We start from the raw sequence: 71929 nt of genomic DNA on the forward strand, positions 1-71929 counted from the left end.
CGTGTATCCACGGCTACCTCTAGCCAGCCCCCCAATTTTTTTTTTCTTTAATTACACAAGCACCATGAGGCCTGGCTATCGTGTGTCCACGGCTGCCTCTAGCCAGCCCCCCAATTTTTTTTTTCTTTAATAACACAAACACCATGAGGGCTGACTATCATGTGTCCACGGCTGCCTCTAGCCAGCCCCCCAATTTTTTTTTTCTTTAATAACACAAACACCATGAGGGCTGGCTATCGTGTGTTCACGGCTGCCTCTAGCCAGCCCCCCAATTTTTTTTTTCTTTAATAACACAAACACCATGAGGGCTGGCTATCGTGTGTCCACGGCTGCCTCTAGCCAGCCCCCCAATTTTTGTTTTTTTTTAATAACACAAACACCATGAGGGCTGGCTATCGTGTGTTCACGGCTGCCTCTAGCCAGCCCCCCAATTTTTTTTTTTTCTTTAATAACACAAACACCATGAGGGCTGGCTATCGTGTATCCACGGCTACCTCTAGCCAGCCCCCCAATTTTTTTTTTCTTTAATAACACAAGCACCAAGAGGGCTGGCTATCGTGTGTCCACGGCTGCCTCTAGCCAGCCCCCCAATTTTTTTTTTCTTTAATAACACAAATGTGACACCCCAGGGGTCTGGTTGTCACAGTGATAGAGATATTACGTCTGAGAGCAGGTGGGAGGTCCTTTGGTCAGGGATCCTGTGCATGCCACACCTCCTGCCCAGCCTTGGGAGGGGAAGAACTTCCCCTGTATAAACCCGGGGCTGAGGCAGGGTTAGTGAGTCCAGGAAGAGTAGAGACAAGAGCAGCATAGGAAGCAGCAGAGTCACAAGGAGTCAGGGGCTGGCAGCTAAAGAGCTCGCCCTGACTAAGAAGATTCTTTACCGGACCCGGAGTCCGAGGCTGTGGGGACTAACTTCTACCCAGCAGCAGAATCCGTCAGGCAGGGGATTTCAGGTCCCCTGGCCCAGAAGCCCGAGTCACCGGCCATACGGGTGAGCACCACACGGTACACTCAGGGACGTGGGCTACTTACATCAGCTTCTAGCAAGGTAGCCAGAAGAGTACAGTCAGCTTGGGAGGCCTACAACTACGCCTGGCCAGGGGAGATCCCATCTGCTCAAGGACTGACCAGGCCCCGTTCGCTAGCAAGTACTCCGGGAGGGTCTATCGTTGTTACCAGTAAAGACCCTGAACGCTACCATACCGTCTCTGAGTGGTTCCTGCTACCCCCATCATCCACGTCGGCTGCCCTGAGGCCATACCCCTCCCGTTGGGGGTTATACTATCACGCTGCACCATCCTTCCACCGGCCTCAGCGGTCTGCCCTGCAGCAGCAGCCCCCTGGCTGCATTCAACGGGTGGCGTAGTCATCAACCATTTTCTACCGCTAACAGACTGCCGTCCAGTTTGACTCCCTGGGCACGGACCGGGTCATCGCCACGAGACTACAACCCTAAACAGATCCGGCTCCGGGTAAGCTCCCGCGTGCGCAACGCAGCGCGACACAGGCCCAGGGGCGCGTCAACTTTGGCGTAGTCGGCAGGATCACGTGCCCGCAACCACCGGGTACTGCGTGCCTGAAAAGCAAAGACTGTTCAAACTTACCAGTGGTGAAGATTCCCGCCATCGGTGAAGATTCCCGCCATCCGGCGCCATCTTCAGCCTTCTTCCCGCCATCGGTGAAGTTTCCCGCCATCCGGCGCCATCTTCAGCCTTCTTCCCGCCATCCGTGGAGTTTTCCCGCCATTGGACGCCATCTTGAGGACGCCGCGCGGGAAGAAGAGGGGCGTGGACTCCGAAAGCGCGCGAGAACTGAAGCCCCGCCTCACGTCCGGACGTTGCGTAAGGTCCTGGAAGGAGCCCAGCAGACGCCGACGTCACAGGAGCGCGACGGAAGGTCCTCAACCCTGACGATCCACTGCGGAGCCGCGGCCTACGGAACAGGATCATCGCAAGGTAGGCCACGGTCCACTAGGGGGGAGGAAGATGTCGGATACGGAGGAGAGCTCCACTGCCTCAACCCCCGCCAGCGCTACCGCTGTTGCAGTTATGCCCTTCACCATGCCCTATATCCCGGGAGCAGCTTGGCTACCCCAGTACTCAGGGGAGTCACATACCCTGCATGACTTTAGAGAAAAGCTGGATAGCCTCTTCCAGGTGTACCCCCTCACAGAAGAGCAAAAAGTGGGCATCCTGGTGGCCCAACTAACTGGGGCAGCCAAAAGGGAAGTAAAATCCTGGCCACCTGGGAGGAAGACTGTCGCAGGGATACTAACCCGGCTGAAGGACACCTTTGATACCCGCACCTCAGCCGAGATTAAACTTAGATTCTACGGGTGCAAGCAGCGAGCGCATGAGAGTATAAGGGACTATGCACTCAACCTACAAGAGGCCCTGAGGGCCATTAAGCAGACCGACCCTAATGGAGTGGGAAACGAGGACAGGCTGTTGACCGAACAATTTATAGAGGGTTTATATTGCAATGCCCACCGCACCCAGTTGCGGGCAATGGCCTTACAGGACCCTCATCTAGAATTTGCACAGTTCAAGGACAGAGCCATCCGGGTGCTCCGAGAACCGGCACCAGGTGGCGTTGTGACCCACAGACGCCCCACTACCACTTACTACCAGGAGGCGGCGCCCTTGTCAGCAGGGCCTGTGGGAGCTGATGCGCAGGCTTTGGACAATGACCCGGCTCCAGACCTACACCATCAGGTCCAAGAGCTAGCTAAAAGCGTTGCTGCGCTAACCCGAACTGTGCAGTCTTTACAGGTTTCCACTCCAGGGAAGATCCAGCTGGCATCCGGACCGGAGGACATCCCGTGGCGTCGACCAAGGAGGACCCCACCGGCCAGAGGAAGACCCAGTGACCGATACAGCGAGGACGGACGACCCATCTGCCGCCGCTGCAATCAACCCGGACATATGGAAAGGTACTGTTCTTTAAACGGGCACAACCTGGGGTAGAGGGCCAACCCCCAGGAAAAAGATCACCAGGCCCATCGAACTGGCGCGACAGATATGTGGGAGGACGTCCAGTCTTGCCTGTGGTACTGGATGGCATTCCCATGAGTGCCCTACTGGACACCGGGTCACAGGTCACCACCATCCCGTACGTGCTCTTCAAGCAGTACTGGAATGACTCGGATATTACCCGCTACCCTGACGACGACTTGAGTATCATCGCCAGCAATGGTCAGCCCGTGCCACAGATCGGATTTAAAGAGGTGACCATCAAAATTGGTAGAGTCGAACTGGCCGCACAGGGACTGATCATTGTAGATATTGACAAACATGAGAGTCACCCAAAAATAACTCTAGGAACTAATGTAATTGAAAATTGTCTTGCAGAGGTGATTTTCATTTTACAGCAGGTTGCCAAGAATGCCAGCTCCGGCGAGCAGCGGGTGCTCCAGAAAGAGATCCGGGCACTGATGCAACGGCAACAAGTGGAACTCTCCGGCGGTGAGATTGGTAGCGTAAGAATGTGTGACCCTTTTCCTATTGCCATGCCCCCAAAAAGTGAAATGATGATTTGGTGCCGGGCAGCTATTGGTCTGAGAGGTAGAGATTACCAGGCAATGGTAGAACCAGTTTACTCAGACAGTAGGCCCACCATTTTGACAGCACGGGGGGTGGTCAATGTACGCCATGGGAGGGTGCCCGTTCGCATAATAAATATCGGGGAGAGGGAAGTGTACCTGCCCCGGTATGCCACGCTAGCCAAATTATATACCACTAATCAAAATTCTATACAATCTGTGGAACCCTTGCCTCCATCTCACCCGGAGGAAGGTAACGGCTCTAAGAAAGACATGGAGGACTGGTGTCAGCAACTACATCTGGGTACTGACTCCACTCCCTCACACCAGAAACAAGGAGTCTATCGGGTGGTTCAAGAGTATGAGAGAGTGTTTAGTAAACACCCGTTAGACTTCGGGCGAGTCAAGGGGGTAGAACACCGCATCCCCACGGGAGATCATCCTCCCATAAAAGAGAGGTATCGACCCGTACCCCCTGCACATTACCAACACGCCAAGGGGATGCTTAGAGACATGAAGGAGGCTGGGGTAATCCGGGATAGCTGTAGCCCCTGGGCAGCCCCACTAGTTTTAGTCAAAAAGAAAGACAACACCATGAGGATGTGTGTAGATTACCGGAAAATCAACCGTATCACACACAAGGATGCGTACCCCTTACCAAGGATAGAGGAGTCATTGGCTGCTTTAAGATCTGCTAACTTCTTCTCTACCTTGGATCTCACTAGCGGGTACTGGCAGGTTCCTGTAGCAGAGGCGGACCGGGAGAAGACCGCATTCACCACCCCGATGGGACTTAGCGAGTTCACCTGCATGCCGTTCGGACTCTGCAACGCCCCAGGAACCTTCCAACGATTAATGGAGTGCTGTCTGGGCCACAGAAACTTCGAGACGGTCCTGTTGTACCTGGACGATGTCATCGTATACTCCAAAACTTATGAGGACCACCTGAAACACCTGGCGGAGGTGTTCGAAGCTCTGGCGAGTTACGGCCTAAAGGTGAAACCCTCCAAGTGTCACCTCCTGAAACCAAAGGTGCAATACCTGGGACACGTGGTGAGCGCTGACGGAGTGGCTCCCGACCCCGATAAGATCACCGCAATTAAGGGATGGCCAAGCCCCTCCAGCGTAAAAGAAGTGCGGCAGTTCCTAGGGTTGGTAGGCTACTACCGAAGGTTTATTCCCGGTTTCACCAAAAAGGCAGCACCTATGCAGGACCTCCTGATAGGCCAGTCCCGGAAGGCCAAGAACCAGAAGCCGCCCTTCAAATGGGAAAAGCTAGAAGAAGAGTCCTTCCGCCAGCTGAAGATGGCCCTCACGGGGGATGAAATCTTGGCGTACCCGGACTATAGCCAGCCCTTCATCCTCTACACCGACGCCAGTAACATCGGGCTAGGAGCCGTACTGTCCCAGATTCAGCAGGGGAGAGAACGAGTAATCTCCTATGCCAGCCGAAAACTGCGACCCACCGAAAGGAACCCCGAAAATTACAGCTCATTTAAGCTAGAGTTCCTGGCCGTGGTATGGGCAGTCACCGAGCGCTTTAGGCATTACCTCGCTTCTTCCCGGTTCACCGTATACACGGATAACAACCCGCTGACACACCTGGACACGGCAAGACTCGGTGCCCTGGAGCAGAGGTGGATGGCCCGTCTGTCCAACTACGAGTTCACAATTAAATACCGGGCAGGGCGCTCCAATACCAACGCGGACGCCCTGTCCAGGATGCCCAACCTGCCGGACGGAGGAGAAGATCCGGAGGGACTGGAAGAAGTTGAACTCCCTGCGTTCCACCGTCATGGGACTATCCAGTATTCCCACCGGGTAAGGAGTAAGCAGGCTGCTACGTTGAACCCCTTACCTCACTACAACTGGGCGGAAACGCAAGACAGCGACCCTGCCGTCCGACTGGTGAAGGAGATGCTGACTCGCCCGGAGGCTAGCCTGGAATCAGACGCTCCAGAGGAAGCCAAACAACTATGGGCAGAGAAGAGTCGACTGTTCCTTTACAAGGGGAAGTTGTGCCGCAGAATGGTTAACTCCAGGACGCATGAACTACTCTGGCAAGTAGTGGTGCCACGAAGAGACGCAGCCATGGTGATGGAGGCATACCACGACGGAGCTGGACACTTCGGGTGGAAAAAGCTGGAGTTCCTGCTGCGCGAGCGGTTCCACTGGGTAGGCATGAGGGGAACCATCGAGAAGTGGTGCAGAGACTGTGGCCCGTGCAATCTGAGAAGGAAGGACCGGGCCAGCCAGAAGACTCCCCTGCAGTCCATCGTCACCCGGCAACCGTTGGAACTGGTAGCCTTGGATCATGTAAAACTGACCCCCAGCAGAAGTGGCTACGTCTACGCGTTAACCATCGTGGATCATTACTCCCGGTTTCTGGTTGTCGTCCCCGTCAAGGACTTAACGGCTCGAACAGCAGCTAGAGCCTTCCAGCAGCACTTTTGCCGTCCACACGGGTACCCGGACCAAGTGCTGACGGACCAGGGACCTGCCTTTGAAGCGGAGGTCTTCCAGGAATTCTGCAATCTGTATGGCTGCCGGAAGATAAGGACGACACCCTACCATCCGCAAACTAATGGACTTTGTGAGAAAATGAACCAGGTGGTAATGGATCTTCTAAAAACGTTGCCCCTGGAAGAACGCAGTCTGTGGCCTGAGAAGTTGCCCGATCTGGTGGACCTATACAACCACATCCCGGTAGGTTCCACCAACTGTACCCCGGCTTACCTAATGAGGGCAAGACCTGGTAAGTTACCTGTTGACCTGGAAATGGGAGTCCTGACGCCCGAGGACACTTCACCAGAAACGGACTGGGACACAGAGAGGCAGCAGCAGTACCGGAAAGTACAGGAGAGCGTGGAGCGAAGTCTCTGTCAGGCTAGGGAAAGACAAGAGAAGACTTACAACCAGTATGCTCCCGCTGTTCCCCTGGTACCCGGAGAGCAGGTCTTGAAGAGGAAGAGACGGCTCCACAAGTTGGACGACCAGTGGGAGAAGGACCCGTACACCGTACTGCCCTCAAGCCACGAGAACCCGAAGGTCTGTACCATCAGTAAAGACGGAGGGGAAACCACAGCCATTGTATCCCGGGACCACCTGAAGAAGTGCCCGGAACAACTGAGGAACCCTGAGGAGGAACAGGAAGACCATCGACCCGTGGAAGAAAGGGAAGATATGGTTAGTACCGTGCTCGGGGACTTCCCTCGGTCTTGGACTCAAGTCAATGGTGCAGTTGTGGTACCCGTACTCACCTTCCTCCAACCATCATCCCAAGAACCTACGGAGCAACGGGTAGAGCTGGAAGAGCAGCCGGTCCAGGAGGCAGAAGACTCCACCCAAGCGGAACAGGAGAATCCACCCTCTGCTTATAGTGAGCCTGCCGTACCCCTAGTGAGACAAAGAGCCGGTAGACAGCTGCCCAGTTTACCCTTGACAGCTCCTACACCCTGTAGTTCAGGGCCAGACAGTCAGCTCCGTAGGTCCACTAGGGCCACTAGAGGCCAGTTACCCGCACGTTGGAGGATCTAAATGTTTAAGTTGTTTTACAATGTTTACCTGTTTATTGTTGCTTGTGTGTAATTTTGTGTTTCTAGTTGTTTTTAGGAGTCTTCGGTGGATTTACCGGGAATCCTTTGTATATAGTTGGAGCGTAACCCAGGATGGACTAGAGACTGTTAAGGACTCGGGGTAGGACAGACCCCTACCTGGTTACGTCTCCCTGTGTTGGTGAAATGGACACCTTTGCTTTTCTTCAAAGACTGCACCCGGTTGCGGACATCCGTGACCATCTTATTGTGTTTCCTTATTGTATTTTATTGTTCTTTGATATACCTTGTTATATTTTTCTAAAAAGTGTTTAGTCCCGGAGTACTAAATTTCACTAGGGGGGAGTGTGACACCCCAGGGGTCTGGTTGTCACAGTGATAGAGATATTACGTCTGAGAGCAGGTGGGAGGTCCTTTGGTCAGGGATCCTGTGCATGCCACACCTCCTGCCCAGCCTTGGGAGGGGAAGAACTTCCCCTGTATAAACCCGGGGCTGAGGCAGGGTTAGTGAGTCCAGGAAGAGTAGAGACAAGAGCAGCATAGGAAGCAGCAGAGTCACAAGGAGTCAGGGGCTGGCAGCTAAAGAGCTCGCCCTGACTAAGAAGATTCTTTACCGGACCCGGAGTCCGAGGCTGTGGGGACTAACTTCTACCCAGCAGCAGAATCCGTCAGGCAGGGGATTTCAGGTCCCCTGGCCCAGAAGCCCGAGTCACCGGCCATACGGGTGAGCACCACACGGTACACTCAGGGACGTGGGCTACTTACATCAGCTTCTAGCAAGGTAGCCAGAAGAGTACAGTCAGCTTGGGAGGCCTACAACTACGCCTGGCCAGGGGAGATCCCATCTGCTCAAGGACTGACCAGGCCCCGTTCGCTAGCAAGTACTCCGGGAGGGTCTATCGTTGTTACCAGTAAAGACCCTGAACGCTACCATACCGTCTCTGAGTGGTTCCTGCTACCCCCATCATCCACGTCGGCTGCCCTGAGGCCATACCCCTCCCGTTGGGGGTTATACTATCACGCTGCACCATCCTTCCACCGGCCTCAGCGGTCTGCCCTGCAGCAGCAGCCCCCTGGCTGCATTCAACGGGTGGCGTAGTCATCAACCATTTTCTACCGCTAACAGACTGCCGTCCAGTTTGACTCCCTGGGCACGGACCGGGTCATCGCCATGAGACTACAACCCTAAACAGATCCGGCTCCGGGTAAGCTCCCGCGTGCGCAACGCAGCGCGACACAGGCCCAGGGGCGCGTCACAAACACCATAAGGGCTGGCTATCATGTGTCCACGGCTGCCTCTAGCCAGCCCCCCAATTTTTTTTTTCTTTAATAACACAAACACCATGAGGGCTGGCTATCGTGTGTTCACGGCTACCTCTAGTCAGCCCCCCAATTTTTGTTTTTCTTTAATAACACAAACACCATGAGGGCTGGCTACCGTGTGTTCACGGCTGCCTCTAGCCAGCCCCCCAATTTTTTTTTTCTTTAATAACACAAACACCATGAGGGCTGGCTATCGTGTGTTCACGGCTGCCTCTAGCCAGCCCCCCAATTTTTTTTTTCTTTAATAACACAAACACCATGAGGGCTGGCTATCGTGTGTCCACGGCTGCCTCTAGCCAGCCCCCCAATTTTTGTTTTTTTTTAATAACACAAACACCATGAGGGCTGGCTATCGTGTGTTCACGGCTGCCTCTAGCCAGCCCCCCAATTTTTTTTTTTTCTTTAATAACACAAACACCATGAGGGCTGGCTATCGTGTATCCACGGCTACCTCTAGCCAGCCCCCCAATTTTTTTTTTCTTTAATAACACAAGCACCATGAGGGCTGGCTATCGTGTGTCCACGGCTGCCTCTAGCCAGCCCCCCAATTTTTTTTTTCTTTAATAACACAAACACCATGAGGGCTGGCTATCATGTGTCCACGGCTGCCTCTAGCCAGCCCCCCAATTTTTTTTTTCTTTAATAACACAAACACCATGACGGCTGGCTATCGTGTGTTCACGGCTGCCTCTAGTCAGCCCCCCAATTTTTGTTTTTCTTTAATAACACAAACACCATGAGGGCTGGCTATCGTGTGTTCACGGCTGCCTCTAGCCAGCCCCCCAATTTTTTTTTTCTTTAATAACACAAACACCATGAGGGCTGGCTATCATGTGTCCACGGCTGCCTCTAGCCAGCCCCCCAATTTTTGTTTTTCTTTAATAACACAAACACCATGAGGGCTGGCTATGTGTGTTCACGGCTGCCTCTAGCCAGCCCCCCAATTTTTTTTTTCTTTAATAACACAAACACCATGAGGGCTGGCTATCATGTGTCCACGGCTGCCTCTAGCCAGCCCCCCAATTTTTTTTTTCTTTAATAACACAAACACCATGAGGGCTGGCTATCGTGTGTTCACGGCTGCCTCTAGCCAGCCCCCCAATTTTTTTTTTTTCTTTAATAACACAAACATCATGAGGGCTGGCTATCGTGTGTCCACGGCTGCCTCTAGCCAGCCCCCCAATTTTTTTTTTCTTTAATAACACAAACACCATGAGGGCTCGCTATCATGTGTCCACGGCTGCCTCTAGCCAGCCCCCCAATTTTTTTTTTCTTTAATAACACAAACACCATGAGGGCTGGCTATCAAGTGTTCACGGCTGCCTCTAGCCAGCCCCCCAATTTTTTTTTTCTTTAATAACACAAACACCATGAGGGCTGGCTATCGTGTGTCCACAGCTGCCTCTAGCCAGCCCCCCAATTTTTTTTTTTCTTTAATAACACAAACACCATGAGGGCTGGCTATCGTGTGTTCACGGCTGCCTCTAGCCAGCCCCCCAATTTTTTTTTTCTTTAATAACACAAACACCATGAGGGCTGGCTATCGTGTGTCCACGGCTGCCTCTAGCCAACCCCCAAATTTTTTTTTCTTTAATAACACAAACACCATGAGGGCTGGCTATCGTGTGTCCACGGCTGCCTCTAGCCAGCCCCCCAATTTTTGTTTTTCTTTAATAACACAAACACCATGAGGGCTGGCTATCGTGTGTTCACGGCTGCCTCTAGCCAGCCCCCCATATTTTTTAGTCTTTAATAACACAAACACCATGAGGGCTGGCTATCATGTGTCCACGGCTGCCTCAAGCCAGCCCCCCAATTTTTTTTTTCTTTAATAACACAAACACCATGAGGGCTGGCTATCGTGTGTTCACGGCTGCCTCTAGCCAGCCCCACAATTTTTTTTTTTTCTTTAATAACACAAACACCATGAGGGCTGGCTATCGTGTGTTCACGGCTGCCTCTAGCCAGCCCCCCAATTTTTTTTTTTCTTTAATAACAAAAACACCATGAGGGCTGGCTATCGTGTATCCACGGCTACCTCTAGCCAGCCCCCCAATTTTTTTTTTCTTTAATTACACAAGCACCATGAGGCCTGGCTATCGTGTGTCCACGGCTGCCTCTAGCCAGCCCCCCAATTTTTTTTTTCTTTAATAACACAAACACCATGAGGGCTGACTATCATGTGTCCACGGCTGCCTCTAGCCAGCCCCCCAATTTTTTTTTTCTTTAATAACACAAACACCATGAGGGCTGGCTATCGTGTGTTCACGGCTGCCTCTAGCCAGCCCCCCAATTTTTTTTTTCTTTAATAACACAAACACCATGAGGGCTGGCTATCGTGTGTCCACGGCTGCCTCTAGCCAGCCCCCCAATTTTTTTTTTCTTTAATAACACAAACACCATGAGGGCTGGCTATCGTGTGTTCACGGCTGCCTCTAGCCAGCCCCCCAATTTTTTTTTTCTTTAATAACACAAACACCATGAGGGCTGGCTATCGTGTGTCCACGGCTGCCTCTAGCCAATCCCCCAATTTTTTTTTCTTTAATAACACAAACACCATGAGGGCTGGCTATGAGGAAGGTAGCTATGTCCCTGTAAAGTTAGCTTGTTGTCATGTGGAGAAGAGTTTGAGCGGATTGTGGCCCTATGGAAATGCTTGTGGCCCGGCAGAAGGAGCCAGTGGTCCTGTGGATAGAGCTGAAGGGGTTGAGGCCCTGTGGAAAGGCCTGTGACCCTGTATAGGGGTCCGTTGCCCTGTGGAGAGAGCTGTAGGGGCTCGTCCCCTATGGAAATGACTATGGCCATGTAGACAGGCCTTCTGGCCTTGAAGAGGGGGCTTGTGCCCTGCAGACGGGCCTTGTGTCTCTGTGGAGAGAGCTAAAGGGGGCAGTGGCGGTGCAGAAAGTGCATTTCGCCCTGTTGATGGGAGCTATGGCCCGGTAAAGAGAGCTTGTTGTCCTGTGGAGAAGAGTTGGAGGGGCTTGTGGCACTGTGGAAAGGCCTGTGGCCCAGTAGGAGCCTGTGGTCCTGTGGAGACAGCTGAAGGGGTTGAGGCCCTGTGGAAAGGCCTGTGACCCTGTATAGGGGTCTGTGGCCTCGCAGAGGGGCATGTGGCGATGTAAAGAGAGCTGGAGGGAGTTGTGGCCTGAGGAAAAGGCCATGTGGAGCGGGCTGGAGAGGCCTGTGGAAGGCTCTGGAGTAAGATTTGAGCCTATGAAGTCCTTTGCAGTAAACAACATGCAACATGATTGCCTGTGGAGAGAGCTGGAGGGGCTTGTGGCACTGTGGAAAGGCCTGTGGCACAGTAGGAGCCTGTGGTCCTGTGGAGAGAGCTGAAGGTGTTGTGGCCCTGTGGAAAGGCCTGTGATCCTGTATAGGGGTCCGTTGCTCTGTGGAGAGAGCTGGAGGGGCTCGTGCCCTATGGAAATGACTATGGCCATGTAGAAAGGCCTTTTGGCCTTGAAGAGGGGGCTTGTGTCCTGCAGACGGGCCCTGTGACTCTGTGGAGAGAGCTGTTGGGAGTTGTGGCCGTGTGGAAAGTGCATTTGGCCCTGTGGAGGTGAGCTATGGCCCTGTAAAGAGAACTTCTTGTCCTGTGGAGAGAGCTGGAGGGTGTTGTGGCCCTGTGGAAAGGTATGTGGCCCTATGGATAGGCCCTTTAGCCTTGTGGAAAGGGCTGTGGCCCTGTGGTGAGAGTTGGAAGGAGTTATGGGCTGTGGAAAAGCCTGTGGTCCTGTGGAGACAGCTGAAGGGGTTGAGGCCCTGTGGAAAGGCCTGTGACCCTGTATAGGGGTCTGTGGCCCCGCAGAGGGGCATGTGGCGATGTAAAGAGAGCTGGAGGGAGTTGTGGCCTGAGGAAAAGGCCATGTGGAGCGGGTTGGAGAGGCCTGTGGAAGGCTCTGGAGTAAGATTTGAGCCTATGAAGTCCTTTGCAGTAAACAACATGCAACATGATTGCCTGTGGAGAGAGCTGGAGGGGCTTGTGGCACTGTGGAAAGGCCTATGGCCCAGTAGGAGCCTGTGGTCCTGTGGAGAGAGCTGAAGGTGTTGTGGCCCTGTGGAAAGGCCTGTGATCCTGTATAGGGGTCTGTTGCCCTGTGGAGAGAGCTGGAGGGGCTCGTGCCCTATGGAAATGACTATGGCCATGTAGAAAGGCCTTTTGGCCTTGAAGAGGGGGCTTGTGCCCTGCAGACGGGCCCTGTGACTCTGTGGAGAGAGCTGTTGGGAGTTGTGGCCGTGTGGAAAGTGCATTTGGCCCTGTGGAGGTGAGCTATGGCCCTGTAAAGAGAGCTTCTTGTCCTGTGGAGAGAGCTGGAGGGTGTTGTGGCCCTGTGGAAAGGTATGTGGCCCTATGGATAGGCCCTTTAGCCTTGTGGAAAGGGCTGTGGCCCTGTGGTGAGAGCTGGAAGGAGTTTGGGCTGTGGAAAAGCCTGTGGTCTTGTGGAGACAGCTGAAGGGGTTGAGGCCCTGTGGAAAGGCCTGTGACCCTGTATAGGGGTCTGTGGCCCCACAGAGGGGCATGTGTCGATGTAAAGAGAGCTGGAGGGAGTTGTGGCCTGAGGAAAAGGCCATGTGGAGCGGGCTGGAGAGGCCTGTGGAAGGCTCTGGAGTAAGATTTGAGCCTATGAAGTCCTTTGCAGTAAACAACATGCAACATGATTGCCTGTGGAGAGAGCTGGAGGGGCTTGTGGCACTGTGGAAAGGCCTGTGGCCCAGTAGGAGCCTGTGGTCCTGTGGAGAGAGCTGAAGGTGTTGTGGCCCTGTGGAAAGGCCTGTGATCCTGTATAGGGGTCCGTTGCTCTGTGGAGAGAGCTGGAGGGGCACGTGCCCTATGGAAATGACTATGGCCATGTAGAAAGGCCTTTTGGCCTTGAAGAGGGGGCTTGTGCCCTGCAGACGGGCCCTGTGACTCTGTGGAGAGAGTTGTTGGGAGTTGTGGCCGTGTGGAAAGTGCATTTGGCCCTGTGGAGGTGAGCTATGGCCCTATAAAGAGAGCTTCTTGTCCTGTGGAGAGAGCTGGAGGGTGTTGTGGCCCTGTGGAAAGGTCTGTGGCCCTATGGATAGGCCCTTTAGCCTTGTGGAAAAGGCTGTGGCCCTGTGGTGAGAGCTGGAAGGAGTTGTGGGCTGTGGAAAAGCCTGTGGTCCTGTGGAGACAGCTGAAGGGGTTCAGGCCCTGTGGAAAGGCCTGTGACCCTGTATAGGGGTCTGTGGCCCCGCAGAGGGGCATGTGGCGATGTAAAGAGAGCTGGAGGGAGTTGTGGCCTGAGGAAAAGGCCATGTGGAGTGGGCTGGAGAGGCCTGTGGAAGGCTCTGGAGTAAGATTTGAGCCTATGAAGTCCTTTGCAGTAAACATGCAACATGATTGCCTGTGGAGAGAGCTGGAGGGGCTTGTGGCACTGTGGAAAGGCCTGTGGCCCAGTAGGAGCCTGTGGTCCTGTGGAGAGAGCTGAAGGTGTTGTGGCCCTGTGGAAAGGCCTGTGACCCTGTATAGGGGTCCGTTGCCCTGTGGAGAGAGCTGGAGGGGCTCGTGCCGTATGGAAATGACTATAGCCATGTAGAAAGGCCTTTTGGCCTTGAAGAGGGCGCTTGTGCCCTGCAGACGGGCCCTGTGACTCTGTGGAGAGAGCTGTTGGGAGTTGTGGCCATGTGTAAAGTGCATTTGGCCCTGTGGAGGTGAGCTATGGCCCTGTAAAGAGAGCTTCTTGTCCTGTGGAGAGAGCTGGAGGGTGTTGTGGCTCTGTGGAAAGGTATGTGGCCCTATGGATAGGCCCTTTAGCCTTGTGGAAAGGGCTGTGGCCCTGTGGTGAGAGTTGGAAGGAGTTGTGGGCTGTGGAAAAGCCTGTGGTCCTGTGGAGACAGCTGAAGGGGTTGAGGCCCTGTTGAAAGGCCTGTGACCCTGTATAGGGGTCTGTGGCCCCGCAGAGGGGCATGTGGCGATGTAAAGAGAGCTGGAGGGAGTTGTGGCCTGAGGAAAAGGCCATGTGGAGTGGGCTGGAGAGGCCTGTGGAAGGCTCTGGAGTAAGATTTGAGCCTATGAAGTCCTTTGCAGTAAACAACATGCAACATGATTGCCTGTGGAGAGAGCTGGAGGGGCTTGTGGCACTGTGGAAAGGCCTGTGGCCCGGTAGTAGCCTGTGGTCCTGTGGAGAGAGCTGAAGGTGTTGTGGCCCTGTGGAAAGGCCTGTGATCCTGTATAGGGGTCTGTTGCCCTGTGGAGAGAGCTGGAGGGGCTCGTGCCCTATGGAAATGACTATGGCCATGTAGAAAGGCCTTTTGGCCTTGAAGAGGGGGCTTGTGCCCTGCAGACGGGCCCTGTGACTCTGTGGAGAGAGCTGTTGGGAGTTGTGGCCGTGTGGAAAGTGCATTTGGCCCTGTGGAGGTGAGCTATGGCCCTGTAAAGAGAGCTTCTTGTCCTGTGGAGAGAGCTGGAGGGTGTTGTAGCCCTGTGGAAAGGTATGTGGCCCTATGGATAGGCCCTTTAGCCTTGTGGAAAGGGCTGTGGCCCTGTGGTGAGAGCTGGAAGGAGTTGTGGGCTGTGGAAAAGCCTGTGGTCCTGTGGAGACAGCTGAAGGGGTTGAGGCCCTGTGGAAAGGCCTGTGACCCTGTATAGGGGTCTGTGGCCCCGCAGAGGGGCATGTGGCGATGTAAAGAGAGCTGGAGGGAGTTGTGGCCTGAGGAAAAGGCCATGTGGAGCGGGCTGGAGAGGCCTGTGGAAGGCTCTGGAGTAAGATTTGAGCCTATGAAGTCCTTTGCAGTAAACAACATGCAACATGATTGCCTGTGGAGAGAGCTGGAGGGGCTTGTGGCACTGTGGAAAGGCCTGTGGCCCAGTAGGAGCCTGTGGTCCTGTGGAGAGAGCTGAAGGTGTTGTGGCCCTGTGGAAAGGCCTGTGATCCTGTATAGGGGTCCGTTGCTCTGTGGAGAGAGCTGGAGGGGCTCGTGCCCTATGGAAATGACTATGGCCATGTAGAAAGGCCTTTTGGCCTTGAAGAGGGGGCTTGTGCCCTGCAGACGGGCCCTGTGAGTCTGTGGAGAGAGCTGTTGGGAGTTGTGGCCGTGTGGAAAGTGCATTTGGCCCTGTGGAGGTGAGCTATGGCCCTGTAAAGAGAGCTTCTTGTCCTGTGGAGAGAGCTGGAGGGTGTTGTGGCCCTGTGGAAAGGTCTGTGGCCCTATGGATAGGCCCTTTAGCCTTGTGGAAAGGGCTGTGGCCCTGTGGTGAGAGCTGGAAGGAGTTGTGGGCTGTGGAAAAGCCTGTGGTGCTGTGGAGACAGCTGAAAGGGTTGAGGCCCTGTGGAAAGGCCTGTGACCCTGTAAAGGGGTCTGTGGCCCCGCAGAGGGGCATGTGGCGATGTAAAGAGAGCTGGAGGGAGTTGTGGCCTGAGGAAAAGGCCATGTGGAGCGGGCTGGAGAGGCCTGTGGAAGGCTCTGGAGTAAGATTTGAGCCTATGAAGTCCTTTGCAGTAAACAACATGCAACATGATTGCCTGTGGAGAGAGCTGGAGGGGCTTGTGGCACTGTGGAAAGGCCTGTGGCCCAGTAGGAGCCTGTGGTCCTGTGGAGAGAGCTGAAGGTGTTGTGGCCCTGTGGAAAGGCCTGTGACCCTGTATAGGGGTCCGTTGCCCTGTGGAGAGAGCTGGAGGGGCTCGTGCCGTATGGAAATGACTATAGCCATGTAGAAAGGCCTTTTGGCCTTGAAGAGGGCGCTTGTGCCCTGCAGACGGGCACTGTGACTCTGTGGAGAGAGCTGTTGGGAGTTGTGGCCGTGTGGAAAGTGCATTTGGCCCTGTGGAGGTGAGCTATGGCCCTGTAAAGAGAGCTTCTTGTCCTGTGGAGAGAGCTGGAGGGTGGTGTGGCCCTGTGGAAAGGTCTGTGGCCCTATGGATAGGCCCTTTAGCCTTGTGGAAAGGGCTGTGGCCCTGTGGTGAGAGCTGGAAGGAGTTGTGGGCTGTGGAAAAGCCTGTGGTCCTGTGGAGACAGCTGAAGGGGTTGAGGCCCTGTGGAAAGGCCTGTGACCCTGTATAGGGGTCTGTGGCCCCGCAGAGGGGCATGTAGCGATGTAAAGAGAGCTGGAGGGAGTTGTGGCCTGAGGAAAAGGCCATGTGGAGCGGGCTGGAGAGGCCTGTGGAAGGCTCTGGAGTAAGATTTGAGCCTATGAAGTCCTTTGCAGTAAACAATATGCAACATGATTGCCTGTGGAGAGAGCTGGAGGGGCTTGTGGCACTGTGGAAAGGCCTGTGGCCCAGTAGGAGCCTGTGGTCCTGTGGAGAGAGCTGAAGGTGTTGTGGCCCTGTGGAAAGGCCTGTGACCCTGTATAGGGGTCCGTTGCCCTGTGGAGAGATCTGGAGGGGCTCGTGCCCTATGGAAATGACTATGGCCATGTAGAAAGGCCTTTTGGCCTTGAAGAGGGCGCTTGTGCCCTGCAGACGGGCCCTGTGACTATGTGGAGAGAGCTTTTGGGAGTTGTGGCCGTGTGGAAAGTGCATTTGGACCTGTGGAGGTGAGCTATGGCCCTGTAAAGAGAGCTTCTTGTCATGTGGAGAGAGCTGGAGGGTGTTGTGGCCCTGTGGAAAGGTCTGTGGCCCTATGGATAGGAACTTTAGCCCTGTGGAAGGGGCTGTGGCGCTGTGGTGAGAGCTGAAAGGAGTTGTGGGCTGTGGAAAAGCCTGTGGTCCTGTGGAGACAGCTGAAGGGGTTGAGGCCCTGTGGAAAGGCCTGTGACCCTGTATAGGGGTCTGTGGCCCCGCAGAGGGGCATGTGGCGATGTAAAGACAGCTGGAGGGAGTTGTTGCTTGCGGAAAAGGCCATGTGGAGCGGGCTGGAGGTGCCTGTGGAAGGCTCTGGAGTAAGATTTGGGCCTATGAAGTCCTTTGCAGTAAACAACATGCACCATGATTGCCTGTGGAGAGAGCTGGAGGGGCTTATGGCACTGTGGAAAGGCCTGTGGCCCGGTAGGAGCCTGTGGTCCTGTGGAGAGAGCTGAAGGTGTTGTGGTCACGCAAATGAGCCCTTTTAACTGATTAAAGGGGGGTGGAGGAGGCTGTCGCCCTGATGAAAGAGCTGAAAGGGGTTGTAGCCTTGTAGAAGGAGTCTGTGGTCCTCTGGAGAGAGCTGGAGGGGGTTATTGTCTTGGGGAAATGCCTATGGCCCTGCGGAGGGGACCTATGACCCTTTGAAAAAGGCCTTTGGCCTTTTGGAGGGGGCTGTTGCCTTGTAAAGGGAGCCTCTGTCCTTTTTAAGAGAGACAGAGGGGGTTGTGGCCTTATGGAAAGGCCTATGACACAGTGAAAGGGCCCTGTGGAGAGAGGTGAAGGCGGTTGTGGCCCTGTGTAAATGCCTGTAAACCTGTAGAAGGAGCCTGTGGTTCGGTGGAGAGAGCTTGAGGGGGGTTATGGCCCTATGGAAATGACTATGGCCCTGTGGAATGGACCTATAGCCCTTTGCAAAGGGCCTTTGGCCTTGTGGAGGGGGCTGTTGCCCTGCAGAAGGAGCCTGTGGCCCTGTTGAGAGAGCCAGAGGGGGTTGTGGCCCTATTTAAAGGCCAGTGGCCCTGTAGACTGGCCCCTTGGCCTTGATGAAGGGGCTTGTGCCCAGCAGACGGGCCCAGTGACTCTGTGGAGAGAGCTGGAGGGGATTGTGGCCATGTGGAAAGTGCATTTGGCCCTGTGGAGGGGAGCTATGGCTCTGTAAAGAGCATGAGGGCTGGCTATCGTGTGCCCACGGCTGTCTCCAGCCGGCCCTCAAGGTTTATATTTTTTATCATCATCTTATTTTTATTTTTATATAGCGCTTACATATTCCACAGCGCTTTACATACATTATTGTCGCTGTCCCCATTGGGGCTCACAATCTAGATTCCCTATCAGTGTGTCTTTGGAGTGTGGGAGGAAACCGGAGAACCCGGAGGAAACCCATGCAAACACGGGGAGAACATACAAACTCGTTTCAGATGTTGTCCTTGGTGGGATATAAATATAACACCCCCATGAAGGCTGGCTATCCGCGTGCACACGGCTCTCGCCAACCAGCCCTAAAGGTTTATATTTTTATTTATAAGAAATGCAACCATGAAGGCTGGCTATCGTGTGCCCATGGCTGTCACCAGCCAGCCCTCAAATTTTTTTATTTTTTTTAATAACATTAAAACCACGAGGGCTGGCTCTCGTGTGCCCACGGCTGTCTCCAGCCAGCCCTGAGGAAGCATTTGAAAAAAGAGAAAAAAAAGCTAAGGTTTGTATGTTATTTCATTTGAGATAAGGCTGCAGAAGGACTTGTGTATTTGGCCAATTGTCAGCAAAACATCTTGTAGTACAGAAAAGATAAGAGACTCCGTCTGCAGACGACTGAAAAGTTGAGAGCGAACTCAATTGTAGAAGTGTGAAAAATCTGTCCATGTCACAAACTCAAAGTTATGGAGGGCACCATCTAATCACTATGGGATCAACATGCAGCATACCAAATATATATAAACATCGGCAAGAAGAAAAGGGGTATGCTCTTGTGCAGTGATCACCCAATCTAGACAATACTTCAATAAATTACAATGAATTATATTTTTTATAAATACATACAAACAATGTCACAATCCAATTAATGAAAACACAAGTAAAAGTTAATATAGTGGAATTACCCACTAATGGAAAGCCCACCTACTCCAAAATCCATCCCAGAAAAACACATGATTGTAATAGATCAAGTAAAGATCAAATATACACTTAGGCTGTCCCTGGTGATCAATTTTGCACATTAATATACTGACTGGCAAATCCGCCACCAGTATTAGAGGTAATGCACTATAGCACAAAATATATACTATAGCAGACAATATAATAAAATGTAAGAATCCAAGGCAAAAACCACACAAATACAGGGCATTAAACTGGTCAGTGCCATATATTCACACACCAGAAGAAACAATATCCAAAATACAAATAAATAAACACCCCATTCATGCTGTTAGTGCCCCTGCTATTCCTATTAGTACTGGAATCAATAATCACCACACATGGGCAGGGCCGGCTCCAGGTTTTTGTGGGCCCTAGGCGAAAGTCTCAGTGGGCCCCTTTAACACATATCACGATTCATAATGCACAGATACTGCAGAAATATATATATATATATATATATATATATATATATATATATATATATATATATATATATAGTGTGTCCACGGCTGCCTCTAGCCAGCCATCAAATTTATATTTTTTCTTTAATAACACAAACACCATGTGGGCTGGCTATAGTGTGTCCACGGCTGCCTCTAGCCAGCCCTCAAATTTATTTTTTTTCTTTAATAACACAAACACCATGAGGGCTGGTTATCGTTTGTCCATGGCTGCCTCTAGCCAGCCCTCAAATTTATTTTTTTTCTTTAATAACACAAACACCATGTGGGCTGGCTATCGTTTGTCCACGGCTGCCTCTAGCCAGCCCTCAAATTTATTTATTTTCTTTAATAACACAAACACCATGTGGGCTGGCTATCGTGTGTCCACGGCTGCCTCTAGCCAGCCCTCAAATTTATTTATTTTCTTTAATAACACAAACACCATGAGGGCTGTCTATCGTGTGTCCACGGCTGCCTCTAGCCAGCCCTCAAATTTATTTATTTTCTTTAATAGCACAAACACCATGAGGGATGGCTATCATGTGTCCACGGCTGCCTCTAGCCAGCCCTCAAATTTATTTTTTTTCTTTAATAACACAAACACCATGTGGGCTGGCTATCGTTTGTCCACGGCTGCCTCTAGCCAGCCCTCAAATTTATTTATTTTCTTTAATAGCACAAACACCATGTGGGCTGGCTATCGTGTGTCCACGGCTGCCTCTAGCCAGCCCTTAAATTTATTTATTTTCTTTAATAACACAAACACCATGAGGGCTGGCTATCGTGTGTCCACGGCTGCCTCTAGCCAGCCCTCAAATTTATTTATTTTCTTTAATAACACAAACACCATGAGGGCTGGCTATCATGTGTCCACGGCTGCCTCTAGCCAGCCCTCAAATTTATTTTTTTTCTTTAATAACACAAACACCATGTGGGCTGGCTATCGTGTGTCCACTGCTACCTCTAGCCAGCCCTCAAATTATTTTTTTTTCTTTAATAACACAAACACCATGAGGGCTGGTTATCGTTTGTCCACGGCTGCCTCTAGCCAGCCCTCAAATTTATTTTTTTTCTTTAATAACACAAACACCATGAGGGCTGGTTATCGTTTGTCCACGGCTGCCTCTAGCCAGCCCTAAATTTTTTTTTTTCTTTAATAACACAAACACCATGAGGGCTGGCTATCATGTGTCCACGGCTGCCTCTAGTCAGCCCTTAAATTTTTTTTTTCTTTAATAACACAAACACCATGAGGACTGGCTATCGTGTGTCCACGGCTGCCTCTAGCCAGCCCTTAAATTTTTTTTTTCTTTAATAACACAAACACCATGAGGGCTGGCTATCATGTGTCCACGGCTGCCTCTAGCCAGCCCTAAAATTATTATTTTTTCTTTAATAACACAAACACCATGAGGGCTGGCTATCGTGTGTCCACGGCTGCCTCTAGCCAGCCCTCAAATTTTTTTTTTCTTTAATAACACAATCACCATGAGGGCTGGCTTTGAGGAAGGGAGCTATGGCCCTGTAAAGTTAGCTTGTTGTCCTGTGGAGAAGAGTTTGAGCGGATTGTGGCCCTGTGGAAATGCTTGTGGCTCGGCAGAAGGAGCCAGTGGTCCTGTGGAGAGAGCTGAAGGGGTTGAGGCCCTGTGGAAAGGCCTGTGACCCTGTATAGGGGTCTGTGGCCCCGCAGAGGGGCATGTGGCGATGTAAAGAGAGCTGGAGGGAGTTGTGGCCTGAGGAAAAGGCCATGTGGAGCCGGCTGGAGGGGCCTGTGGAAGGCTCTGGAGTAAGATTTGGGCCTATGAAGTCCTTTGCAGTAAAAAACATGCAACATGATTGCCTGTGGAGAGAGCTAGAGGGGCTTGTGGCACTGTGGAAAGTCCTGTGGCTCAGTAGGAGCCTGTGGTCCTGTGGAGAGAGCTGAAGGTGTTGTGGTCACTCAATTGAGCCCTTTTAACTGATTAAAGGGGGGCGGAGGAGGCTGTGGCTCTGATGAAAGACTCAAAGGGGTTGTAGTCTTGTAGAAGGAGCCTGTGGTCCTGTGGAGAGAGCTGGAGGGGGTTATTGCCTTGGGGAAATGCCTATGGCCCTGCGAAAGGGACCTGTGGCCCTTTGAAAAAGGCCTTTGGCCTTGTGGAGGGGGCTGTTGCCTTGTAAAGGGAGCCTCTGTCCTTTTTGAGAGAGACAGAGGGGGTTGTGGCCTTATGGAAAGGCCTATGACACAGTGAAAGGGCCCTGTCGCCTTGTGGAGAGAGGTGAAGGCGGATGTGGCCCTGTGTATATGCCTGTAAACCTGTAGAAGGAGCCTGCGGTTCTGTGGAGAGAGCTTGAGGGGGGTTATGGCCCTATGGAAATGACTATGGCCCTGTGGAATGGACCTATGGCCCTTTGCAAAGGGCCTTTGGCCTTGTGGAGGGGGCCCTTGCCCTGTAGAAGGAGCCTGTGGCCCTCTTGAGAGAGCCAGAGGAGGTTGTGGCACTATTTAAAGGCCAGTGGCCCTGTAGAAAGGCCCCTTGGCCTTGATGAAGGGGCTTGTGCCCTGCAGACGGGCCCCATGACTCTGTGTAGAGAGCTGGAGGGGGTTGTGGCCATGTGGAAAGTGCATTTGGCCCTGTGGAGGGGAGCTATGGCCCTGTAAAGAGAGCCTGTTGTCCTGTGGAATTGGAGGGGATTGTGGCCCTGTGGAAAGGCTTGTGGCCCGGCAGAAGGAGCCAGTGGTCCTGTGGAGAGAGCTGAAGGGGTTGAGGCCCTGTGGAGAGGCCTGTGACCCTGTATAGGGGTCTGTTGCCCCGCAGAGGGGCATGTGGCGATGTAAAGAGAGCTGGATGGAGTTGTGGCCTGTGGAAAAGGCCATGTGGAGCGTGTTGGAGGGGCCTGTGGAAGGCTCTGGAGTAAGATGGGGGCCTATGAAGTCCTTTGCAGTAAACATCTAAATTTTCAAGCTTCGTGTCCGATTTGCAACAGGGTTGACTCCAATGTTGCCGAACTGCAACAAAAATTGACTCTTGTTGCAAAAGTGCAACATGTTTGCCTGTGGAGAGAGCTGGATGGTGCTTGTGGCACTGTGGAAAGACCTGTGGCCCGGTAGTAGCCTGTGGTCCTGTGGAGAGAGCTGAAGGTGTTGTGGCCCTGTGGAAAGGCCTGTGACCCTGTATAGGGGTCCGTTGCCCTGTGGAGAGAGCTGGAGGGGCTTGTGCCCTATGGAAATGACTATGGCCATGTAGAAAGGCCCTTTGGCCTTGAAGAGGGGGCTTGTGTCCTGCAGACGGGCCCTGTGTCTCTGTGGAGAGAGCTAAAGGGGGCTGTGGCCATGCAGAAAGTGCATTTGGCCCTGTGGAGGGGAGCTATGGCTCTGTAAAGAGAGCTTGTTGTCCTGTGGAGAAGAGTTGGAGGGGATTGTGGCCCTGTGGAAATGCTTGTGGCCCGGCAGAAGGAGCCAGTGGTCCTGTGGAGAGAGCTGAAGGGGTTGAGGCCCTGTGGAAAGGCCTGTGACCCTGTATAGGGGTCTGTGGCCCCGCAGAGGGGCATATGGCAATGTAAAGAGAGCTGGAGGGAGTTGTGGCCTGCGGAAAAGGCCATGTGGAGCGGGCTGGAGGGGTCTGTGGAAGGGTCTGAAGTAAGATTTGGGCCTATGAAGTCCTTTTTTCGGTAAACAACATGCAACATGATTGCCTGTGGAGAGAGCTAGAGGGACTTGTAGCACTGTGGAAAAGCCTGTCGCCGGGTAGGAGCCTGTGGTCCTGTGGAGAGAGCTGAAGGTGTTGTGGCCCTGTGGAAAGGCCTGTGACCCTGTATAGCGGTCCGTTGCCCTGTGGAGAGAGCTTGAGGGGCTCGTGCCCTATGGAAATGACTATGGCCATGCAGAAAGGCCTTTTGGCTTTGAAGAGGGGGCTTGTGCCCTGCAGACGGGCCCTGTGACTCTGTGGAGAGGGCTGTTGGGAGTTGTGGCCGTGTGGAAAGTGCATTTGGCCCTGTGGAGGTGAGCTATGGCCCTGTAAAGAGAGCTTCTTGTCCTGTGGAGAGAGATGGAGGGTGTTGTGGCCGTGTGGAAAGGTTTGTGGCCCTATGGATAGGCCCCTTGGCCTTGTGGAAGGGGCTGTGGCCCTGTGGTGAGAGGTGGAAGGAGTTGTGGGCTGTGGAAAAGCCTGTGGTCCTGTGGAGACAGCTGAAGGGGTTGAGGCCCTGTGGAAAGGCCTGTGACCCTGTATAGGGGTCTGTGGCCCCGCAGAGGGGCATGTGGCGATGTAAAGAGAGCTGGAGGGAGTTGTGGCCTGAGGAAAAGGCCATGTGGAGTGGGCTGGAAAGGCCTGTGGAAGGCTCTGGAGTAAGATTTGGGCCTATGAAGTCCTTTGCAGTAAACAACATGCAACATGATTGCCTGTGGAGAGAGCTGGAGGGGCTTGTGGCACTGTGGAAAGGCCTGTGGCCCAGTAGGAGCCTGTGGTCCTGTGGAGAGAGCTGAAAGTGTTGTAGCCCTGTGGAAAGGCCTGTGACCCTGTATAGGGGTCCGTTGCCCTGTGGAGAGAGCTGGAGGGGCTTGTGCCCTATGGAAATGACTATGGCCATGTAGAAAGGCCTTTTGGCCTTGAAGAGGGGGCTTGTGCCCTGCAGACGGGCCTTGTGTCTCTGTGGAGAGAGCTAAAGGGGGCTGTGGCCATGCAGAAAGTGCATTTGGCCCTGTGGAGGGGAGCTATGGCCCGGTAAAGAGAGCTTGTTGTCGTGTGGAGAAGAGTTGGAGGGGATTGTGGCCCTGGGGAAAGGCCTGTGACCCTGTATAGGGGTCCGTTGCCCTGTGGAGAGAGCTGGAGGGGCTCGTGCCCTATGGAAATGACTATGGCCATGTAGAAAGGCCTTTTGGCCTTGAAGAGGGGGCTTGTGCCCTGCAGACGGGCCTTGTGACTCCGTGGAGAGAGCTGTTGGGAGTTGTGGCCGTGTGGAAAGTGCATTTGGCCCTGTGGAGGTGAGCTATGGCCCTGTAAAGAGAGCTTCTTGTCCTGTGGAGAGAGCTGGAGGGTGTTGTGGCCCTGTGGAAATGTCTGTGGCCCTATGGATAGGCCCTTTAGCCTTGTGGAAGGGGCTGTGGCCCTGTGGTGAGAGCTGGAAGGAGTTGTGGGCTGTGGAAAAGCCTGTGGTCCTGTGGAGAGAGCTGAAGGGGTTGAGGCCTTGTGGAAAGGCCTGTGACCCTGTATAGGGGTCTGTGGCCCCGCAGAGGGGCATGTGGCGATGTAAAGAGAGCTGGAGGGAGTTGTGGCCTGCGGAAAAGGCCATGTGGAGCGGGCTGGAGGGGCCTGTGGAAGGGTCTGAAGTAAGATTTGGGCCTATGAAGTCCTTTTGCGGTAAACAACATGAAACATGATTGCCTGTGGAGAGAGCTGGAGGGACTTGGAGCACTGTGGAAAGGCCTGTGGCCGGGCTGGAGCCTGTGGTCCTGTGGAAGAGCTGAAGGTGTTGTGGCCCTGTGGAAAGGCCTGTGACCCTGTATAGCGGTCCGTTGCCCTGTGGAGAGAGCTGGAGGGGCTCGTGCCCTATGGAAATGACTATGGCCATGTAGAAAGGCCTTTTGGCCTTGAAGAGGGGGCTTGTGCCCTGCAGACGGGCCTTGTGTCTCTGTGGAGAGAGCTAAAAGGGGCTGTGGCCGTGCAGAAAGTGCATTTGGCCCTGTGGAGGGGAGCTATGGCCCTTTAAAGAGAGCTTGTTGTCCTGTGGAGAAGAGTTTGAGGGGATTGTGGCCCTGTGGAAAGGCTTGTAGCCCGTCAGAAGGAGCAGTGGTCCTGTGGAGAGAGCTGAAGGGGTTGAGGCCCTGTGGAAAGGCATGTGACCCTATATAGGGGTCTGTGGCCCCGCAGAGGGGCATGTGGCGATGTAAAGAGAGCTGGAGGGAGTGTGGCCTGAGGAAAAGGCCATGTGGAGCGGGCTGGAGGGGCCTGTGGAAGGCTCTGGAGTAAGGTTTGGGCCTATGAAGTCCTCTGCAGTAAACAACATGCAACATGATTGCCTGTGGAGAGAGCTGAAGCTGTTGTGGCCCTGTGGAAAGGACTGTGACCCTGTACAGGGGTCCGTTGCCCTGTGGAGAGAGCTGGAGGTGCTCGTGCCCTATGGGAATGACTATGGCCATGTAGAAAGGCCTTTTGGCCTTGAAGAGGGGCTTGTGCCCTGCAGACGGGCCCTGTGACTCTGTGGAGAGGGCTGTTGGGAGTTGTGGCCGTGTGGAAAGTGCATTTGGCCCTGTGGAGGTGAGCTATGGCCCTGTAAAGAGAGCTTCTTTGTCTGTGGAGAGAGCTGGAGCGTGTTGTGGCCCTGTGGAAAGGTCTGTGGCCCTATGGATAGGCCCTTTAGCCTTGTGGAAGGGGCTGTGGCCCTGTGGTGAGAGCTGGAAGGAGTTGTGGGCTGTGGAAAAGCCTGTGGTCCTGTGGAGAGAGCTGAAGGGGTTGAGGCCCTGTTGAAAGGCCTGTGACCCTGTATAGGGGTCTGTGGCCCCGCAGAGGGGCATGTGGCGATGTAAAGAGAGCTGGAGGGAGTTGTGGCCTGAGGAAAAGGCCATGTGGAGCCGGCTGGAGGGGCCTGTGGAAGGCTCTGGAGTAAGATTTGGGCCTATGAAGTCCTTTGCAGTAAAAAACATGCAACATGATTGCTTGTGGAGAGAGCTAGAGGGGCTTGTGGCACTGTGGAAAGTCCTGTGGCTCAGTAGGAGCCTGTGGTCCTGTGGAGAGAGCTGAAGGTGTTGTGGTCACTCAATTAAGCCCTTTTAACTGATTAAAGGGGGGCGGAGGAGTCTGTGGCTCTGATGAAAGAGCTCAAAGGGGTTGTAGTCTTGTAGAAGGAGCCTGTGGTCCTGTGGAGAGAGCTGGAGGGGGTTATTGCCTTGGGGAAATGCCTATGGCCCTGCGAAAGGGACCTGTGGCCCTTTGAAAAAGGCCTTTGGCCTTGTGGAGGGGGCTGTTGCCTTGTAAAGGGAGCCTCTGTCCTTTTTGAGAGAGACAGAGGGGGTTGTGGCCTTATGGAAAGGCCTATGACACAGTGAAAGGGCCCTGTCGCCTTGTGGAGAGAGGTGAAGGCGGATGTGGCCCTGTGTATATGCCTGTAAACCTGTAGAAGGAGCCTGCGGTTCTGTGGAGAGAGCTTGAGGGGGGTTATGGCCCTATGGAAATGACTATGGCCCTGTGGAATGGACCTATGGCCCTTTGCAAAGGGCCTTTGGCCTTGTGGAGGGGGCCCTTGCCCTGTAGAAGGAGCCTGTGGCCCTCTTGAGAGAGCCAGAGGAGGTTGTGGCACTATTTAAAGGCCAGTGGCCCTGTAGAAAGGCCCCTTGGCCTTGATGAAGGGGCTTGTGCCCTGCAGACGGGCCCCATGACTCTGTGTAGAGAGCTGGAGGGGGTTGTGGCCATGTGGAAAGTGCATTTGGCCCTGTGGAGGGGAGCTATGGCCCTGTAAAGAGAGCCTGTTGTCCTGTGGAATTGGAGGGGATTGTGGCCCTGTGGAAAGGCTTGTGGCCCGGCAGAAGGAGCCAGTGGTCCTGTGGAGAGAGCTGAAGGGGTTGAGGCCCTGTGGAGAGGCCTGTGACCCTGTATAGGGGTCTGTTGCCCCGCAGAGGGGCATGTGGCGATGTAAAGAGAGCTGGATGGAGTTGTGGCCTGTGGAAAAGGCCATGTGGAGCGTGTTGGAGGGGCCTGTGGAAGGCTCTGGAGTAAGATGGGGGCCTATGAAGTCCTTTGCAGTAAACATCTAAATTTTCAAGCTTCGTGTCCGATTTGCAACAGGGTTGACTCCAATGTTGCCGAACTGCAACAAAAATTGACTCTTGTTGCAAAAGTGCAACATGATTGCCTGTGGAGAGAGCTGGATGGTGCTTGTGGCACTGTGGAAAGACCTGTGTCCCGGTAGTAGCCTGTGGTCCTGTGGAGAGAGCTGAAGGTGTTGTGGCCCTGTGGAAAGGCCTGTGACCCTGTATAGGGGTCTGTTGCCCTGTGGAGAGAGCTGGAGGGGCTTGTGCCCTATGGAAATGACTATGGCCATGTAGAAAGGCCCTTTGGCCTTGAAGAGGGGGCTTGTGTCCTGCAGACGGGCCCTGTGTCTCTGTGGAGAGAGCTAAAGGGGGCTGTGGCCGTGCAGAAAGTGCATTTGGCCCTGTGGAGGGGAGCTATGGCTCTGTAAAGAGAGCTTGTTGTCCTGTGGAGAAGAGTTGGAGGGGATTGTGGCCCTGTGGAAATGCTTGTGGCTCGGCAGAAGGAGCCAGTGGTCCTGTGGAGAGAGCTGAAGGGGTTGAGGCCCTGTGGAAAGGCCTGTGACACTGTATAGGGGTCTGTGGCCCCGCAGAGGGGCATGTGGCGATGTAAAGAGAGCTGGAGGGAGTTGTGGCCTGCGGAAAAGGCCATGTGGAGCGGGCTGGAGGGGCCTGTGGAAGGGTCTGAAGTAAGATTTGGGCCTATGAAGTCCTTTTTTCGGTAAACAACATGCAACATGATTGCCTGTGGAGAGAGCTAGAGGGACGTGTAGCACTGTGTAAAAGCCTGTGGCCGGGTAGGAGCCTGTGCTCCTGTGGAGAGAGCTGAAGGTGTTGTGGCCCTGTGGAAAGGCCTGTGACCCTGTATAGCGGTTCGTTGCCCTGTGGAGAGAGCTGGAGGGGCTCGTACCCTATGGAAATGACAATGGCCATGCAGAAAGGCCTTTTGGTTTTGAAGAGGGGGCTTGTGCCCTGCAGACGGGCCCTGTGACTCTGTGAAGAGGGCTGTTGGGAGTTGTGGCCGTGTGGAAAGTGCATTTGGCCCTGTGGAGGTGAGCTATGGCCCTGTAAAGAGAGCTTCTTGTCCTGTGGAGAGAGCTGGAGGGTGTTGTGGCCATGTGGAAAGGTCTGTGGCCCTATGGATAGGCCCTTTGGCCTTGTGGAAGGGGCTGTGGCCCTGTGGTGAGAGGTGGAAGGAGTTGTGGGCTGTGGAAAAGCCTGTGGTCCTGTGGAGACAGCTGAAGGGGTTGAGGCCCTGTGGAAAGGCCTGTGACCCTGTATAGGGGTCTGTGGCCCCGCAGAGGGGCATGTGGCGATGTAAAGAGAGCTGGAGGGAGTTGTGGCCTGAGGAAAAGGCCATGTGGAGCCGGCTGGAAAGGCCTGTGGAAGGCTCTGGAGTAAGATTTGGGCCTATGAAGTCCTTTGCAGTAAACAACATGCAACATGATTGCCTGTGGAGAGAGCTGGAGGGGCTTGTGGCACTGTGGAAAGGCCTGTGGCCCAGTAGGAGCCTGTGGTCCTGTGGAGAGAGCTGAAGGTGTTGTGGCCCTGTGGAAAGGCCTGTGACCCTGTATAGGGGTCCGTTGCCCTGTGGAGAGAGCTGGAGGGGCTTGTGCCCTATGGAAATGACTATGGCCATGTAGAAAGGCCTTTTGGCCTTGAAGAGGGGGCTTGTGCCCTGCAGACGGGCCTTGTGTCTCTGTGGAGAGAGCTAAAGGGGGCTGTGGCCATGCAGAAAGTGCATTTGGCCCTGTGGAGGGGAGCTATGGCCCGGTAAAGAGAGCTTGTTGTCGTGTGGAGAAGAGTTGGAGGGGATTGTGGCCCTGTGGAAAGGCCTGTGACCCTGTATAGGGGTCCGTTGCCCTGTGGAGAGAGCTGGAGGGGCTCGTGCCCTATGGAAATGACTATGGCCATGTAGAAAGGCCTTTTGGCCTTGAAGAGGGGGCTTGTGCCCTGCAGACGGGCCTTGTGTCTCTGTGGAGAGAGCTAAAGGGGGCTGTGTCCATGCAGAAAGTGCATTTGGACCTGTGGAGGGGAGCTATGGCCTGGTAAAGAGAGCTTGTTGTCCTGCGGAGAAGAGTTGGAGGGGATTGTGGCCCTGTGGAAAGGCTTGTAGCCCGGCAGAAGGAGGCAGTGGTCCTGTGGAGAGAGCTGAAGGGGTTGAGGCCCTGTGGAAAGGCATGTGACGCTGTATAGGGGTCTGTGGCCCTGCAGAGGGGCATGTGGCGATGTAAAGAGAGCTGGAGGGAGTTGTGGCCTGAGGAAAAGGCCATGTGGAGTGGGCTGGAGGGGCCTGTGGAAGGCTCTGGAGTAAGATTTGGGCCTATGAAGTCCTCTGCAGTAAACAACATGCAACATGATTGCCTGTGGAGAGAGCTGAAGGTTTTGTGGCCCTGTGGAAAGGCCTGTGACCCTGTATAGGGGTCCGTTGCCCTGTGGAGAGAGCTGGAGGGGCTCGTGCCCTATGGAAATGACTATGGCCATGTAGAAAGGCCTTTTGGCCTTGAAGAGGGGGCTTGTGCTCTGCAGACGGGCCTTGTGTCTCTGTGGAGAGAGCTAAATGGGGCTGTTTCCATGCAGAAAGTGCATTTGGCCCTGTGGAGGGGAGCTATGGCCCTGTAATGAGAGCTTGTTGTCCTGTGGAGAAGAGTTGGAGGGTATTGTGGCCCTGTGGAAATGCTTGTGGCCCGGCAGAAGGAGCCTATGGTACTGTGGAAAGAGTTGAAGGGGTTGTTTGCCCGCAGAGGGGCATGTAGTGATGTAAAGAGAGCTGGAGGGAGTTTTGCTCTGCTAAAAAAGGCCATGTGGAGTGGGCTGGAGGGGCCTGTGGAAGGCTCTGGAGTAAGATTGGGGCCTATGAAGTCTTTTGCAGTAAACAACATGCAACATGATTGCCTGTGGAAAGAGCTGGAGGGGCTTGTGGCACTGTGTAAAGGCCTGTGGCCCGGTAGGAGCCTGTGGTCCTGTGGAGAGAGCTGAAGGGGCTTGTGGCCCTGTGGAAAGGCCTGTGACCCTGTATAGTGGTCTGTTGCCCTGTGGAGAGAGCTGGAGGGGCTTGTGGCCCTGAGGAAAGGGCCTATGGCCCTGTGGAGAGAGCTGAAAGTGGGTGCGGCCCTGTAGAAAGGCCTGTGACCCTGAAGAGGGATCTGTGGCCCTTCAAATGGGCCTGTTGCCCTGTGGAGAGAGCTGGAGTGGGTTATGGCCCTGTGGAAATGCCTATGGCACTGCGGAAAGGGACCTCTGGCCCTTTGCAAAGGGTCATTGGCCTTGTGGAGTGGGCTATTGCCCTGTTGACGGGCCTGTGGCCCTGTGTGATTGTTGATAGCCTGACAAATCATCCCATAAAAACTTGCATATTTTTCAAGGATCCTGTAGCTTAAAGATGTTTCCTGACAATTCACTTTAATGTTCAGGAAGCATCCTACAGCAACAAGATTCTTAAAAAATACACAAGTGTTAAACACTGTGTAGCTTTGTGGTTACTTACCAATTAATCTTCTCTGCTGCAACTTGAGTAGTGCTTCTTACCTTTGACCTACAGGAAGAGGTGTGCATGAGAGAGAGTCATTGAGAGGCACATAGAGGCAAAGAAGGGAGCAAAGGGGCAAAGGTAGGCACATAGAGGGATGCAAAAGGTAAATAGAAGCACAGGGAGGGACAGAGAGGCACAGAGACCGATAGAGAGCCACAGATGGGCAAAGACAGAGATTGAGAGGCTCGTGAAGGCACAGAGACAAAAAAAGGCACTTTGGATGGAAAGAGAGCACCAGAGAGAGAGCATGCGAGAGAGTGGTGCAATGGGGAGAGATCAAAAGCGAGTGCCAGTGATGCACTGGAGACTGAGAGAGCACAAAAGAGAGCAGTGCACTATAAAGACAGAGGAGTGCCAGAGAGCGGTGCAGTAGGGAGAAAGAGAACACATCAGAGAGTGGTGCACTGGAAAGAGAGTGAAAGAGCACCAGAGAGCATTGCACTGCGGAGAGAGAAAGAGAGAAAGAGACAGAAAGCAGTGTGCCAGTGTAAAAGGGCACCAGAGAGTGATGCACTGACTGGACAAATGGTCATTTTTATAGGCAGTTCTACATGTCGGGTTGCTGGACAGCTGGGGGTCATGCTTACCGTTGTTAGGGATGGTAATATATTCTGCTTCCCTAGGCCTGATTTCCAGGGACTGCACTGCTCTGACTGGCAGGAGCACTTTTATGGCTACCTGACCTTTAAATTATTATGGTTTCTAGTAATACTGACAAAGCATTAGACTAAACGGCTCAGAAACCTGACGGTAGTAAATGATTGTGCCATTTGAACAGTTGTCAGAATTGTTTCATCATAGCCATAGGACTTCCACTTTATATTTATCTTTAAAATAGTTATTAAAAGGACTCTGTCACCAGGTTTTTGACATCCCATCGGACAGCAGCATAATGTAGAGATAGAAATCCTGATCCAGCAATGTTTCACTTACTGAGCTCCTTGCTGTCATTTTGATAAAATTACTGTTTTCTCTGTTGCAGATTTGGCAGCTCCCAAGTATGACTTGACTACTGGAGTAGTGCTCTAATGATAATCTCCAGATGATTTAACAGTGTTTTAATGCAAACTACACTGAGCAGCCTAGTAAGTGATACATCACTGGAATAAAGATGTCTGTGTCCACATTATGGTGCGCTCAGATGAGATGGCTAAAACCTGGTGACATAATCCCTTTAACACTAATACAAACAGTACAAATGTTTATAATAAAGAAAATCTTCTCCCATTGCTTCGAGGGCCCCGTTCACCTGGAATTGTAGAACAACCTAGAATAGAAAAGAAACAAATAAAACATGAATTCAGAAACTTTAACAAGACCGGAACTTTAGTCTCCGAAACGCCTCATTCTTTCTTGGGAGCTGATCACTGCCGTCTTCTTAATCTCTTTAAAGGAAAGAAGGGGAATACATATGTTAAAACCGAAATGTTTATTGTTCAAGGACAATGTGAATGAGTATATTGACCAATTACCCTGGGTGTTTCCTTTTCCTCAACTGCATCCCTGTCTTCATGGACCTTGTTGTGACCCTAGGTTCGATTGGTGCTCTCTGCCTGATATAAATAATAACATTACATTTTCTGGGCACTTAGAGTGGTATAAGGATATCGTCTATCAATCCTAAAAGTTTAGGCATCGAGGTTTGTTCTGCGATGGAGATATCATCAATAAACGCCTGTAATATACCCTTCCGCATACTGTCTACAAGTGGCCGCTACTGAGAGCACTTTGCCTGGGTATAGGTGCTGAGGATGCTCGGAAGAACAAGTCATTGTCCATAACATCACAAGCTATGTACAGTTTGCCAACTCCTACTAGCTTGCTTGATTTAATTATATACCCACCTTTGAGTCTTAGTATTTAAATTTGACACACCGAGGTCCTCTGTTTCACCCTGGGCACTGTAGTCTTCAGCTTGCTGGACCATTTGCTCCTCTTCTCCATTGCTCCCTTCTGCTTCTCTTTAGGGGAGATAGAAAACAGAATATTACATTTTATCAACAATTTGGTGAAATAGATCATAACTGCTTTGCAATAAATTACCTTGAGCTGCTGGGTTGAGGTTGATTTTCCGATGATTTCCCTGCTGCCAAGACCAGTCTGTATGCTTGGCAGAGTTCTCCTAACGTTTTTTCTCTGTAATTCCTCTCTGCTGTCATGTTGGAATGACTGAGATATTTGGAGAAAAGATACCTCTGTGTCTCTGTTAAATGTGACACGGTCCATGTTTCACAAGTTTTTCTTGCCACCTGACTAGAGATGGATTTAAGTTTGTACCTAGATAGCAATAGAGTAGATCATAAATACATGGCACAACATCTAATATGTAGGATTTTTAACTTTTAAGACTTACTTCTTCTGGTAGCGATGAAGGTCGGTGGATACATTATATATCTGTCTTCCTGTAGTCGATAAGAAGAATTTATCTGAACTGTCTTTTTTGGCCAGCACCCGTCTCACTTTTTTAAAGTAGATGTTAAACCACTGTAAATAAACAAAACAAAAAACAGTAAACCACTTAATAAAAATTGAGATGGGCCCTTCAATATTAAGATAAGAAAATTTGAAATAGACTAAATTAATTACTGGAGTCAATGACCGCACCAACGTGAGGGAGGGATGTGCCTGACCAGGAGAGCGAAACCTACAGACTAAAAGGGCGGTATCTCTCCTCCGCCTCAGTTGGATTTCAGAGCATGATAGGTAGTGTTGAGCCACCCCCGTAGTGTTCGAGTTCGGTTCGGTTCGTTGAACACCCGTGTGTTCGCCGAACTGTTCGTCGAACTGTTCGTCGAACACCTTCGAACACCGTTAAAACCAATGGCAGGCAAACAAAAACACATAGAAACACATAGAAAACACCTTCAAAGGTGTCCAAAAGCTGACAAACTGCTCAGAAGACATAACTAACACATGGAAAAGTGACAAGCACATATAGTCATGCGAAAATAAAAGAGGTGGAGGAGTAAAAGGAGGGGGAGACACAGATATAGGCATGTCATGCCCTTCTAAAATCCAAAAAGTGAGAAGCCGACACGGCCAGTCCGCTCCTGCCCGTGCCACCTCCGTGTCGCCGGGTTTGTGCCAGAGCCGCGGTGAACCCTGACGGCCAGCCCCCCTCTCCCAATACTGGTGCCTGTCTGCTGGTGGGTCGAGCGAGCCCCCCTGTGGTGGAGGCAGCTCTAAGCTTTTTAATTTAAATTGTCTCTCTAATTTGAATGAATACACTTTAAATCCATTTACAAGGATCTATTGGAGGGCAAGTCTCATGCCAGCAGCCGCGGTAATTCCAGCTCCAGTAGCGTCCACTAAAGCTGCTGCAGTTAAAAAGCTTTTATAAGGATCGAGCTCGGCTGTCCACCGCAAGGCATCCTACTGCCAGTCCCAGCCCCTATGCCTTGGGGTGCCTCCTGATGCTCTTCACTAAGTATCCCATGGTCCCGAAGCATTTCCTTTGAAAAAATTAAGTGTCTAAACTACAGGTGGTGTAGCTTGCTTAACAGCCGGGATAATCCGCTGACTAGCAGACACTGCTACTAGGCACAAAGTATTTCCTGGGCTAGATGCAGTTAAAAATTTGTAATTAGATACTCTCGTTGGATGCTGAGAAAGCATTCCATAGAGTCTCCTGGCACGCCATATATGATTCTCTTAAAAAGCTTGGGGTAGGGGTCTAGGGGACCCTTTTATAGCCAAAATCACGGCCCTGTATCGCAATACGTCACCTAGGCTGAAGATAAATGGAACCGTAGCACCCTGAGGGCTCGGTTGCTACAGACGTATTGCACCTCACCCAGAGGTGTGATATCTCACTCTCAGGTAAGGATGGAGTGTGGATCAGGACCCGACACCTGCATGCATTACACCACATTGCCGTGGGGCAGGGCGACCAATATGCCCCTGAGATGGGCACGACAGTCCCTGTCCCTGGCTGGAGTGGGGGGAGGGAACACTGAGGAAGGGGAACCCTGTAGTGCAGGAGCAGGGAGGAAGCAGTTCCTGGGTGCATTGAGAAGGGAGTATAAAAGGTGGGCACCATCTTAGTTCAGTGCAGAGAAGTCTGAGCAGAAGTGGCAGGGAGCAGGGGCTCTGCATGAGCTCTGCTCCGGAGGCGGGCCTAGTAACAGAGGCCCAGGCCTGGAAGAGGGAGAAGGAAGGAAGAGGAGCGGAGAAGGCTCCAGGAACGAGGAATGAAGGGATCCCAGGGGTGCGGACGGGCGAGTCGCCACCGCACGCCCGAATCCACCTGCGTGGAGGGGTCAGGCCAAAGGGGGAGACCGGTCCCCGAACTAGTGGAGGCAGGAAACGACCCTCAGCTAGAAACCGGAGGCTCTGATATTTTATGTGGCGCAGCCCCTCGCTACACCCGCTAGGAAGGCACCACATAGGGTCAGGGAAACTGGCGCCAAGTTTACCAAGAGGAGGCCCGAGGCAGCCGGACAGAAGTGTTGGTAAGAAAGGCCAGACAAAGGACACACAAAGGGGGTCCTGTGAAGTGCTCCAAAGTTATCTGGGAGTTGTTTGAGCCCCTCACCTGGTGAGCACAGTACGACGTGGGCAGCCGTTAACTGCAGACGTGGTCTGGATAATAAGAACTGTGAGTAAAGGCCCTGGACTGCATCACTGACTCCGTGTCGTTACTGCTGCTGCCCTGCACCATCACCCCCATCCTCCGCATACACTGCCCTGAGGCTATACTCCTCCCGTGGGGAGTTATGCTACGCTCTGCTGCACCCACAACACCAGCCTCAGCGGTCTGCCCTGTAGCGGCGGTTCACTCTGACCGCAATCCACGGGTGGCGTAGTCGGACATTTAAACATCAAAACCACATAAATAGTTCCGCCACTGGTTTGACCGCCCTGAGCCACGGAACCGGGTCGCCGCCACGAAGACTACAACCACCAGCATCCACCAAAAAGGGTCCGGCTCCGGGTGTCCCAAGGCCCAGGGGGTGCGTCAGAACATTTTCATCACCTTTCACAATCACCAATGGGACAAGGCAGGGATGTCCTCTGTCCTCTCTCTTATACATCCTAGTGACGGAGCACCTGCTCTCATCAATTCGCCATAACCCCAATATTAGGTGGATTGAGGTGGGAGGCACCGAGTACAAGTGCTCTCTATTTGCTGATGATGTCCTAGTATATATCACTCAATCACATATATCCATCCCTGCTGTTATGGCTGAAATAGATCACTTTGTTACATGGTCAAATTTTAAAATCAATGCAGCGAAGTCTGAGGCCCTCGATGTCTCCCTCCCCAAATCCATATAGGATTCCATCCAGTCCAACTTTCCCTTTGCCTGGCCCTCACAGGGTATCAAATACTTAGGAATTCCTATTCATAGAGACCTCTCCCATCTATGTTATCTTAATTTTGGGCCCTTTATTGAACAATTCCATACAGACCACGGTTGGCAAGTTAGAACTGTAAGATTCACTACGTGAACCACTGGTGTTTTGTGGAAAAGCACATGTACACTGCGTTCCAAATTATTATGCAAAAAGTGTTTAGGAGTGATAAGGGAAGAATTTGTTTGTTTGTCAGTTAAACTCATTGATGGTGATGTGTGTCAGGGCTCTTTATATCACTGTAAGCAATTGCAGACACCTGTGCTAATTAGTTTGGCAGGTGTGTCCAATGAAAGGCAAGACTACTTAAGAAGGCTCTCTCACATTATTAAGCAGCCTACATTTTCTGCCAAAATGGGAAAGAAAAAGGATGTGTCGGCTGCTGAGAAGCAACAAATTGTGGAGTGTTTAGGTCAAGGCATGACTACAATCAACATTGTGCGATGATCAGGATGAAGTGTCTTGGCAATCAAGAAGTATGTAGCTGATTCACAGTACACACGTGTGCGTGCTGATAAGGGCAAATTGAGGACTCTTTCCTACAGGCAATTACGTCAGGTTAAAAGAGCAGCGGCAAGAAAGCCTTGTCATAGCAGCAGACAAGTTTTTGAAGCTGCTGGTGCCTCCAACGTCCCCCGAACAACAAGATGCAGGGTCCTTCAGAGGTTTGCAGCTGTGCATACGCCATCCTGTCGACCTCCTCTATCCACTTCACACAAGCAGAAACGGCTTCAAAACTGTTTTGTTCACGGATGAGTGCCGTGCAGCGCTCGATGGTCCAGATGGATGGAGTGGAGGATGGCTGGTTGATGGACACCCCACGCAAACACGGCTACAGCGCCAACAAGGAGGAGGTGGAGTAATGTTTTGGGCTGGAATCATGGGGAGAGAGATTGTCGGCCCCTTTAGGATCCCTGAAGGCGCTAAAGATGAACTCCATAATGTATGTGGATTTTCTCAAACAGCACTTCCTGCCATGGTTCAAGAAGAAGAACCGTGTATTTCACAGCAAGATCATTTTTCTGCATGATAATGCACCATCTCATGCTGCACATAAAACATCTGCATCTCTGGCTGATATGGGCATAAAAGGGGACAAACTTATGGTGTGACCCCCATGCTCCCCTGACCTCTACCCCATTCAGAACCTTTGGAGCATCATTAAAAGGAGTGTCTATGATGGCGGGAGGCAGTTCACATCTAAGCAACAGCTCTGGGAGGGTATTCTGTCCTCATGCAAAACAATTGAAGCAGAAACCATCCAAAACCTGACAAATTCAATGGACGAGAGAGTTCAGAAGCTCCTTTCGAACAAGGGGTCCTATGTGAAAATGTAACATCACCTACAATAAAGTTTTGAGTTGGAAACTGTTTGATTTCAGTTTCTAACAACCTGCTAATGCTTATAATTTCAAAAATGACCATTTTTTTGGTCTTTATTAAAATGAAAAGGTTGATCGAAAGGTTTGGGGGATCTAAGAGTGTGGCAACCCAGTAGTCATGATTACTTCGAATTCTGACAATATGAGGGTCATGCTGCAGGTAGTGCAGCAAGAAGGCACTTATGTGTCTTGCGCATCTCGGAGCCCCAAAATTATTTTCCGGGCTAGATGCAGCTAAAAATTATTTTTAATTTTAAATCTGGTGGAGCTTATTATAGATGGCCTAATAGGATCAGTGCTGCACACTGCTACAAAGCCCAAATTATTTTCCAGTCAAGATACAGATAAACATGATTAGTAATTTGAAAGCTTAAAACGGTTGGTAGGGTGATTTTAACCAATCATCAAGCTTTTACTCTCCCCAGGATGACACAGGGGTAGAAAAGTCTTTTCGGATCCATGATTTGTTCATCTTTATGAACGTGAGTCTGTCTACATTATCAGTGGAGAGCCGCGTGCGCTTATCTGTCAGCACACCACCAGCAGCGCTGAACACACGTTCAGACAGAACGCTGGCTGCGGGGCATGACAAGATCTCCAAGGCGTAAGTGGCTAGCTCCGGCCATTTATCCAGATTGGAAGCCCAAAAAGAGCAAGGGTCCAGTGACACAGTCATGGCTTCAATGTTTACTTGGAGATACTCCTGTACCATCGTCTCTAGGCGTTGACTATGTGTCAGACTTCTTGTCTCCTGTGGCCTTGCAAAGGATGGGCTAAAAAAGTGGTGAAATGATTCCGCAAAATTGATGTTACCAGCAGATACTGTGGTTCTGTTACGGTTTGAGTGCTGAACACTTGACGGTCCCACGGTTGGCAAGTTGGAACTGTGAGATTCACTACGTGCACCACTGGTATTTTGTGGAAAAGCACATGTAAGATTCTGCAACAGTCTCTGCTGATACTCCTGCATGTGTGCATCCCTTTCTATGGCAGGAATAATTTCTGCAAATTTACTTTTGTACCGGGGATCTAACAGTGTGGCAACCCAGTAGTCAGGATTATTTCTAATTCTCACAATTCGAGGGTCATGTTGCAGGTAGTGCAGCAAGAAGGCACTCATGTGTGTTGCGCATCCAGGAGCACCAAGTCCCTGTTGTGTTGGTGGCGAGGTAACAATCATGCTTCCTTCCTCTGTCCTCTCCCCCCAACCTCGCACAACAGAAATGTGATCAAGGTCTCCCTCATCTGATGAGTCTTCCATCAGTTCGTCCTCCACTTCTTCCTGGGCTCCTGCACCTTCCTCACTAGTTTGGCTGCTACCATGCGCCCTGGTAAAACCATCTCCCCCACCCTCACATGCCTGCCGCCTTGGTGCTGCCGACCGTCTGGACCTTGCAGATGTTAGCCCTTCCGCATACAACTCCTCCTCCTCTACTTCCTCCACCTCCTCTTGTGCCACCACCTGACTCCGAATTCTGTTTAACATGTGCTCCAGCATGTAAATCACCGGAATAGTCATGCTGATAATGGCATCGTCAGCACTAAACATCTTCGTCGCCATTTCAAAACTGTGCAGAAGGGTGCATAGGTCCCTGATCTGAGACCACTCCTCCAGCGTGATTTGCCCCACCTCTGAATCTCGTTGGCCCAGGCTATACGTCAGAACGTATTGCACCAGGGCTTGTCGGTGCTGCCACAGTCGCTGCAACATGTGCAGAGTTGAATTCCACCGGGTAGGCACATCGCATTTTAGCCGGTGAAGTGGCAGGCCCAACGACTTCTGTAGAGATGTAAGTCGCTGAGCTGCGGGATGCGAACGGCGGAAGTGAGCACACAGCGACCGTGCCCTCTGCAGAAGGCCATCTAGTCTGGGATAGTGGGCTAAAAATTGCTGGACAACCAGGTTCAACACGTGAGCCATACAAGGCACGTGTGTGACATTGCCCCGGCGAAGGGCCGCACCCAGGTTTGCAGCATTGTCGCACATGGCCTTCCCTGGTTTCAGGTCCAGTGGAGACAACCATTCATGAAATTGGTTCTCCAGAGCTGACCACAACTCCTCAGCTGTGTGACTCACATTTCCCAGACATTTCAAAGTAAAAACCGCCTGATGACGTTGAGCCCTACTGCCAGCATAGTAAGGAGGTGTGCAGGATCCCTTCTGCGCAGTTAGAAAGCTTGTGGCATGACCAGACAGGCTTTGGGTGCAGGTGGAAGACCGAGAGGAGGTTGAGGAGGCAGAAGCAGTGGAGGAACTTTGACATAAAGAGGATTGACTCACAACTCGTGGGGACGGCAAGACTTGGACAGCAGCCCCTTTTCCTGCTGTCACCATAGTTACCCAGTGCCCAGTCAGCGACATGTAACGCCCCTGTCCATGCCTACTCGTCCAAGTGTCTGTGGTGAAATGCACCCTGTCACACACAGAGTTTCTCAAAGAAGCGGTGATGTTGTGTGCGACATGCTGGTGGAGCGCAGGCACACCTTTCTTTGAGAAGTAGTGCCGACTGGGCATCTGGTACTGGGGCACTGCGAAGGACATAAGGTCTCGAAAATCCTCTGTGTCCACCAGGCAGAAAGGCAGCATTTCTGTAGCCAAGAGCTTGCAGATGGTGAAATTCAACCTCTTAGCTTTCTCATGGCTAGAAGGAAATGGTCTTTTACTTGTCCACATCTGAGGGACCGAGGGCTGGCTATTGTGCTTAGACGGGGTTGATAAGGGTGTCCCCGGCAAACTGCCGGTCTGTGAGGAAGATGCAGGCGGACATGTTAGGTTGCCTTGATCCAAAGGTGGTGCTATCGATGTCGGACAGCGCTCAACACCAGCTGGTGTTACCACCTCCAAAGAAAATGATGACCTGCCAATCACGCTGGCTGTTGCGGGTAAAGAGGTGGCAGGTCTGCGCCCCAAAACAGGTGTGACTGCTGACCCCCAGTCACAGAGGATAAAGAGGCCGCGGATGCACAAGATATGGCAGACGGTGGTTGGCCCGGCCGGCTAGGCCGCATTGTAGCACACTGAGCTTCCCACTGCAACTTATGCTTCATGTCCATGTGCCGGTTCATGCATGAAGTACTCAAACTATGTATTTTTTGGCCTCTACTTAGCTTTTGCTGACAAATGTTACAGATAACACGAGTTGGGTCATCTTTATCGATCTGAAAAAATGCCCAGGCTATGCAAGGCTTAGCACCCATGCGACCTGAAGAGCCACCACGACTTGTGGTGAGAGGCAGAGTTGTGTTTGAGGATGCAGTTGTTGACGTGCTTCCAGTACTACGTCTCTGTCCAGGAAGGCGCAACCTGACCTCGTCGTCACTAGCATATTCCTCCACCTCCTCTGCTGACCTCATCTCTTGGCTGACTGTGGGTTGACAGTAAGTGGGATCTCCAACCTCATCATCATCACCCTGTGTGTTATCACACCCGTCGTCCTCAGAGCCAACCTGTTCCTGCCCTGACAAAAAACTAAAGTTGTCGCTCCAATCAGGTATTTGAGTCTTATCATCGTCTTCCTCATTGTCTCCACCAACAGGAGTTACAGTTTGGGAATGAGGGTCTACATTATGGTCAGAACCTTCTGCGTCTGGTCCTGGATCCGACTCAAAGATTCTGGGCATCAGTGCAGATCATTTCCTCGTCTGGATTCACAGAAGCGCTGGAGTCGACCTCTGATTCCCAGGCTATAGTATGAGTAAACAGCTCTGCAGACTCAACCATCTGTGTTACCCCATACTCAGACGGGCAGCTGGAGATTTGGGAGCTGTGAGGAAGCAAGTGCGATTTGGGTGACACCTTTGAGGACTGGAGTATTTGTGATGTTGAAGTTGATGTGGAGGAGAGCCCACTTAAAGGAGCACTTGATATCCGTTGAAGCACCTGCTGTTTTTGTGCCTCATCTGGAATTTGTAGCGATTGGCGTGGCCGTAAGAAAGGGATCTTATCACATTGTCCGCTAAAAGAAGTAGACATTTTAGTTTGGCTGGAAGATGGTCTTTCTTCTGCAGATGTTACTGTTGCTTTAACACCTACCCCACGGACACAACCTTTTTTCCCCTTCCCAACACGCCTATTCCCCTTTCCACCAGCAGCAGGCCTTTTTCCACTCATTTTGGTGGTTAACTAATTCACAACTCTGGAGTTGTTTGCACAAAAAAACAATGGATGGTAACCGAGCAGAGCTGAGTGGCCAAACTGTGGTATTAGGCCAAAACTATTGGCTGGGTTAGATGCAGAAAAAAATTATATTCAATTTGCAACCTGATGGAGGTCAGTATAGATGGACTAATACAACAAGTCCCACACACAGCTAGAAGCCCAATATTTTTTCAGAGGTAGATGCAGAAAAAAATATATTCAGTTTGCAACCTGATGGAGGTCAGTATAGATGGACTAATACAACAAGTCCCACACACAGCTAGAAGCCCAAATATTTTTTCAGAGGTACTGTAGATGCAGATAAAAATTATTTTTAATTTGCAACCTGATGGAGGTCAGTATAGATGGACTAATAGAGAAAGTCCGACACACTGCTAGAAGGCCAAATATTTTTTCAGAGCTAGATGCAGAAAAAAATTAGATTCAGTTTGCAACCTGATGGAGGTCAGTATAGATGGACTAATAGAGAAAGTCCCACACACTGCTAGAAGGCCAAATATTTTTTCAGAGCTAGATGCATACAAAACATTATTTTGAATTTGCAACCTGATGGAGGTCAGTATAGGTGGACTAATAGAACAAGTCCCACACACTGCTAGAAGGCCAGATATTTTTTCAGACCTAGATGCAGAAAAAAGTTATATTCAGTTTGCAACCTGATGGAGGTCTGTATAGATGGATTAATAGAACAAGACCCACACACAGCTAGAAGCCCAATATTTTTTCAGAGGTAGATGCAGAAAAAAATATATTCAGTTTGCAACCTGATGGAGGTCAGTATAGATGGACTAATACAACAAGTCCCACACACAGCTAGAAGCCCAATATTTTTTCAGAGGTAGATGCAGAAAAAAATATATTCAGTTTGCAACCTGATGGAGGTCAGTATAGATGGACTAATACAACAAGTCCCACACACAGCTAGAAGCCCAATATTTTTTCAGAGGTAGATGCAGAAAAAAATATATTCAGTTTGCAACCTGATGGAGGTCAGTATAGATGGACTAATACAACAAGTCCCACACACAGCTAGAAGCCCAAATATTTTTTCAGAGGTACTGTAGATGCAGATAAAAATTATTTTTAATTTGCAACCTGATGGAGGTCAGTATAGATGGACTAATAGAGAAAGTCCGACACACTGCTAGAAGGCCAAATATTTTTTCAGAGCTAGATGCAGAAAAAAATTAGATTCAGTTTGCAACCTGATGGAGGTCTGTATAGATGGATTAATAGAACAAGACCCACACACAGCTAGAAGCCCAATATTTTTTCAGAGGTAGATGCAGAAAACAATATATTCAGTTTGCAACCTGATGGAGGTCAGTATAGATGGACTAATACAACAAGTCCCACACACAGCTAGAAGCCCAATATTTTTTCAGAGGTAGATGCAGAAAAAAATATATTCAGTTTGCAACCTGATGGAGGTCAGTATAGATGGACTAATACAACAAGTCCCACACACAGCTAGAAGCCCAAATATTTTTTCAGAGGTACTGTAGATGCAGATAAAAATTATTTTTAATTTGCAACCTGATGGAGGTCAGTATAGATGGACTAATAGAGAAAGTCCGACACACTGCTAGAAGGCCAAATATTTTTTCAGAGCTAGATGCAGAAAAAAATTAGATTCAGTTTGCAACCTGATGGAGGTCAGTATAGATGGACTAATAGAGAAATTCCCACACACTGCTAGAAGGCCAAATATTTTTTCAGAGCTAGATGCATACAAAAAATTATTTTGAATTTGCAACCTGATGGAGGTCAGTATAGGTGGACTAATAGAACAAGTCCCACACACTGCTAGAAGGCCAAATTTTTTTTCAGAGCTAGATGCAGAAAAAAATTATATTCAGTTTGCAACCTGATGGAGGTCTGTATAGATGGATTAATAGAACAAGACCCACACACAGCTAGAAGCCCAATATTTTTTCAGAGGTAGATGCAGAAAAAAATATATTCAGTTTGCAACCTGATGGAGGTCAGTATAGATGGATTAATAGAACAAGACCCACACACAGCTAGAAGCCCAATATTTTTTCAGAGGTAGATGCAGAAAAAAATATATTCAGTTTGCAACCTGATGGAGGTCAGTATAGATGGATTAATAGAACAAGACCCACACACAGCTAGAAGCCCAATATTTTTTCAGAGGTAGATGCAGAAAAAAATATATTCAGTTTGCAACCTGATGGAGGTCAGTATAGATGGACTAACAGAGAAAGTCCCACACACTACTAGAAGGCCAAATATTTTTTCAGAGCTAGATGCAGAAAAAAATTATATTCAGTTTGCAACCTGATGGAGGTCTGTATAGATGGATTAATAGAACAAGACCCACACACAGCTAGAAGCCCAATATTTTTTCAGAGGTAGATGCAGAAAAAAATATATTCAGTTTGCAACCTGATGGAGGTCAGTATAGATGGACTAATACAACAAGTCCCACACACAGCTAGAAGCCGAAATATTTTTTCAGAGGTACTGTAGATGCAGATAAAAATTATTTTGAATTTGCAACCTGATGGAGGTCAGTATAGATGGACTAATAGAGAAAGTCCGACACACTGCTAGAAGGCCAAATATTTTTTCAGAGCTAGATGCAGAAAAAAATTAGATTCAGTTTGCAACCTGATGGATATATAGATGTATAGATGGACTAATAGAATGATGCTATGCCCAAAAGAATTTACTTCACTAGGTGCAGTAAAAAAATTGGTATTCTATACACAGGTGGTATATCTTGCAACACAGATAGGCTACTCCACTGACTAACACACTCTGCAATAGGCCAAAAAGGATTAGCTTTGCTAGATTCAGCCAAATGCTGTGAAAAAAACTTGCACAGCACTGGCACAGACCTGCCTGGCAAAAACTGATAGGAACTGATGTAACCTAGTCCTGAAAAGGACTCCAATTACAATTAGTCTTTACTCCCACAACCTATCTATTTAAGAGCACAGACCTGCCTGATAAAAGTCGTAGGAAATGCTGTAACCTAGTCCTTAAAAGGACTGCAATCACAACTATTCCCTACTCCCAAGCTATCTGTATATTTGTGCGAAAATTGGCTTGAAATTAACAAGGTATAGCGCACACAGCAACAGCGGTGCCGTCTAACACGCAGCTGCAGCAGTGAGAAAATGGTGGCGACGGGGAAAATGGCTTGGTCTTATAGGGCAAGGACATGTGACATACACTGCCAATGACACATGCCCTTGCTTGTGTGAAAAAAAGCACTTCGCTCCGTGTGTGCGCTGCTGATAGGCTGACAGATTGCACCTCCCCACTGTAAATGCGGGAAAGAGAAAAAAAAATGGAGATCTTCATTGTTCCTGCAGAGATCCATCCCCTGCCCCTCCCCCCACCCCGCTGTACACTCAAACTGCGTATTAACATTAATTTTCATCATTACTGAGAAAAAATCCAGTTATGATTTTGGTGCACGAACAGTTATCGAACATAACCTCGAACAGCCGAATTTTTCTCAAATTGTTCGTGTTCGCCGAACGGCTCGAACACCGCCCAAAACAGCTCGAATTTGAGATTGGCGAACAGTTCGAGTAGAACAACGCTCATCTGTAATGATAGGAACCACACAATCTAAATATATAGAAAAGTCACCTCACACCAAACATATGTCAGACTATAAACTGCCCACCATTCATTTAAAGTGCAGAACATCTGTGATAAGGGAGAGCATATCTGTTCCTACTGATAATGCATTCTGGATGCTGCTGCAACAAGCATTATTGTTAAGAAAATGCACTATTCTGGACACCGATACTATGGTTTAGCATCCTGGATACTGCAGGGAAATAAGGGAAAGACTCCCAACACACCTGCATGAGGATGTAGCACCAAGTTGTCCTGTAAAATCTGGTTAAAGGGAGGATCTACTAAAAGGGACAGAATGCCACTAATCCTACGGGTTGAAGTCATGACAACTAACAGATCCCTCTCTAATGTGGGTGCCGTCGTAGTGACAGGAACATCTTACCTTTTCTTCTTCTTCAGTAAGCACAAAACAGGCTACTTGGTGGGCAGCAGTCTTATGGCATTTAACTCCGACAATTATTAGCTGTTCATTTTGATAGATGTGACGCATCCTCTCTGTCCACTCAGAAACCTGTGAGTCAAGACATGGGAAAGTTAGATAGACATGTGGCTTTAAATCAGGATAATGAGTAGGTTGTTACTTACCGTCATGTTTCTGACAACTCCTGGTCTTTGTAAGTGTTTTAGTATGATTAAGGCCTCAAGGTAATAGAGAATCTCCAACTGATGCACTTCATTTCGGGATCCTCCTTGGACATCCTCGATGGCTTGCAGGAAAGCTGGCTTTGCAACGGTCAGGATCTCCTGGCATTGCTGAGGTGTTTTGTCCAATTTATGCAACTCCAGGTACCTAAGAGAAAGATTTATAAATGTGACTGATAGGTGAGGCCTATTTTTAAGTCATGTATGAAAAATCCTGGCGGGAGAGAGAAAAGAGAAAAAATAATAATTGTGCATACATCTGAAAGGATAAAAATTAGCTGACATACCTTTTGCTGACAACTTCTTTTGCAACTCCCTTGGAAAATTTCTTCTGAATATCCGCAGTCACATACTGGAAATACTTCATTGCCTTGAAGAGTTTTTCATTTTTATCGCGTAAATTGGTTGCAAATAGTTGATAATGTACAAATTTCCGGACATTCTTAATGTAGTTGGTGACAGTTTGGTTGCACAGACCGAGATCTTGAAGGTTTTTGAAAAATAAATGGGCGTTTTCAATCTTTGTCGCAAAGTTGAGGCTCACACGGCGTTTGTTCATAAAGTATAAAAACCTTGACACATTTTCAACAATTTGTTTGTATCTTTCCAGCTTGCAATGGTTCTGCAAATAAGAGGAAAAACCTTTTAATATTGGATGAGACAGAGAATGGCGATCATAATAACCTGCATCTTTCATTTTGATCCTCTTGTCAACAGTCCATTTCTGGCTTGTCATCCTACAAATTTGGAAGAAAGAACAACAGGTCAGAGTAGAAACAAATTACAACTTTGAGAAAAATACTGTGTAAGCATATACAGCATATATATAGTGACGTCCTGCCAATGGCAGTAGACTATGCAGCCGCTATGGGGCCTGTGAGTCCAGGGTTCCCTGTAACGACGCATTCATGGGGCCCTCACCCAGTGGAAGAATCTGGGGAAATGTCGGGGACCTTGACAGCTGGGGGTTCCACTCACCGTTGTCAGGGGTGGTAAACATTTCTGTGTCCCCAGGCCCGATTTCTGTGGACCCCAGTGCTCTGACTGGCAGCAGCACTTTGCTGGCTGCCTGCCCTTTATACGCAGCATCCACTGCTGAACACTGCGTGTTCTGAAGTTCATCTGTGGGTAAAGCTAGTACATCATCCTCTACTGGCCCACAGATGAAAATCGTAATGGCAGTGCATTTTAGCATGCCCCGCCAAAGCTGTGTGCCCCACAGAGCTGTCTGTGTGTAGGGCACTTTTTTGGCATCCTGTTTTATGGCTGCAATGGAAGGGAAATCTATTGCCTAAAATAGGAGAAAAAATTACTTTGTAAGGGCTGTAAAGTTGTGGGATATGCTATTAATCGTCCCAGTTAAACATTATTTGTATTGATTTTTTGCTCAATATATATATATATATATATATATATATATATATATATATATATATATAGATATAGATATAGATATAGATATAGATATATATATAGATATATAGATATATAGATATATATATATATATATATAAAAGCATGATGAGTGAGAATGTTACACACACTAACTGACCTCGGCCTGTCTTCATCTGTTTGGCTGGTATTTTCCTCTCTTTCTCTGGTCTCTGGTTGTTGATTGGCTTCACTGTCGGATGTTTCAGAGGATGTATAGTCTTCTGCAGCTGAAAGATGCACCAATTCAGGATTTGATATGGCTCGGCGTGCCGATGTGCCAGTTGATGTAGATGGCTCCTCATCTTCAACAGTCCTGTAAATTATAAAAATCCTTAGTAATAACGTGAAGTACAATCTTGAGTAGGCCAGCAGTGTTGACAATTTTTTAAAGTGGCCTAAAAGCCAGGATGTGCTGAGGCCAAGGCAATGTTTGAGCAAGGGATTAAAGTAAATTCCTTGTATAAATTTACACTGACCTGTAGACATCATAATCCTCTGTGACAGGCGGCTCTTCCACTGTGACGGGCGGCTCTTCCTCTGTGACGGGCGGCTCTTCCTCTGGGACGGGCGGCTCTTCCTCTGGGACGGGCGGCTCTTCCTCTGGGACGGGCGGCTCTTCCTCTGGGACGGGCAGCTCCTCCTCAATGACTGTAGACATTTCCTCCTCAACAGACATCACTTCCTCCTCATTAGGCAGCTCTTGCTCACTGGTTGTCAGCTCATCCTGCACAGGTGATGCCCCCTCATCTTCAACAATCCTGTAAATATAAAATACACGTGATTATTTGGCATAGTTCAGAACATATATGCAAATCTATAAAGCTTACACAAGTATGAACATCAGTATTCAAAGAATAAGATGCTAGTGGGGCATACCTGGCCATAGTTGGTTTCTCGGGTACTATAAACCCTCTGTCCTCCAGGAAGGAGATAAGATCGTCCTTTGTAGTGATCTCTGGAATCTTGTCATAAGGGATATATGTTCCTTTTGTTGCAATTGCTATCAGTGAGTTTCTAGATTCTTTCACTAGCGCATCCTTCTCCTCTTCTGTACAGTATCTAAGGCATTGTCGTGTAAGGTGCTGTGGCAGTTGAGTAAATGTTTTGTAACATAGTGGACATGTCTTCAGCATCCTGAAGCCGCTGTAAAAAAGAAAAATGTAAGATCAGGAACAATATCAGTGAGAATCTAGCTTTTCCACCCACTAATATCAACCAGCATTTTTTATGTTTCAGCAGGATAACTGGATTTCAAAAATCTGATTTTTTTTTTTACAACAAATACACAGCTCATGAGAAAAGGCACGTCTCATCATTGCCATAGATTTTTTTTAAAAAGATGAGGGCTGGCTCTAGAGTGTATTTTGACCACCAATAGCCAGCCCTCATTTTTGGTCACAAAAACGGACAAACGTACACAATTTTTTAAGGAGCAATTGTTTAGCACAAGTTAATGCACTTTTATAGCATACTACACAAATTGTGGCAATATTGTGCACATAACACATGCGGTTTTTTATCATATGCATGTTCCTAGATCTTGCGCAAATCTGAGGTTTTGCAAGAATTATTTAGATTGACAAAGATACCGTGCAAAAAAATAATGTGGTATTGACTATGCAAATGCTTATACAGTTTTGCACATGACCGGCACTCATTTATCAGTCAAAAAGGAGAAAAAACGAGTGAGCGAGCAAGTACATATACAGTTTAAAGCCTTTTCACACTGCAAACTTTGAAAGATACAGAAAGACCGCGCCAAAAACATAAACCCTTTCTGTGACTGAGCCTGAACAATTGCAAGCCTTAACATGATGTTATAATACACTTTCACACCACAATCCTTCCCCCTCCCCCCACCACAGTAATACAACCAAGCTAAAAAGTTTGCAGAGGTCACAGAGAGGACATCAGATTAGGCACCTGATTCAGGTACAAACTATATGAGTACAAGCATACTTATACACCTGATTCCAGTACAAGCTATATGAGTACAAGTATACTTATACACCTGATTCCAGTACAAGCTATATGAGTACAAGTATACTTATACACCTGATTCCAGTACAAGCTATATGAGTACAAGTATACTTATACACCTGATTCCAGTACATGCTCAGATGATGCTGCAGTATAGTTAGGCACCTGATCCCAATACATGCTGTATGTTAACCTCTTCTGCAAATACTCCCATGGTCTCAGTGTACCCCAGAATGCATGCTGCAATGGTGTCCAGAAAGAGTATTTCTAGAAGCAACACATACCTCTGCAGATTCATATTTCCCTCCCACTCACTATCCCACCAGGTGTACTTACCTTCTTTTGGGCGGCATGGTTGTAATTGGCTAAGGTCACAACTTCTCTTGTGCACTAATCACCCTTGTTGCTCCTGAGCACTGGATCAAATTAAACTTCCCTCCAAAACTCCTTTTCCTTTTCCTAAAATGATGCACTTGTCAGTGATTGGTTTATTTGAATGTAAATCATGAATCTGCTCCGATTGGTTAATGCAACTTAGTAGGCGTAGCTTTTTCTTGATGAGAGCTGGCTACAGGTACTTCCAGGACGACCCGTAGCCAGCCCTCACCCTTGGAATAGCTCAATGAGGATGAGAGCTGGCTACAGGTACTTCCAGGATGACCCGTAGCCAGCCCTCACCCTTGGAATCGTTTAATGAGGATGAGAGCTGGCTACAGGTACTTCCAGGATGACCCGTAGCCAGCCCTCACCCTTGGAATAGCTCAATGAGGATGAGAGCTGGCTACAGGTACTTCCAGGACGACCCGTAGCCAGCCCTCACCCTTGGAATAGCTCAATGAGGATGAGAGCTGGCTACAGGTACTTCCAGGATGACCCGTAGCCAGCCCTCACCCTTGGAATCGTTCAATGAAGGTGAGGGCTGGCTACTGGTTTGATGATACCAAAAGCACTTAAAATTCAATCTGCAACAAAAAAGTCGCTCTGACGCCGCCGTTCAGGGCTGCGTCCGTTATCACGCTCATCTGATGAATTACGGAAAAAAACGTAAACTTTATAGTTTTTTTGGCGCTCTTATTTCACCGCCCGTTCCTACGTGCCGCCATTCAGCGCAGCTTCCGTTATCACGCTCATCTAATGAATTATGGAAAAAAAACGTAAACTTTATAATTTTTTTGCCGCGCTTATTTCACCGCCCGTTCCCACACGCCGCGGTACAGCGCACCTTCCGTTATCACGCTCATCTTATGAATTACGGAAAAAAACGTAAACTTTTTAGTTTTTTTGGCGCGCTTATTTCACCGCCCGTTCCTACGCGCCGCCGTTCAGCGCAGCTTCCGCTATCACGCTCATCTGATGAATTACGGAAAAAAAACGAAAACTTTATAGATTTTTGACGCGCTTATTTCACTGCCCGTTCCTACGCGCCTCCGTTCAGTGCAGCGTCCGTTATCACGCTCATCTGATGAATTACGGAAAAAAAAACGTAAAACTTATATTTTTTTGGGCGCGCTTATTTCACCGCCCGTTCCTACGCGCCGCCGTTCAACGCAGCGTCCGTTATCACGCCCATCTAATGAATTATGGAAAAAAAACGTAAACTTTATATTTTTTTTGGCGCGCTTATTTCACAGCCCGTTTCTACGCGCCGCCGTTCAGCGCACCTTCCGTTATCACGCTCATCTGATGAATTACGGAAAAAAAACGTAAACTTTATAGTTTTTTTGGTGCGCTTATTTCACCGCCCATTCCTACGCGCCGCCGTTCAGCGCAGCTTCCATTATCACGCTCATCTAATGAATTATGGAAAAAAAACGTACACTTTATAGTTTTTTTGGCGCTCTTATTTCACCGCCCGTTCCTACGCGCCGCCGTTCAGCGCAGCCTCCGTTATCACGCTCATCTGATGAATTACGGAAAAAAAACGTACATTTTATAGTTTTTTTGGCGCGCTTATTTCACCGCCCGATCCTACTCGCCGCCGTTCAGCGCAGCTTCCGTTATCACGCTCATCTGATGAATTACGGAAAAAAACGTAAACTTTATCGTTTTTTTGGCGCGCTTATTTCACCGCCCGTTCCTACGCGCCGCCGTTCAGCGCAGCTTCCGTTATCACGCTCATCTGATGAATTGCGGAAAAAAAACGTAAATTTTATAGTTTTTTTGGCGCGCTTATTTCACCGCCCGTTCCTACGCGCCGCCGTTCAGCGCAGCGTCCGTTATCACCCTCATCTGATGAATTACGGAAAAAAAACGTAAACTTTATAGTTTTTTTGGCGCGCTTATTTCACCGCCCGTTCCTACGCGCCGCCGTTCAGCGCAGCGTCCGATATCACCCTCATCTGATGAATTACGGAAAAAAAACGTAAACTTTATAGTTTTTTTGGCGCGCTTATTTCACCGCCCGTTCCTACGCGCCGCCGTTCAGCGCAGCGTCCGTTATCACCCTCATCTGATGAATTACGGAAAAAAAACGTAAACTTTATAGTTTTTTTGGCGCGCTTATTTCACCGCCCGTTCCTACGCGCCGCCGTTCAGCGCAGCGTCCGATATCACCCTCATCTGATGAATTACGGAAAAAAAACGTAAACTTTATAGTTTTTTTGGCGCGCTTATTTCACCGCCCGTTCCTATGCGCCGCCGTTCAGCGCAGCGTCCGTTATCACGCTCAATGAGGATGAGAGCTGGCTACAGGTGCCTCCAGGGCGACACGTAGCCAGCCCTCACCCTTGGAATAGCTCAATGAGGATGAGAGCTGGCTACAGGTGCCTCCAGGGGGACCCCTAGCCAGCCCTCACCCTTGGAATAGCTCAATGAGGATGAGAGCTGGCTACAGGTGCCTACAGGGTGACCCCTAGCCAGCCCTCACCCTTGGAGCAGCTCAATGAGGATGAGAGCTGGCTACAGGTGCCTCCAGGGCGACCCCTAGCCAGCCCTCACCCTTGGAGCAGCTCAATGAGGATGAGAGCTGGCTACAGGTGCCTCCAGGGCGACCCCTGGCCAGCCCTCACCCTTGGAGCAGCTCAATGAGGATGAGAGCTGGCTACAGGTGCCTCCAGGGCGACCCCTGGCCAGCCCTCACCCTTGGAGCAGCTCAATGAGGATGAGAGCTGGCTACAGGTGCCTCCAGGGCGACCCCTGGCCAGCCCTCACCCTTGGAGCAGCTCAATGAGGATGAGAGCTGGCTACAGGTGCCTCCAGGGCGACCCCTGGCCAGCCCTCACCCTTGGAGCAGCTCAATGAGGATGAGAGCTGGCTACAGGTGCCTCCAGGGCGACCCCTGGCCAGCCCTCACCCTTGGAGCAGCTCAATGAGGATGAGAGCTGGCTACAGGTGCCTCCAGGGCGACCCCTAGCCAGCCCTCACCCTTGGAGCAGCTCAATGAGGATGAGAGCTGGCTACAGGTGCCTCCAGGGCGACCCCTAGCCAGCCCTCACCCTTGGAGCAGCTCAATGAGGATGAGAGCTGGCTACAGGTGCCTCCAGGGCGACCCCTAGCCAGCCCTCACCCTTGGAGCAGCTCAATGAGGATGAGAGCTGGCTACAGGTGCCTCCAGGGCGACCCCTAGCCAGCCCTCACCCTTGGAGCAGCTCAATGAGGATGAGAGCTGGCTACAGGTGCCTCCAGGGCGACCCCTAGCCAGCCCTCACCCTTGGAGCAGCTCAATGAGGATGAGAGCTGGCTACAGGTGCCTCCAGGGCGACCCTTAGCCAGCCCTCACCCTTGGAATAGCTCAATGAGGATGAGAGCTGGCTACAGGTTTGATGATACCAAAAGCACTTAAAATTCATTCTGCAACAAAAAAAAGTCGCTCTGACGCCGCCGTTAAGGGCTGCGTCCGTTATCACGCTCATCTGATAAATTACAGAGAAAAAACGTAAACTTTATCGTTTTTTTGGCGCACTTATTTCACCGACCGTTCCTACGTGCCGCCGTTCAGCACAGCATTCGTTATCACGCTCATCTGATGAATTACGGAAAAAAAAACGTAAACTTTATAGATTTTTTGGCGCGCTTATTTCACCGCCCGTTCCTACGCTCCGCCATTCAGCGCAGCGTCCGTTATCACGCTCATCTGATGAATTACGGAAAAAAAACGTAAACTTTATAGTTTTTTTGGCGCGCTTATTTCACCGCCCGTTCCTACGCGCCGCCGTTCAACGCAGCTTCCGTTATCACGCTCATCTAATGAATTATGGAAAAAAAACGTACACTTTATAGCTTTTTTGTCGCGCTTATTTCACCGCCCGTTCCTACGCGCCGCCGTTCAGCGCAGCTTCCGTTATCACGCTCATCTGATGAATTACGGAAAAAAAACGTAAATTTTATAGGTTTTTTGGCGCGCTTATTTCACCGCCCGTTCCTACGCGCCGCCGTTCAGCGCAGCGTCCGTTATCACCCTCATCTGATGAATTACGGAAAAAAAACGTAAACTTTATAGTTTTTTTGGCGCGCTTATTTCACCGCCCGTTCCTATGCGCCGCCGTTCAGCGCAGCGTCCGTTATCACGCTCAATGAGGATGAGAGCTGGCTACAGGTGCCTCCAGGGAGACACCTAGCCAGCCCTCACCCTTGGAGCAGCTCAATGAGGATGAGAGCTGGCTACAGGTGCCTCCAGGGCGACCCCTAGCCAGCCCTCACCCTTGGAGCAGCTCAATGAGGATGAGAGCTGGCTACAGGTGCCTCCAGGGCGACCCCTAGCCAGCCCTCACCCTTGGAGCAGCTCAATGAGGATGAGAGCTGGCTACAGGTGCCTCCAGGGCGACCCCTAGCCAGCCCTCACCCTTGGAGCAGCTCAATGAGGATGAGAGCTGGCTACAGGTGCCTCCAGGGCGACCCCTAGCCAGCCCTCACCCTTGGAGCAGCTCAATGAGGATGAGAGCTGGCTACAGGTGCCTCCAGGGCGACCCCTAGCCAGCCCTCACCCTTGGAGCAGCTCAATGAGGATGAGAGCTGGCTACAGGTGCCTCCAGGGCGACCCCTAGCCAGCCCTCACCCTTGGAGCAGCTCAATGAGGATGAGAGCTGGCTACAGGTGCCTCCAGGGCGACCCCTAGCCAGCCCTCACCCTTGGAGCAGCTCAATGAGGATGAGAGCTGGCTACAGGTGCCTCCAGGGCGACCCCTAGCCAGCCCTCACCCTTGGAGCAGCTCAATGAGGATGAGAGCTGGCTACAGGTGCCTCCAGGGCGACCCCTAGCCAGCCCTCACCCTTGGAATAGCTCAATGAGGATGAGAGCTGGCTACAGGTTTGATGATACCAAAAGCACTTAAAATTCAATCTGCAACAAAAAAAAGTCGCTCTGACGCCGCCGTTAAGGGCTGCGTCCGTTATCACGCTCATCTGATAAATTACAGAAAAAAAACGTAAACTTTATCGTTTTTTTGGCGCACTTATTTCACCGCCCGTTCCTACGTGCCGCCGTTCAGCACAGCATTCGTTATCACGCTCATCTGATGAATTACGGAAAAAAAACGTAAACTTTATAGATTTTTTGGCGCGCTTATTTCACCGCCCGTTCCTACGCGCCGCCATTCAGCGCAGCGTCCGTTATCACGCTCATCTGATGAATTACGGAAAAAAAACGTAAACTTTATAGTTTTTTTGGCGCGCTTATTTCACCGCCCGTTCCTACGCGCCGCCGTTCAACGCAGCTTCCGTTATCACGCTCATCTAATGAATTATGGAAAAAAAACGTACACTTTATAGCTTTTTTGGCGCGCTTATTTCACCGCCCGTTCCTACGCGCCGCCATTCAGCGCAGCTTCCGTTATCACGCTCATCTGATGAATTACGGAAAAAAAACTTAAATTTTATAGTTTTTTTGGCGCGCTTATTTCACCGCCCGTTCCTACGCGCCGCCGTTCAGCGCAGCGTCCGTTATCACCCTCATCTGATGAATTACGGAAAAAAAACGTAAACTTTATAGTTTTTTTGGCGCGCTTATTTCACCGCCCGTTCCTATGCGCCGCCGTTCAGCGCAGCGTCCGTTATCACGCTCAATGAGGATGAGAGCTGGCTACAGGTGCCTCCAGGGAGACACCTAGCCAGCCCTCACCCTTGGAGCAGCTCAATGAGGATGAGAGCTGGCTACAGGTGCCTCCAGGGCGACCCCTAGCCAGCCCTCACCCTTGGAGCAGCTCAATGAGGATGAGAGCTGGCTACAGGTGCCTCCAGGGCGACCCCTAGCCAGCCCTCACCCTTGGAATAGCTCAATGAGGATGAGAGCTGGCTACAGGTTTGATGATACCAAAAGCACTTAAAATTCAATCTGCAACAAAAAAAAGTCGCTCTGACGCCGCCGTTAAGGGCTGCGTCCGTTATCACGCTCATCTGATAAATTACAGAAAAAAAACGTAAACTTTATCGTTTTTTTGGCGCACTTATTTCACCGCCCGTTCCTACGTGCCGCCGTTCAGCACAGCATTCGTTATCACGCTCATCTGATGAATTACGGAAAAAAAACGTAAACTTTATAGATTTTTTGGCGCGCTTATTTCACCGCCCGTTCCTACGCGCCGCCATTCAGCGCAGCGTCCGTTATCACGCTCATCTGATGAATTACGGAAAAAAAACGTAAACTTTATAGTTTTTTTGGCGCGCTTATTTCACCGCCCGTTCCTACGCGCCGCCGTTCAACGCAGCTTCCGTTATCACGCTCATCTAATGAATTATGGAAAAAAAACGTACACTTTATAGCTTTTTTGGCGCGCTTATTTCACCGCCCGTTCCTACGCGCCGCCATTCAGCGCAGCTTCCGTTATCACGCTCATCTGATGAATTACGGAAAAAAAACGTAAATTTTATAGTTTTTTTGGCGCGCTTATTTCACCGCCCGTTCCTACGCGCCGCCGTTCAGCGCAGCGTCCGTTATCACCCTCATCTGATGAATTACGGAAAAAAAACGTAAACTTTATAGTTTTTTTGGCGCGCTTATTTCACCGCCCGTTCCTATGCGCCGCCGTTCAGCGCAGCGTCCGTTATCACGCTCAATGAGGATGAGAGCTGGCTACAGGTGCCTCCAGGGAGACACCTAGCCAGCCCTCACCCTTGGAGCAGCTCAATGAGGATGAGAGCTGGCTACAGGTGCCTCCAGGGCGACCCCTAGCCAGCCCTCACCCTTGGAGCAGCTCAATGAGGATGAGAGCTGGCTACAGGTGCCTCCAGGGCGACCCCTAGCCAGCCCTCACCCTTGGAGCAGCTCAATGAGGATGAGAGCTGGCTACAGGTTTGATAATACCAAAAGCACTTAAAATTCAATCTGCAACAAAAAAAAGTCGCTCTGACGCCGCCGTTAAGGGCTGCGTCCGTTATCACGCTCATCTGATAAATTAAAGAAAAAAAACGTAAACTTTATCGTTTTTTTGGCGCACTTATTTCACCGCCCGTTCCTACGTGCCGCCGTTCAGCACAGCATCCGTTATCACGCTCATCTGATGAATTACGGAAAAAAAACGTAAACTTTATAGTTTTTTTGGCGCGCTTATTTCACCGCCCGTTCCTACGCGCCGCCATTCAGCGCAGCGTCCGTTATCACGCTCATCTGATGAATTACGGAAAAAAAAAAGAAAACTTTATAGTTTTTTTGGCGCGCTTATTTCACCGCCCGTTCCTATGCGCCGCCGTTCAACGCAGCTTCCGTTATCACGCTCATCTAATGAATTATGGAAAAAAAACGTACACTTTATAGCTTTTTTGGCGCGCTTATTTCACCGCCCGTTCCTACGCGCCGCCGTTCAGCGCAGCGTCCGTTATCACCCTCATTTGATGAATTACGGAAAAAAAAACGTAAACTTTATAGTTTTTTTGGCGCGCTTATTTCACCGCCCGTTCCTATGCGCCGCCGTTCAGCGCAGCGTCCGTTATCACGCTCAATGAGGATGAGAGCTGGCTACAGGTGCCTCCAGGGCGACACGTAGCCAGCCCTCACCCTTGGAATAGCTCAATGAGGATGAGAGCTGGCTACAGGTGCCTCCAGGGTGACCCCTAGCCAGCCCTCACCCTTGGAATAGCTCAATGAGGATGAGAGCTGGCTACAGGTGCCTCCAGGGCGACCCCTAGCCAGCCCTCACCCTTGGAGCAGCTCAATGAGGATGAGAGCTGGCTACAGGTGCCTCCAGGGCGACCCCTAGCCAGCCCTCACCCTTGGAGCAGCTCAATGAGGATGAGAGCTGGCTACAGGTGCCTCCAGGGCGACCCCTAGCCAGCCCTCACCCTTGGAGCAGCTCAATGAGGATGAGAGCTGGCTACAGGTGCCTCCAGGGCGACCCCTAGCCAGCCCTCACCCTTGGAGCAGCTCAATGAGGATGAGAGCTGGCTACAGGTGCCTCCAGGGCGACCCCTAGCCAGCCCTCACCCTTGGAGCAGCTCAATGAGGATGAGAGCTGGCTACAGGTGCCTCCAGGGCGACCCCTAGCCAGCCCTCACCCTTGGAGCAGCTCAATGAGGATGAGAGCTGGCTACAGGTGCCTCCAGGGCGACCCCTAGCCAGCCCTCACCCTTGGAGCAGCTCAATGAGGATGAGAGCTGGCTACAGGTGCCTCCAGGGCGACCCCTAGCCAGCCCTCACCCTTGGAGCAGCTCAATGAGGATGAGAGCTGGCTACAGGTGCCTCCAGGGCGACCCCTAGCCAGCCCTCACCCTTGGAGCAGCTCAATGAGGATGAGAGCTGGCTACAGGTGCCTCCAGGGCGACCCCTAGCCAGCCCTCACCCTTGGAGCAGCTCAATGAGGATGAGAGCTGGCTACAGGTGCCTCCAGGGCGACCCCTAGCCAGCCCTCACCCTTGGAGCAGCTCAATGAGGATGAGAGCTGGCTACAGGTGCCTCCAGGGCGACCCCTAGCCAGCCCTCACCCTTGGAGCAGCTCAATGAGGATGAGAGCTGGCTACAGGTGCCTCCAGGGCGACCCCTAGCCAGCCCTCACCCTTGGAGCAGCTCAATGAGGATGAGAGCTGGCTACAGGTGCCTCCAGGGCGACCCCTAGCCAGCCCTCACCCTTGGAGCAGCTCAATGAGGATGAGAGCTGGCTACAGGTGCCTCCAGGGCGACCCCTAGCCAGCCCTCACCCTTGGAGCAGCTCAATGAGGATGAGAGCTGGCTACAGGTGCCTCCAGGGCGACCCCTAGCCAGCCCTCACCCTTGGAGCAGCTCAATGAGGATGAGAGCTGGCTACAGGTGCCTCCAGGGCGACCCCTAGCCAGCCCTCACCCTTGGAGCAGCTCAATGAGGATGAGAGCTGGCTACAGGTGCCTCCAGGGCGACCCCTAGCCAGCCCTCACCCTTGGAGCAGCTCAATGAGGATGAGAGCTGGCTACAGGTGCCTCCAGGGCGACCCTTAGCCAGCCCTCACCCTTGGAATAGCTCAATGAGGATGAGAGCTGGCTACAGGTTTGATGATACCAAAAGCACTTAAAATTCAATCTGCAACAAAAAAAAGTCGCTCTGACGCCGCCGTTAAGGGCTGCGTCCGTTATCACGCTCATCTGATAAATTACAGATAAAAAACGTAAACTTTATAGTTTTTTTGGCGCGCTTATTTCACCGCCCGTTCCTACGCGCCGCCATTCAGCGCAGCATCCGTTATCACGCTCATCTGATGAATTACGGAAAAAAAACGTAAAATTTATAGTTTTTTTGGCGCGCTTATTTCACCGCCCGTTCCTACGCGCCGCCGTTCAACGCAGCTTCCGTTATCACGCTCATCTAATGAATTATGGAAAAAAAAGTACACTTTATAGCTTTTTGGCGCGCTTATTTCACCGCCCGTTCCTACGCGCCGCCGTTCAACGCAGCTTCCGTTATCACGCTCATCTAATGAATTATGGGAAAAAAACGTACACTTTATAGCTTTTTTGGCGCGCTTATTTCACCGCCCGTTCCTACGCGCCGCCGTTCAGCGCAGCTTCCGTTATCACGCTCATCTGATGAATTACGGAAAAAAAACGTAAATTTTATAGTTTTTTTGGCGCGCTTATTTCACCGCCCGTTCCTACGCGCCGCCGTTCAGCGCAGCGTCCGTTATCACCCTCATCTGATGAATTACGGAAAAAAAACGTAAACTTTATAGTTTTTTTGGCGCGCTTATTTCACCGCCCGTTCCTATGCGCCGCCGTTCAGCGCAGCGTCCGTTATCACGCTCAATGAGGATGAGAGCTGGCTACAGGTGCCTCCAGGGCGACACGTAGCCAGCCCTCACCCTTGGAATAGCTCAATGAGGATGAGAGCTGGCTACAGTTTCCTCCGGGGCGACCCCTAGCCAGACCTCACCCTTGGAATAGCTCAATGAGGATGAGAGCTGGCTACAGGTGCCTCCAGGGCGACCCGTAGCCAGCCGTCACCCTTGGAATAGCTCAATGAGGATGAGAGATGGCTACAGGTGCCTCCAGGGCGACCCCTAGCCAGCCCTCACCCTCGGAATAGCTCAATGAGGATGAGAGCTGGCTACAGGTGCCTCCAGGGCGACCCCTAGCCAGCCCTCACCCTCGGAATAGCTCAATGAGGATGAGAGCTGGCTACAGGTGCCTCCAGGGCGACCCCTAGCCAGCCCTCACCCTCGGAATAGCTCAATGAGGATGAGAGCTGGCTACAGGTGCCTCCAGGGCGACCCCTAGCCAGCCCTCACCCTCGGAATAGCTCAATGAGGATGAGAGCTGGCTACAGGTTCCTCCAGGGCGACCCCTAGCCAGCCCTCACCCTCGGAATAGCTCAATGAGGATGAGAGCTGGCTACAGGTGCCTCCAGGGCGACCCCTAGCCAGCCCTCACCCTCGGAATAGCTCAATGAGAATGAGAGCTGGCTACAGGTGCCTCCAGGGCGACCCCTAGCCAGCCCTCACCCTCGGAATAGCTCAATGAGGATGAGAGCTGGCTACAGGTGCCTCCAGGGCGACCCCTAGCCAGCCCTCACCCTCGGAATAGGTCAATGAGGATGAGAGCTGGCTACAGGTGCCTCCAGGGCGACCCCTAGCCAGCCCTCACCCTCGGAATAGGTCAATGAGGATGAGAGCTGGCTACAGGTGCCTCCAGGGCGACCCCTAGCCAGCCCTCACCCTCGGAATAGCTCAATGAGGATGAGAGCTGGCTACAGGTGCCTCCAGGGCGACCCCTAGCCAGCCCTCACCCTCGGAATAGCTCAATGAGGATGAGAGCTGGCTACAGGTGCCTCCAGGGCGACCCGTAGCCAGCCCTCACCCTCGGAATAGCTCAATGAGGATGAGAGCTGGCTACAGGTGCCTCCAGGGCGACCCGTAGCCAGCCCTCACCCTCGGAATAGCTCAATGAGGATGAGAGCTGGCTACAGGTGCCTCCAGGGCGACCCGTAGCCAGCCCTCACCCTCGGAGTAGCTCAATGAGGATGAGAGCTGGCTACAGGTTTGATGATACCAAAAGCACTTAAAATTCAATCTGCAACAAAAAAAAGTCGCTCTGACGCCGCCTTTAAGGGCTGCGTCCGTTATCACGCTCATCTGATAAGTTACGGAAAAAAAACGTAAACTTTATAGTTTTTTTGGCGCGCTTATTTCACTGCCTTTTCCTACGAGCCGCCGATCAGCGCAGCTTCCGTTATCACGCTCCTCTAATGAATTATGGAAAAAAACGTAAACTTTATAGTTTTTTTGGCGCGCTTATTTCACCGCCCGTTCCTACGCGCCGCGGTTCAGCGCACCTTCCGTTATCACGCTCATCTGATGAATTACGGAAAAAAAATGTAAACATTATAGTTTTTTTGGCGCGCTTATTTCACCGCCTGTTACTACGCGCCACCGTTCAGCGCAGCTTCCGTTATCACGCTCATCTGATGAATTACGGAAAAAAAACGTAAACTTTATAGTTTTTTTGGCGCGCTTATTTCACCGCCCGTTCCTACGCTTCGCCGTTCAGCGCAGCGTCCGTTATCACGCTCATCTGATGAATTACAGAAAAAAAATGTAAACTTTATCGTTTTTTTGGCGCACTTATTTCACCGCCCGTTCCTACGTGCCGCCGTTCAGCACAGCATCCGTTATCTCGCTCATCTGATGAATTACGGAAAAAAAACGTAAACCTTATAGTTTTTTTGGCGCGCTTATTTCACCGCTCGTTCCTACGCGCCGCCATTCAGCGCAGCGTCCGTTATCACGCTCATCTGATGGATTACGGAAAAAAAACGTAAACTTTATAGTTGTTTTGGCGCGCTTATTTCATCCCCCGTTCCTATGTGCCGCCATTCAGCGCAGCGTCCGTTATCACGCTCATCTGATGAATTATGGAAAAAAAGCGTAAACTTTATAGTTTTTTTGGCGCGCTTATTTCACCGCCCGTTCCTACGCGCCGCCGTTCAGCGCAGCTTCCGTTATCACGCTCATCTGATGAATTACAGAAATAAAACGTAAACTTTATAGTTTTTTTGGCGCACTTATTTCACCGCCCATTCCTACGTGCCGCCGTTCAGCACAGCAACCGTTATCACGCTCATCTGATGGATTACGGAAAAAAAACGTAAACTTTATAGTTGTTTAGGCGCGCTTATTTCACCGCCCGTTCCTACGCGCCGCCATTCAGCGCAGCGTCCGTTATCACGCTCATCTGATGAATTACGGAAAAAAAACTTAAACTTTATAGTTTTTTTGGCGCGCTTATTTCACTGCCCGTTCCTACGCTTCGCCGTTCAGCGCAGCGTCCGTTATCACGCTCATCTGATGAATTACAGAAAAAAAACGTAAACTTTATCGTTTTTTTGGCGCACTTATTTCACCGCCCGTTCCTACGTGCCGCCGTTCAGCACAGCATCCGTTATCACGCTCATCTGATGAATTACGGAAAAAAAACGTAAACTTTATAGTTTTTTTGGCGCGCTTATTTCACCGCTCGTTCCTACGCGCCGCCATTCAGCGCAGCGTCCGTTATCACGCTCATCTGATGGATTACGGAAAAAAAACGTAAACTTTATAGTTGTTTTGGCGCGCTTATTTCATCCCCCGTTCCTACGTGCCGCCATTCAGCGCAGCGTCCGTTATCACGCTCATCTGATGAATTATGGAAAAAAAGCGTAAACTTTATAGTTTTTTTGGCGCGCTTATTTCACCGCCCGTTCCTACGCGCCGCCGTTCAGCGCAGCGTCCGTTATCACGCTCATCTGATGAATTACAGAAATAAAACGTAAACTTTATAGTTTTTTTGGCGCACTTATTTCACCGCCCATTCCTACGTGCCGCCGTTCAGCACAGCAACCGTTATCACGCTCATCTGATGGATTACGGAAAAAAAACGTAAACTTTATAGTTGTTTAGGCGCGCTTATTTCACCGCCCGTTCCTACGCGCCGCCATTCAGCGCAGCGTCCGTTATCACGCTCATCTGATGAATTACGGAAAAAAAACTTAAACTTTATAGTTTTTTTGGCGCGCTTATTTCACCGCCCGTTCCTACGCCACGGTTTTTACACAACTTTAAGTGTTTTACAACATGGTCACATGCTCTATTTACTTTTACCTATTTTTGATATGAAATATAGGCTCCATCTATGGATGTGATTATTGGCCTCAATACCAGTGATTATTGCTGCCATTTTTGTGTCTTTTTAAATAATGATGTAATAAAATTGCAACTTTTTAAATGCCTTTAATTAAACTCCTTATTCTCATTTGATTATATGGTCACAATCTGTGTTAAAAGAGTTAATGTTTTACAAGGTCAGGCAGCAGCACGTTGAAAGTCCTAATCTCAGTGAAACAACAGAGACAAAAATGCTACATCATCATCCCCTCCCCCCATCACAGCCATTCCACCGAAGGATAAGTGAAAAATCTCCTTGTGTGTTTCCTGTGAGGGTCTATCATGAACGAGTGAATGGCTTTTAAAGCACAGCTGCCATCCAGTGTTCAATTTCCAGAAATGCAGCTGAATTCTGGCTGACAAGTAATGAATGATATTTAAAGCACAGATGCCATCTGGTGGTCATTTCCAAGTGATGAAATGTTGTGAGGGCTGGCTAAATGGCTTGTTTTTCGGACCTGGCACAGACGAGGTTTTTGCAAGCCTTTTTTCGGAGCCTTAATGGCGTCGGATCGACCCGGGGCGGCGTGCAGAGCATCTCCCGGGCTGGATCTGTAAAATGGCGAGCGTTGCGTCGTCCAGCGGCAAAGTTTTTTCGTGAGGGCTGGCTATTGTAGGTGAGAGCTGGCTATTAAAGAAGATGGCAGAGAGGATTTCTTTGGAAAAATGTTTTCATCTCGAAACGTTACGAAAAAAGTACAGCGCGTCCGGCATGTGATAAGAGTGCGGCACGCCGAATAGCGGCGTCCAGCTCCAAACCGCGTGCGTTCCAGAGCCAGAAAACTGTAGCGCGGACGCCGAGGCTTAATCGCAAATTCCGGAGATGCTCGTCCCCTCGGGACGAGTGTGGGAGCGCCTGACGCGAATCTGGTCAAAAAACGCAAACATTTCCAAAATCCAAAGGTCCAGCTGTTGAGCTTGACAATCTCCTTAACAAACGCCTTAGCGAGTGTCTTGGCGCAGGGCAACTTAATGAATGGAACCAAATGACACATCTTACTAAAACGGTCCACGACCACCCAGATGACAGTAAAACCCTCGAACACAGGAAGTAATAAAATCCATAGTGAGATGCGTCCAAGGCGCACTAGGAACCTCCAGAGGGCAAAGCAACCCCGCAGCAGGAGTATGTGAAGGCTTTGACCTAGCACACACAGTACACTGACGCACCCACTTGATGACTTCCTTCTGCCATCCAGGCCACCAAAAACTGCGACTGATAAGTCTCTTAGTCTCCGAAACTCCTGGATGACCTGCCAACCGAGACTCATGACACTCCACAAACAAATCTCTTCTAAAGGCGCTAGGCACGAACAACCTCCCATGGGGAGTGTTAGATGGAGCATCATCTTGAGCATTCAGAATCCCATTCTCCAAAACGGAGTCCAAAGCCGCCACAACTCCTTTCTGCAAAATGCTCTCCTCCTCCTCGTCACCGACCGTAGGATAGAAGCTGCGAGATCAAGCATCGGCTTTAGCATTCTTAGTACCAGGGATATTGGTAACAGAAAAATGAAACCGAGAAAAAAAAAATACCCACCTAGCTTGACAGGCATTCAAGCGCTTGGCAGCTACCAGATAGATCAAATTCTTATGATCTGTGAAAACCTGAATAGGAAATCTAGCGCCTTCCAAAAAACGACGCCAGTGTTCAAACGCAAGTTTAATAGCCAGCAACTCCAAATTTCCAACATCATAATTCAGTTCGGTTTCTGAAATTTTTTTCGAAAAGAAGGCATAAGGATGTACTCCACCCTTGTTCTCCTGAGACAAAACTGCTCTGACCCCCACTGATGAAGCATCGACCTCGACCAAAAAAGGCTTGGTCTCATCAGGCTGCATAAGGATAGGGGCAGAACTGAGCCTCTCTTTGAGATACTTAAACGCTTCAATGGCCTCAGTAGTCCACTGGGCCGTATTCGCACCTTTCCTGGTGAGATCGGTTTGAGGTTTAACAATTACAGAAAAATTCTTAATGAATTTCCTGTAATAATTGGCAAAACCCCAAAATCTCTGTATAGATTTCAAACCAATAATTCTAGGCCATTCCTGCACAGACTGAACCTTCACAGGGTCCATCTCAAAGCCCTCGCTGGAGACAATATAGCCCAAAAAACTAATTTTCTGCACAGCGAACTCACATTTTTCCAGCTTAGCAAAGAGTGAATTATCACTCAATAACTGCAAAACTTCACGTACACTCTGCCAATGGGACTCCAGATCTGGCAAATAAATCAAAATGTCATCCAAATACACAACCACATTCTTACCATAGGTCTCAGGATGTCATTAATAAGGTTCTGAAAAAATGCAGGTGCATTGGTAAGACCAAAAGGCATCACCAGATTCTCAAAATGACCTACCGGAGTGTTAAAAGCAGTTTTCCATTCATCGCCCTCCTTCACACATAACAAATTGTATGCCCCCCGGAGATCAATCTTGGAGAACCACTTGGCTACCACTAACTGGTTAAACAAGTCAGGAATTAACAGCAATGGGTAGGAATTGCGTCCGGTAATCTTATTAATTTCACGAAAATCCAGACATGGACATAAACCGCTGTCCTTTTTTTTAACAAAGAAGAATCCAACTGCCACAGGTGACTTAGAAGGTCTAATGTGACCAGCAGCCAAGCTAGTCTGTATGTACTCCTCCAAGGCCTTTCTTTCAGGGATAGTCAGATTAAACAAGCGACTTTTGGGAAGAGTAGCACCCGGAACAAACTCAAGGGCGCAATCATAATCCCTATGAGGAGGTAAAACTTGCGACTCCTCCTCCGAAAAAACCCTCCAAAAATCTTGAATAGGTACCGGTAATTCCCCTTTTTCCACAGCCGCAATGCGACCATTACAACATTTATCATAGCACTTCGGACTCCAAGACTTAATCACATTAGTAGACCAGTCCAATAAAGGATTGTGCAGTTTTAACCAAGGCAATCCTAGAACAACTGGAGAGGGCAAATTATCCAAAACAACCAAGTCCAAAATTTCTTGTTGACCTCCATTGATAGTGAGAGGAAATGCAGCAGTCTTGTGAGTAATTCATTTCAAAGGAGTGTTATCAATTGCAACCACAGAAATAGGTGATGACAAAGGTTTGGATTTCAATTTAAGGTTTTCCAAAAACTCTTTATCAATCACATTAAGTGTTGAACCACAATCCACAAATACCTGAAATTCAATCAAATCTCCCTGCAGAGTAGTACTCTCAGAATGAAACACTCCTGCAGAGCGTAAACAAGCTATACGGGCGTAACTGACCTTTTTTTTTCTTTACTTAAACGACGCTCACAATACTTAATCAAATGGTCATCTTTACCACAATAAAGACACAAACCTTCGGCGAATCTCCGATCTCTTTCCTAAGAGCGGAGTGACATCACCTCAACCTCCATTGGTTCTCCGCTGTCAGAGCAGATTTTCTGGGAACTAGGACCTGACGTTACAGGAGTTTTTACATCATTAACCCTGGACCTCAGTCTCCTGTCCACAGGAACAGCTAACTGCATAGCTTCCTGCAGAGTCTCGGGTGCAGGGAATGCAATTAGCATATCCTTAACCCTTCACTCAGACCAGCAAGAAATAAACATCTCAGCGCAGAATCATTCCATTTAACTTCTGAGGCCCATCTCCTAAAGTGTGTGCAATAATTTTCAACATCATCTGACCCCTGATTCAAACGTCTAAGTTCTGATTCAGCAGATGAGATTCGATCAGGATCGTCATATAATAGCCCCAGAGCAGAAAAAAATTTGTCAACAAAACTTAAACACGGATCATTAGGTTGGAGAGAAAAGGCCCAACTCTGTGGTTCTTTGCGCAAAAGTGACATAATAAAACCAATGCGCTGTGATTCATTCCCAGAGGACCTTGGTCTCAAATGAAAATATAACAAACAAGCATTTTTAAAGGAAAAAAAATCTTGCTGTTTACCATAAAAAACATCAGGCAGTCCTACCTTGGGTTTGACAAAATGAGCTCCAGGATAGCTACTCACGTGTTGCTGAAGCTCGGCCACCTCCAGAGACAATCCCTGCAGGCGTTGAACCAACTCCTGGACGGAAACCATACTGATCCCCGAATTTCTTTCCTTTTAGTTTTTTTTTTTTTGGCTGGACTTACTGTTATGAGCTGCAACATAAACTAAGGAAATATAGGGGAAAGCTGTCCCTACAGTAAGCTGAATCCCTACGATGTAGCGGGCTGCCTGTTCCTTGTGAACAGACCCGCCTTAGTCCTCGGCTAGTCTGAACGAATACCTATAGAGTTAAGGGAGGGGTCCCTAAAAAAACTAAGGACTGGGACAAAAATTGGACACCTCCTAAACAGAAGTTGTTGCAGAGCACAAAACTCAAACTGACAAAAAGTACTAGAGGTCCCAGAGGTCAAACAACACTGCAGTCCAGCAAAGTCAGAAGGGCGGAGCTGGACTATATAGGCAGATGGTCATGTGACCGCAAAACACAAGGTAGCAAAAACTAACAGGAGGGTTCTAACAGTTATAGGGTATGCAGTGAGTCCAACGGATGACCAATTTTAGGAAAAACCCCACTAAGAATTTAAAGACATATAGAGCAGGGCCACAGTAACGACAAATTCCCATTAGATAGGAAAGAGTCTGCTATACAGTTATAGGGCATGCAGTGAGTCCAATGGCTGACCAAGTTTAGGAAAAAAACGCACTAAGAATTTAAAGACACATAGAGCAGGGCCACAGTAACAAGTACGACATGTTCCCATTAGAAAGGAGAGGGTCTGCTATACAGTTATAGGGTATGCAGTGAGTCCCATGGATGACCAATTTTAGGAAAAAACCCACTACATACTTAAAGACACATAGAGCAGGGCCACAGTAACAACAAATTCCCATTAGAAAGGAGAGAGTCTGCTATAGAGTTATAGGGTATGCAGTGAGTCCAACAGATAACCAATCTTAGGAAAAAACCCACTAAGAATTTAAAGACACATAGAGAATGGTCACAGTAACAAGTACGACATGTTCCATTAGAAAGGAGAGGGTCTGCTATACAGTTACAGGGTATGCAGTGAGTCCAACGGCTGACCAATTTTAGGAAAAACCCCACTAAAAATTTAAAGACACAGTAACGACAAATTCCCATTAGAAAGGAGAGAGTCTGCTGTACAGTTAGTCTATGCAGTGAGTCCAATGGCTGACCAATTTTAGGAAAAACCCCATTAAGAATTTAAAGACACATAGAGCAGGGCCACAGTAACAAGTACAACATGCTCACATTAGAAAGGAGAGAGTCTTCTATACAGTTATAGGGTATGCAGTGAGTCCAACGGCTGACCAAACTTTTGAAAAACTCCACTAAGAATTTAAAGACACATAGAGCAGGGCCAGAGTAACAAGTATGACATATTCCCATTAGAATGGAGAGGGTCTGCTATACAGTTAGAGCATATGCAGTGAGTCCAACGGCTGACCAAATTTAAGAAAAACTCCACTAAGAATTTAAAGACACTTAGAGCAGGGCCACAGTAACAAGTGCGACATGTTCCCATTAGAAAAGATAGGGTCTGCTATACAGATATAGGGTATGCAGTGAATCCAACGGCTGACCAATTTTAGGAAAAACCCCACTAAGAATTAAAAGACACACAGAAGGGGTCACAGTAACGACAAATTCCCATTAGAAAGGAAAGAGTCTGCTATACAGTTATAGGGTATGCAGTGAGTCCAACGGCTGACCAATTTTAGGAAAAACCCCACTAAGAATTTAAAGACACATAGAGCAGGGCCACAGTAACGACTAAATTCCCATTAGAAAGGAGAAAGTTTGCTATGCAGTTATAGGTTATACAGTGAATCCAACTGGTGACCAAATTTAGGAAAAACTTTACTAAGAATTTAAAGACAAATAGAGCAGGGCCACCGTAACAAGTACGACATGTTCCCATTAAAAATGAGAGGGTCAGCTATACAGTTATAGGGTATGCAGTAAGTCAAACGAGTTACCACTTTTAGAGAAAACCCCACTAAGAATTTAAAGACACATCGAGCAGGGCCACAATAACGACAAATTCCCATTAGAAAGGAGAGAGTCTGCTATACAGTTATAGGGTATGCAGTGAGTCCAACGGCTGACCAATTTTAGGAAAAACCTCACTAAGAATTTAAAGACACATAGAGCAGGGACACAGTAACGACAAATTCCCATTAGAAAGGAGAGAGTCTGCTATACAATTATAGGGTATGCACTGAGTCCAAAGGCTGACCAATTTTAGGAAAAACCCCACTAAGAATTTAAAGACACATAGAGCAGGGCCACAGTAACGACAAATTTCCATTAGAAAGGAAAGAGCCTGCTATACAGTTATAGGGTATGCAGTAAGTACAGTGGCTGACCATGTTTAGGAAAAACTCCACTAAGAATTTAACCCCTTTACAACCCAAGGTGGTTTGCACGTTAATGACTAGGCCAATTTTTACAATTCTGACCACTGTCACTTTATGAGGTATTTACTCTGGAATGCTTCAACGGATCCCCCTGATTCTGAGAATGTTTTTTCAAGACATATTGTTCTTCATGATTGTGGTAAAATTTCTTCGATATCACTTGCGTTTATTTGTGAAAAAAATGGAAATTTGACGAAAATTTTGAAAATTTTGCAATTTTCAAAATTTGAATTTTTATGCCCTTAAATCAGAGAGATATGTCACACAAAATAGTTAATACATAACATTTCCCACATGTTTACTTTACATCAGCACAATTTTGGAACCAAAATTTTTTTTGTTATGGGGCTATAAGGGTTAAAAGTTGACCAGCGATTTCTCATTTTTCCAACAAAATTTACAAAGCCATTTTTCTTGGGACCACATCACATTTGAAGTCACTTTGAGAGGTCTTTATGACAGAAAATACCCCAAAGTGACACCATTCTTAAAACTGAACCCCTCAAGGTGCTCAAAACCACATTCAAGAACTTTATTAACCCTTCAGGTGCTTCACAGGAAATTTTGGAATGTGGAAGAAAAAAATGAACATTTAACTTTTTTCACAAAAATGTTATTTAGACCAAATTTTTTTTTTATTTTCGCAGGGGTAAAAGGAAAAAATGGACCCCAAAATTAGTTGTGCAATTTCCCCTGGGCACGCAGATACCCCATATGTGGGGAAAAACCACTGTTTGGGCGCACGGCAGGGCTCGGAAGGGAAGGAGCGCCATTTGAATTTTCGATTGTAAAATTTGCTTGAATAATTAGCGGACGCCATTTTGCGTTTGGAGAGCCCCTGATGTGCCTAAACAGTGGAAACCACCCATAAGTGACCCCATTTTGGAAACTAGACCCCCCTGGGAACTTATCTAGATGGATGGTGAGCATTTTGAACCCCCAGGTGCTTCACAAATTAATCCGTAAAAATGAAAAAGTATTTTTTTTCCAGTTTTTCATTTTTACGAATCAATTTGTGAAGCACCTGGGGGTTCCAAGTGCTCACTATGCATCTAGATAGGTGCCTTTGGGGGCCTAGTTTCCAAAATGTGGTCACTTGTGGGGGAGCTCCAATGTTTAGGCACACAGGGGCTCTCCAAAAGCGATCTGGTGTCCGCTAACAATTGAATGGAAAATCGGCTCAAATTGTTAGCGGACACCATGTTGCGTTTGGAGAGCCCCTATGTGCCTTAACATTGGAGCTCCCCCACAAGTGACCCCATTTTGGAAACTAGACCCCCCCAAGGCACCTATCTAGATGCAAAGTGAGCACTTGGAACCGCCAGGTGCTAAACAAATTAATCCGTAAAAATAAAAAAGTGGCTTTTTTTTCCACTTTTTCATTTTTACGAATCAATTTGTGAAGCACCTGGGGGTTCCAAGTCTCACTATGCATCTAGATAGGTGCCTTTGGGGGTCTAGTTTCCAAAATGGGGTCACTTGTGGGGGAGCTCCAATGTTTAGGCACACAGGGGCTCTCCAAACGTGACATGGTATCCGCTAACATATTGGAACCATGTCGTGTTTGGAGAGCCCCTGTGTGTCTAAACATTAGATCTCCCCCATAAGTGACTCCATTTTGGAAACTAGACCCCCCAAGGCAATTGATTTGTAAAAATTAAAAAAGTATTTTTTTTCCACTTTTTCATTTTTATGAATCAATTTGTGAAGCACCTGGGAGTTCCAAGTGCTCACTATGCATCTATATAGGTGCCTTGGGGGGTCTAGTTTCCAAAATTGGGTCACTTGTGGGGGAGCTCCAATGTTTAGGCACACAGGGGCTCTCCAAACGCAACATGGTGTCCGCTAACAATTTGAGCCGATTTTCCATTCAATTTGTTAGCGGACACCATGTCGTGTTTGGAGAGCCCCTGTGTGCCTAAGCAGTGCAAACCCCCCACAAGTGACCCCATTTTGGAAACTAGACCCCTCAAGGTTTTTATCAAGGGGTATAGTGAATATTTTGAACCCACAGAATTTGATAACATTAGGTCATCATATTGAATAAGTTGTCATTAGTCTTGAGCGCAAGTGCTCGCTACTTGAGTTTGCATCACGTACTCAGATATGCACCATGTACTGCGTGTTCTCGAGTGACATGCTCGAGTCCCTGCCCTGCATGTTTCACGGTTATTAGACACCAAAAAAAAAAACATGCGGGGATCGCTCGTGCATGGCAGGCAATCCCCGCAAAGTTTTTTTGGCCGCGAAGCATATGGGGCGGAGACTCGAGCATGTCACTCAAATACCCACGATACTCAATGCATACCAGAGCACCCGATGCAAACTCAAGTAGCGAGCACTTGCGCTCAACACTAGTCGCCATATCGTCATCTTTTTTTCTTACTTTTGAAAAAAATCCCAGCCCTAACCCTAGCCCAGCCCTAACCCTAGCCCAACCCTAACCCTAGCACAACCCTAACCCTAGCACAACCCTAACCCGAGAGTTTATTTTTGACGCCGTTCCTCATGCGGTATAAGTGATGAGATTACTTTATTCTTCGGGTCAGTACGATTACAGTGATACCAGAATCATATGGGGTTTTTATGATTGACAGCTGTCACACACTAAAAGATGCATTTTTT

The sequence above is a fragment of the Phyllobates terribilis genome, unplaced genomic scaffold, assembly GCF_046119375.1.
Source record: "Phyllobates terribilis strain yellow unplaced genomic scaffold, ASM4611937v1 Scaffold_57__1_contigs__length_8443340, whole genome shotgun sequence".
Classification (NCBI taxonomy): Eukaryota; Metazoa; Chordata; class Amphibia; order Anura; family Dendrobatidae; genus Phyllobates; species Phyllobates terribilis.